The 72,089-nt window shown below is 36.4% G+C and overlaps 2 protein-coding genes across 3 annotated transcripts; one reads left to right on the top strand and one right to left on the bottom strand.

Annotated features, from left to right (window-relative positions):
• Window positions 1-1,159: 1,159 nt before the first annotated feature.
• LOC105032074 (alpha-L-arabinofuranosidase 1) lies at window positions 1,160-21,621 on the top strand. Its single transcript, XM_010906417.3, has 18 exons — window positions 1,160-1,377; window positions 2,250-2,464; window positions 3,375-3,429; window positions 4,643-4,854; window positions 5,262-5,383; window positions 5,469-5,622; window positions 7,769-7,838; window positions 9,872-10,017; window positions 10,122-10,167; window positions 10,255-10,307; window positions 14,971-15,115; window positions 18,075-18,193; window positions 18,313-18,384; window positions 18,506-18,609; window positions 19,352-19,408; window positions 19,718-19,916; window positions 20,678-20,821; window positions 21,317-21,621. The coding sequence occupies exons 2-18, from the start codon at window positions 2,288-2,290 to the stop codon at window positions 21,437-21,439; spliced, it is 1,998 nt and encodes a 665-aa protein (XP_010904719.1). The 5' UTR covers window positions 1,160-1,377; window positions 2,250-2,287; the 3' UTR covers window positions 21,440-21,621.
• Window positions 21,622-41,658: 20,037 nt separating this feature from the next.
• LOC105032072 (glutamine--fructose-6-phosphate aminotransferase [isomerizing] 1) lies at window positions 41,659-60,958 on the bottom strand. 2 transcript variants are annotated; one of them, XM_010906416.4, is made up of 12 exons: window positions 59,578-60,958; window positions 57,083-57,255; window positions 50,884-50,995; window positions 49,741-49,886; window positions 48,672-48,833; window positions 45,672-45,993; window positions 45,325-45,575; window positions 45,125-45,239; window positions 44,729-44,984; window positions 44,479-44,647; window positions 42,159-42,500; window positions 41,659-42,066 (listed from the first exon to the last, which is right to left on the bottom strand). In XM_010906416.4, exons 1-11 carry the CDS (start codon window positions 60,164-60,166, stop codon window positions 42,417-42,419), a joined length of 2,379 nt encoding a protein of 792 aa, XP_010904718.2. In that variant the 5' UTR covers window positions 60,167-60,958; the 3' UTR covers window positions 41,659-42,066; window positions 42,159-42,416. The 2 variants fall into 2 exon arrangements, with proteins under 2 accessions (XP_010904718.2, XP_073101013.1); XM_073244912.1 differs by lacking the exons at window positions 57,083-57,255; window positions 59,578-60,958 and adding an exon at window positions 56,202-57,043.
• Between the last annotated feature and the right edge of the window lie 11,131 nt (window positions 60,959-72,089).

The following is a 72,089-nucleotide window of genomic DNA, read 5'->3' as shown; positions in this document are numbered from 1 at the left end:
GGAAAAGTTTATGTGCCATATAATTCCATACAGAAGACTGCAACCCCAACCCTTTTTCCAAATAACTTCGGCGGGGAGAAAAACCAGTGAAATGCCAAACGAGCCCGCCTCAACATCGCCGAGCCGTGCAAGCAACAAAAATGGGGAGCGTGGAAGCTTGCACACAGATCGTCGCTCCTGCACATCCGTTCCGATCAAACGGTCCCGATCTCACTAATCAGGATGAGAGCGCCTCCACGACACCCGTTGTCTTCTGACCCCTATGACCTTGGCATAATTTCTGCAGACATCCCATTCAAGCAGTCACTCTCTCTTCCGATCCCCTGCTTAAACCCCACACAACCCCGTGACCAAATCTTATTGAGAATTTTTTTTAATACAAACATATATATATATATATATATATATATATATATATATATTAGTTTTTAATTTCATAAATACCTTCGGTGCTAACTTATTTTTCATTTTACTGTCATGAAATCTTATAGTGGATTTCTCGCACTGTACCCACCCAGCGGTAGATCGAAAAATAAAATTTGAATTGAAGTATTTTGAAAAATAAAAAATAAAAAATATTATTTAATTTTTTTTTATTGAGATTAAAAATTTTCAATAATTACCCAAGTGAAAATGCGTTATATATATATATATATATATATATGTTTGTGCACAGAAAATATATTTCATTTTCGTAATCATCCTTTTAATCTATCAAAATTAAATTCAAAAAGTATTATTCTCATGTAATATATTATTAATGATTCAAAGAACTACTATGTAAGTCTCAAATTTGTTTACCTGCCAATCTTGACCTTTGAGTCAGACAAATTAGCTATAAAAATTTATATTTCATTTACTGTATTAATGAGGAAAATCACACTCATAACCATTAAAAAAAACCAAAGCCCTTACGAGGAACAACAAAGAGACAAACAGGAACAATTTTTGTATGGTTCCGTACAGAATACTCGAACAGCAACTTTTTTTTTTTCAAATAAGTCCGGCGGGAAGAAGAGTTACGTGGAAAAGCCAAAAGGGCCTCGCTCGGTATCGCCAAGCCTTGCAAGCTACGAAACAGGGAGCGTGAAAGCTTGCGTGCTGATCATCGCTTCCGCCCGTCCGATCCGATCGAACTGTTCCGATCTCGCCGATCGGGATGAGAGCGCCTCCACGGCACCCGTCGTCTTCTGGTCCCCATGACCGTGGCATGATTTCCGCTGACATTCCTTCAAGCAATCACTCTCCTCCCCCAGTCCCCTACTTAAACCCTACAACCCCACTTTCGATCCTCCATGCTCTCGATCTCATCCTCACCCCTTCGACTCTGATATCTTGGCTCGTAGATTGTTTGTCCGCTCTGCTGCTCGGGAATCGGTAAAAGATTCGGTCTTTGTTTCCAATCAGTTCGAAATTCGGCATTCTATTCGATGATATGTTTGAATGAGCGCTTAAAGATGTCTCTTTTATACTCTCTAACCTTTTAGTCTTTTGAAAGTTAAAATTAGTTGAATTTTAGCGTTCTTGAAGCGGTTTATGCTGCTTTGATTGCAGGTTTAGTGGCTTTACTGCATGATAGCACTTAAAAAAAGCAAGCTTTATAAGTACTTTGATGCTCTGACTGCGCTTTTTCTCGTCTCAACTTGAATTCTTATGGAAAAGTCGAATCTTGAAATCTGTTTTTCAGTACTTTTAGGTTCATTCATTGTTATGAATTAGTAGCTCCTCCCACCATCAATAAAAAGAGAAACTAATATCTTTTTGTTATTGTTAATTTTTGTTGTTTCTATCTTCCGTTTTTAACTTGCAATTGCGCTTGGAGTTATAATGCTATCCAAGGTCCACCATCTCAGTACTGGACCTAGTACCGATAAAATCCTACTATAGTGTCGGTATACAATATAGTATGATATGGCAGAGATAGTATGGAGCGGTATAGTGTACCAGTATGGTATGGTACGCCCTTGTGTCGCTCGGTATGGGTTGGCATGGCGAACCATGATGCTGTCAATTTACTAAATCACGCGTTATAATTTAGCAAGGGTTGAAATATTGCTCCTCCATCCTTTTTAATATAGTATATAATATCTTTGTCATTGATTCAAGAAATACCATTTGAGGTGTTCAGTCATAATGGTCATGCATTTCCTTGCAACCATTTCCATATCTGGCGCCTCTTAGGCTTTTTGGTATTTCCGCCCTTACCCGACTATCTTGTTGATTGGTCTTGTATTTGATACTTTTTGTAGCTGCATCGGTCTCTGGGATTGGAGGGGGTCAGAACACAATGGGTCATCAAGCAGCTTCTTCGACTGCTGCGACTTACTCTCTGCTTCTGCTATGTGTTATTCATAACTGTTTTGCTAATGAATTGAAGGCAAACCAGACTGCACTGCTGTCAGTTGATGCTTCACTGGAATCGGCCCGTGAGATTCCAGCCACTTTGTTCGGTATTTTTTTTGAGGTGAGCGGTACACTTGCATGCATGTTCAGTCCAGTAAGACTGCTAACTGGGCTTCACTCCACTGAAATATCCATATGGTATATCTAGCTGCATGCTCTTTAGGGAGTGAGGAATGGCTTTTAGCTGGCCACCAGAATCTGAAAAATTGCATTCTAGCATTTTAAGGTTATAATTTAACGGTAAATAATGTTGAAAAAATGAATTTATTCAATTCACTTGAATCTCATTGTATCCCATCGCTGCCATTTTTTAGTTCTTTTCTTAGGATAGGGCCATCTTTGCTGGCGGTCAGTGATCTTGGATTGGAATTGTTACTTCTGACTTGACTTATACCAATTAAAAGGATCTTGATGTCACTTTTACCGGACTTCTACTTTTCATATATGTCATTTCTTGTTTATATGTCATTTCTTGTTTTGAAAGTGAATTAAAAAGCATTTGCTTACATGTATTTTCCCTGTATTTTTCTTCCTATTTGATCCTGAGGTGTGCTGCAAATTTGCAATCTATAATGACTATGCTGTAATAGCATTTTTTACTTTGCTAATTGTCTTTTTGGCGAAAAGTTTTTCTAATTATGCCAGCAAACATGCAATATTCTCTATGTAAGTAGATTTGTAACTGCTTATTCTAATTATAGCTTCCCTGGCTTGAGATTTTGGTCACTTCACCAATTCCTATTACTTGTACGCTTCTCTTCCATCTTGATATTGCGACTAGCACCTGAGTTAAAGTCATGGGAAGCAATATTTGGTTCATTCAACTTGAAGCTAATTTCCAGCATATAAGCCAATACAAAAAATTTTGGGCACTAAAATTGGGTATCTTGCTCTAGAATATAAAAAAGCTAGGGTCATATGTTCAGTTTGTTGATTCACTGTGTAATGATCACCGTGTGTACTAATTGTAGGAGATCAACCATGCAGGAGCTGGTGGATTGTGGGCAGAACTTGTAAGCAATAGAGGTAAATTGGATACCTAATATTTTACAATGCTATATCAAAGTTGTAGTTGAGATGCCAATATTTATCATGCGTTCATGGACATAAAATGGCTAGATATTGTTGGTAATAGTATTAATGTCATGTGTAACATTATGAGTCTATGACTACCACGGCCACCACTAAAATCCTCATTATTTCATGGTGAGTTTTTTCATGGTTTTGCAGTGAATGTAGTGAAGGGGTGGTTTCAATATGGGTCCATGGCATTATTAGAAATATTATAGTCATAGTTTTGTTGCATACTAGTAATGTGGTTAAGCAATTCTTGTCACATAGAGGTTCTAGATTCTATGTACTGCAACCCACCTTTAGTACTCATCTTGGATCTCCTTGGCTGATGAGTTCGTGGACTTGCTCAGGAGCCAATGCAGAATAGATCAAATTTGGCCACAGTCCTTATTCAATAATTTGCACCGGCCTAATCCAATCTCATTATTGAAGTGGGTGGACTAAACCAAACCCAGGTTAAGTCATCCTGGACCTAATTGACCTACTATGGATGTTTGAAGGTTGACTGGTGTTTGATACATGTATGTCAATTGGTGACAACCCACATGCAATCAAGTGAGCACCTATATTATCTTATGTTATTTTGTTTATCATATCACATGCAATCACATTTCAACATGAGGCCCAAAATGAAGTCTTTACCACTGTGTTACTTATATCATAACAATGAATCATTTTTATTTTTTAATATTATTTTGTTTCCATCTTTTCTTTTTTCAATTCCTACTAATGCCCAATAGTAATGTTGCATGCAAGGAGGTCTATGAACATCCTCAAAAGGAATGGACGATGAAGGTTAATTTAGACAGTTGGTCATTCCAAGAAAAGCAATGTTCATTTTTTGCAAGGATGTTATGATATTTAGGTCAAAGGGCCATCAAATTAGGACTAGATGACCTGAAATTACTGGGTAGAAAATGAGGATATAGTCATGGGTAGGAATAAAGCAAATTCATAAAGTAACCAGGAATATTTGTGATCAGGATTGTTTTGTTATGGTTACATTTCAAGTTAAAGATTTTTTTTACATGATCAATTTCTTCAAGAATTGCTATCTGAATAGGACTTTTAGCTAATAAGAAAGAAACCACATTGATACATGTTTAATTGGTTCTTGATGCATTACTAGCTCACTTCTGCGTTGCTTGCGAAATCTCTTTTCCAGGTTTTGAAGCTGGAGGCACCAACACTCCTTCAAACATCAATCCATGGTCCATAATTGGGAATGAATCTTTCATATATGTGTCAACTGACAAGACATCTTGCTTTGAACGTAATAAGGTTGCACTTAGGATGGAGGTACTATGTGACAGCAGTGGATCCATTATCTGTCCACCTGATGGTGTTGGCATATATAACCCTGGGTATTGGGGCATGGTATGTGCTTATGGCAGCTGCAATGCTGTAATAACAATGCTATTGATTTCTTTTGTGCAACTAACACTAAAAAAAAAAAGTGTATTTTGAGCTTTATAAATATTGAGTAGTCTTTTTGGACATAGAAGTGATCAGCAGTTCATGTGACAGATGCCTTTAATATTTAACTGAGCATTTTATGTTTATATCATTGCTTCCATTTTAATCACTACAGCATGTCTTTGTCACTATGGCTTTCTTGATTTGTGCTTATCGTTATTATCATGTGTGGATTTCTCAGTTGGTCATTTTTTATTTGATCTTCAGTAACTAGTTTTTGGTTTGCACCCTAATTTTCTTAATTTTCCGCCTGTGTGTAGATTCTTTTTTCATTCAATTATTATCTCTTCGTTGTCATGATGTTCCAGAATATAGAACAAGGGAAGACCTATAAAGTGATACTGCACGTTAGATCATCTGATTCAGTTAATATTTCTGTCTCACTGACAAGCTCAGATGGATCGCAAAAACTGGCTTCTACCAATATGCTGTAAGCATCTTTTGCATACTTGAACTATAATATTTCTGTTAGTTGATGCCTTAATGTTAAGAATCGATTTTCTTTCTTCCTGCAGAGCTAATGCTTCAGATGTTTCCAACTGGACTAAAATGGAGTTTCTATTGCAATCTGAAGGAACTAACAGGAGCTCAAGATTTCAGTTAACAACTACCAACAAATGTGTTATCTGGTTTGATCAAGTGTCAGTGATGCCCTTGGACACTTACATGGTACATTTGGCATATTCGACTATGACTTTGTTAGTTTTGAATTTTGGCCACTACAAGCACAAGAAGAAAAATTGGAACAAGTCCTAATGGAGAGGGAGAAATTAGAAATAAAGAAATAAGAAGACTCCGTTCACTTTATCATATCTCTAATGGATCAAAATCTTAAAACCTTTATATTGGGAGCATAAATCTACTAAACTAGTGTAATAAAACTATTTTGATTTACGTGCCCATAAGATTTAGTAGAACCACCATTTGATATTGTATTCCTGAAAGTCTGGAATATTGAAATTTGACATATGCTTTAGATATTGAACATGTAGGTCTTAAAAAAATTGCAAACTAGTTCACCAAGATTTGTTATTTCTGTCTAAAAATATGTTAATAAGGTTTGCAATACCGAAACTGGCACCCATGCTGGTAGGCCAGATGTATAGTATGGTGCAGTACCATGCCATGCCGTTCTGGCATGTTCCGATAAAGAAAAACCAGCGAGGGAGGGGGAGAGGGAGAAAGAGAGAGAGAGGAAGAGAGAGAGAGTGAGAGAGGGAGGGAGAGAGGGAGAGGGAGATGGGGAGAGAGGGCAAGGGCGGTGGAGAGAGAGAGAGAGAGGGAGGAGGAAAGATCTCTTTCCAAGCTCTCTCTCCTCCATAGTGCCAGAACAGTGGTGGAGCCCTTGTTTCAAAATGAAATAGGGGCTTCGCACCCCTTTTTTGGTTTTTTTTTGTTTTTTAAGTGAAGTTGGCATCACTTTTCTCTCTCTCTCTCTATCTCTCTTCCTCTCTTTCCTTCTCCCTCTCCCTCTCTTTCATGGATTTCTCAAATTGAGGGGCAGAACCATGCCGTCTGCCCTCAATACGGCTCGATATGCCTCCGTGCTGGTCCCTCTCTTATAAAAGTATAGAGATTTATTTTGTGTTGCATTTTTTTTTAATTTTCTAAACAAAGAGAGGGACATCCATTGGCACTATAATTACCTAGGTCTAGATGCTTGGTAATGTACCACTTAGGACTCAATCTTAGAACCTCTAGTCACTAAGTAGAGAGGCGTTGCCACTGGGGCAAGCCCTAGTTCACCACAATGTTGCATTTGATTATCGGCTATTTATCCTTAGAATTTCCAGCACTGGAAGAACTTGCCTTTGCACTTATATTCATCTAGATTGTGGCCTAACAGTTTGTTTAGGAAGAGATGAATATACATAAGAATCTTCAATTAAACTTAGGGACTCAGTAGGATTCTTATCATCTTTGTGACTCTATCCGATAGGTTCACATGATACTTCCTTTTACTGAAATAAGACTTGGTTCAACTGTGTCATTCGTTCCCTCTAAAAACAAACATTCTCTCCAACATGAAGAGATGTTATGGACAGCATCAGAAAAGTCAAAAGACCTAATTTTTATTTCTTACATGGAAATAGTAGGTCATTGATTTTGCAACATAATTTGCTGGCAGTAACTTGTCCTTCTCTTTAATGTTGCGAGGATTTTTGGCTCTTCCTGCAGGTTGTCTTCCCACGTCTCAGTTGAAACACTCTTGCTGTTTCTATTTTAATGAGGATGATATGCAATCTGTTACCCACCATGTTATGTAACCTTTTATTATACACAATATGGATTCAGTCGTTCACTCTATTCAATAAAACTAGTATTTAATACTTTTCTTCCTACTATGTTATAAATATGGTTGTCACCGTCTAAACAATAGCAACAATGCATAGAAGCTCATATTTTCTTATAGAGCTTCTGCCCATATAACAGCAACCATAAAAAGTAACAATATGATTTTTGCATACAAACACGTGAACACTCTTATGTACTTTTGGACAGACTTGGTACATCGTCTGCTGTTGTGTTAGAATGATAATACCAGCTTGGTGCATGTATGCACGTTTGAGATTCGCATGGAATTAATTTTTAGACTCCTAAACATTAGGGCTATGGCCTGCATTAAGTGTCATATTCATGAGCTTTTATGATTCTCATAATAACCTTTTGTCATAGGTATTTTTAAGTATAGACTTGGTTGAGTTAAAGTTGACAGGATGTTCATATTTAGTACATAGATAGGTGTGATAATTTCAAGTTTTTGTATTATATATTGATTTACCATATGTTATCTGGTGATTTTCCAATAATACAGGGACATGGTTTCCGTAAGGAACTTGCTTCCATGCTTGAAGACCTGAGTCCTCGGTTTATGAGATTTCCTGGTATGATTTGTTTTTTTTTATTTCTCATTACTAGTAATAAATTATGAACAGAACCAGCCATGAATATTTTCAATTTACCAAAAGAATGTTTTTCTCTTAAGTTTGTTTTGAATGTTTTTCTTTAGGTTTGTGATGACAACTAACATAATGAAGATATAAGAACACCTGGCTTCATATGATTGTCCATCACTGTTGAAAGAAATGATGTTGCTGCAGTTCATATATATATGTTCTAACTAGTGAAAGGAACTTAGATTGGGGAGCTTAATTTTATTTATCAATATGACCTGTTCAACTTTGATTGTGAAAATCTGCTAGAATATGCAGAATGAACTCCATGAAGCATTTGTTGATTATCATCTGGAAATAAAATATACCTTGACAAATGAACAAGCTGTCACTATCGATACTATGATGAGGAGTTATTACAGCATTTATGGTCACTTGACTTGCTTCTGTGTCAGAGAGTTAATTGCCAACAAATGTCAGTTCATGCCACGTAGCATTGCTTTTCTGGGCCAATGCTAGCACTAGGCACAGGGTCAGTATCAAGTACCGGTTAGACCACTTGGCATTAGCCTGTATCAAAAGTCAAACTCGCATGGTTTAATACGAATTGGTACCACTTGATGTGGAGTCTAGGGCCACTAATCTTCTTTCTTGTTCTACACCATTTGAAGAGTTGGAGGTAGTTTTGGTTGGGATAAAACTATGGAACAGACCATATTTACATGAATGTCATTTAAATAAATGTCCTCTTGTTTTCTTTCTAAATTTTTATTTACTAAAGATATTACATTTAAATAATGCCCTAATCCCATCCCCCTCCAACCCCCTCCGCCAAAACCCCAAAAAAAGGGAGTTTGAGAAGAATAGTTTAAATTAAGGCTCCATTAAAACAAGAAGGCAAACTTTCCAATTCAAGAACAATCTCCAGATTTTCAAGTTTGGATCAGAAAAGTTCCTTTTATTATGTCTAAACATAGTTATGACCCAAAGGTCTAGTAAGAAAGGTCTTATATCTCAGTCTCTATTTTTGTTTTTGGTGATGTTAATTAGCAGGCAATGCTTCAATAAGCATACATGCCTAATTCTTTGCAATCTTAGTTTCCAAAAGTTTCTTTGCATCCAAATTTTATGAATGATTATAGTTTATTTTATCTATGATCGTCATTAGGTTAACACTAATGCATATCAGGAGTTTATATTAGCTTAAGAAACACACTGCATAGTATGAAAAAGTGGACATGCATCTAAGTCACCGGATTACAAATGCAAACCAGTTCATAAAATTGAAATAACGAAGAAAGTGTAGAATGTCTTTGAGACTCTTCAACAATGTTAATACATTCTTTTTTCTCTCATGCACAAGTTAGGATTCTAGATGGCCTGCATAGAAATTCTCACACTGGTGAGTGGTGACTAACATGCCACCATCTTCATTGCTCCTGAATTTTTCCTTTTCTAGGCATCATGTCAAATCTGCTATCATTGTGGGAGACATTTGATGCAATGCACTTGCAGATGGTAGTACTTTGGGAGCAAGCAAATGGAAGATCAAATGCCTGGCTAATCCAACTTGAGTTTCATCCATGGATTTACGCTTGTTCTCTTGTAATATCAATGGTTAAGATGATCTAGTTGAAGCATCCTAGTGCACTAAACTTGACTACAAGCGCATGAAAGATTGGTTCTTGGTAGCGATGGTTATCTTGTTGTGTTTGTATGTTTGACTTACGTATATCATACTTGCCTCTGACTTTTAAGTTGCTTCTATAATTGCCGAATTCTGACTGCTTAATCAGGACTTGAGCCTACTATTTTCTAGGTTATCTTTGTTATTTTTTTCTTCAATTTACTTTCATTATATACGTAAAGCTGCTGATTGATTATTTAATTGCTACTTTATGATATATGACTTCCTAGGTAACTGTCAGAGATCTGTACTTTTCTAAATATTTGTTATTTCTTATTTATAACATGAACAACTTTATGGAAGATCTTACATGGTTAGAATTTCTTTATTGTTCTAGGGGGTACTTTTGTTGAAGGCATTTGGTTAAGAAATGCATTCCGATGGAAAGCCACAATTGGACCATGGGAAGAGAGGCCTGGGCACTTTGGTGATGTTTGGCAGTACTGGACTGATGATGGGCTTGGATACTTTGAGCTTCTTCAGGTAGATTTTTGATGGTTACTTAAGAATTCTGGTTAGGGCTAGGAAGAATTTTGATATGTCTCTCTTTAGGAAGGCTACTTAGATCTTTTGATGATCCCCTGCAGCTTGCGGAAGATCTAGGTGTCTCACCAGTTTGGGTGATTAACTGTGGTATGAGCATCTTCTTAATGAAACTAAGTGCTTGATGGCAATGACTTCCACTCTTATTTGCTTTCTTTGATTTCTTTAATATACCAGGAATTAGTCGCAATGACGAAGTTGAAACCGCTGACATCTTACCTTTTGTTCAGGCATGTATTGAAATTTCTACTTTGTTGTTTTGATAACCATTCATGATATCAATTAGTCATTACTAATTGTTACATTCAGTTATCCAAATTAAGTTTCGAATCATTATAGTATGTGTTTCACTGATAATATCTATATATATTTAGCTGCAATTATTTTGTAACTAGCTGTGAAGTTGTGATGCTGTGAAACTTGCATGATCTGGAGAGAGATAGACATATGAAACTATACCTATCTATCTATCTATCTATATCTATATCTATTTATCTATCTATCTATATGTATGTATGTATGTATGTATGTGTGTGTGCCTTTGTGTGTGTGTGCACGTGCATGTGTGATGTGCTTATATTATCTGCCTCCGGTCTTAGATAAGCATCACATGCTTCTAATACTTTTTATATTATATAATCTCAATGTTTTTGTTGTTTTGATCTCTTTAATTGCTTCTTTTTTTCGCAACCAAGTTTAATTAATTAAACTGTCATTCTCATATAGCATTTCTCCAGTAGAAATAGTTATACTTTTATAACTTAGATTGTGAAGAATTGTGATAATGTCGCATGCGGGGGTAAGGTTCTGTATAATTACTTGATCTGACCCTCCCTAGAGGCTTCTGCAATGGCAGGAGCCTCGTCCAGTGGGCCACCCTTTTTTTTTTTGAGAAGAAATGTGATAATGCCTTACATCTAAAATAGATTCTCCTTTCATGAGGTGGATCTGCTTTACATCTATCAAGAGGTAATCTACATCCATGTTTAGTAATTTTATTTTTTTTCTAAATTTACAATCTTACAGTCTCCATTCAAATTTCTTAGTTTTACTTGGCCTTTATCCTTTATAACGAAAATTGGAAGTGAAGTAGGATGGAGAGCTATTCATGCTTGATATATATGAATTCAAAGAGATTTGAGTACTTTAGATAAAATTGTAGATTTTTTTTTTACAAAAAGGATACAAAAACCTGGGAAAGAGAGATGCGAAAGGCCCTGAATGGTCAAAAAAGTCACATGGATAAAAAATTGCACCACTAGGAGAAAGGGCATAACCAAGGTTTGTGATACCATACCAAACTAGGTGGTATAGGGCATACCTACTGTACCGATTCGGTACAAGTATGTGACACAGGAGGTGTATTGACACTCAGTATGCCGAACTAGCCCTATACCAATACAGGATCTGGTACCGAGATAGCAAATCTTGGCCACAACAACAAGTTACTTACACAAGAGATTAGAAGGTATCAAGCAAGAACTCTTATTCTCATGTTTTGTCCAAGGTGAATGAACCTTGCAAATATGGGTGAGAGCTTAGTGCATACCTAGCAAATAGAAGGACAAAACATGTATAGCTCCAGATGTTAACAAAGATACTAAGATGCTTATAACCAAAAGAAACAAGAAGCATAAGCATTTTGAAGTATGTAGAAATTTATTATTTTGTTCTCTTGCAAGGGACTCATGCTTATAAATTTAAGGAAGTAATTGATTGATAAAGAATCTTGAGAGAACATAATATCATGAATTTATGATGTCATTTGTCCAAAATTTCTTCTTAGATCTATCATGTTAACATAATTTTCCAATTTACTAAAGTGACAGCTTAAAATAAGATTGATGATACATAAGATAAGTTCAAGTGAACTAAAAAAAAGTTCATCACCTTGACCTAATAACATACCCCTCATATAGAAGGAAACCAAATTGATCTTTACAATGCACACAATCAAAAAGAGTAGATGATTTGTTTCATTAGAGGATTTGCATAATCGGTAGCACTCCTTTGCAAGTTAGGTATATTAGGCTATATGGAGAAGACTGAAGCGGGGCGCACAGTTGGGGGCTTCAAGCTGAAAATAGTCAAAAAGGTCCTTCGAGCATGCACATATATCATCAGTTGTGGAAAACAATCCTCAAGGCCACTTAAGTTTACTTACAGTGTCACCAAGAGAAAATTTAGACTGCATGGCAGCGGTAATATGAACAAAAAGTAGTAAAAAGGCTCTAGCATGAAGGATAATTGTAGCATGGTCTTGATAACCTTGAAGTCCTCCCAAATCTCAATGGTCAATAGTCAACTCACACTAGTGAGGAGCAAAGTTGTTAGGATTGGGATTGAATTGTGAATCATAGAAGGACAGATTTGATCAGATCATGGATTGTAGTATAGATTGTAAGGTTTTTTTTTGATTATTTGAGACATGCATGAGAAATATAAATGGTGAAAGTGAATTAATAATACAGTTGATGAAAAAAAGGGGGTCCAATGCATAAAACTCACACCATTGTAGTGTCTAAGGAGGTTCAGATGTCCGCATTCTTACCCCAACATGCAGAGAAGCTATTCTATATTTCGAACCCATAACCTCTAGGTCACGAGGGAGCAACCTTACCTTTGCTCCCTGGCTCACCCTTAAAGAGCATGCTAGCACATACATATAGGAAGTCTAGATTCCAATATCATCAATTTATACATGGTTATTTTAATAAAACCGACATCTTGTCCAGTTATTCAAGATAAGCATATGCTCATTCAATAATTAATTTTGATATAATTTTTAGTAAAATAAAAAATAGATTTTTGCAAAAGGTTGTAGAAAGTGAAAATTGGCCTCTTAATTTTAATTCCATGAATTTTAAAAGTTTTTCTTTATTTTTTTGAAGTTAAAATACCTAGTGTACTTGTTGTTCTACATGCTTCAGGCTTGTTAGTAGTAAATAAATGATTCTAGAGGCCATTCAGTCCAATAAATTTTGGAAAATGGACTTCTATATGATTTAATATGGAACAACATGAGATGAAACTGAACCAAGTATGAGATCTTGATCATTTAGGGCCATTTTGACCTTGGTCACAAGATCCAGATTGTTGACAGAATGTCAACCTCATGTGATTGATACTTGGGAATGCAACCTTACTAAATGAAAATGTTGAAATTTTCTCTAGATCCTAGCTGTAGGAAACTTACTAATCTCTACCACACCCATGTTGGAAACATGAGTCTTGCTTTGAAAGCAGAAACATTTGGAGATTACTTTTCCAACAGTAATGGAGCATGTTTTTAAATGTAGCACTACATGTTCCTACTTGTAGATTCTGATTGTTTTCTATTTTAAAACTTCATATTTCTTCACTTCCCCTTATTTTGATGATTGTATAGAACACACATGCTCAAATGTCATAGTTGACTATCAGAAAATCCTACATAAAACAAGGCAATAAATTTTTACCTGCTTTGGCCTATTAAGAGCACTTAAACTAAATTGTCAGCTAAATAAGGTAATTCATATCTTACTAAGGATCCATCTAATATCAATTTATCCACAAGCATAACCTCTAGTTAAATTCCAAATGTGTTTTATATTGAATACTTACATGATATCCACTAATGAGCGATCATGTTTGATCTAGAAATATTGCTATGTGTATCTGTGCATGTGTTTATGAGAGGGAAGAATTAAGCTACAATGCTACCAAAAAAACCTTCCTATAATTAGAACAAGGGTATTATTAACAAAAAACAAATCTACACTCATTATCATGATGTACCTTGTATATGGTCAAAGTACTTCACTCAGTAAATTAAATAAAATTATCATGACATCGATAATTTTCAAGTTTGTAGGCACTCGTCTTGTAGTGAGAAAGGTTCCCTTTTTTATTTCTAGAAATTTTAATGTCGTAGGTCATGATCATTAACATGGATCCTCGATTTTATAAGACTATGGCTACCTTGTATATTGAACCATTGAATTGTGTGTTCAAATCCTATCACTAGGATAGTAGAGTCCTCCATTCCCCCTGCCTCCATTCCATCTAGATTTTTGTCTATGTCATGCGTATGCACATAGTGCTTGTTTGCATTTGCATGCATGTGTGCTAGGGGTGAAAGTGGTATGGATGATATATATCCTGATATGTTTTCTACTGAATCAATCCGGATATGGATAGAAATTTGAGGATCTGACTAATATCCATGTCCGTATCCGTATTCATATTCATCAAAGAAAAATAGATACGGATATAGATAGACAACTATCTAATCCGTAGCCGAATATCCGAATCTGTTTGTAACCTTATATAATTTTATATAGCATTTATTTATTTTTTAAAAACAATACAACCATATAGACATGCTATTAACTTGATTTATCATCTATTTAGTATTATTTTTGATTCTATAATCATAAAGTTTAATTGTCCAACTTATATCTGTAATTATATCCATACTTCCAATATCTGAATTATATCCATATCTGTTTAAAACAAATATGGATATGAATTTTTACATCCGAATAATATCCGTATGCGTATTTGTATTCATCAGACAAAATAAATATGGATACGGATATGCTGGTATCTGAGCCAATTTCGGCTCTAATGTGTGCACATGCATGCATTTCACAATGTTTATTGGCTGGGCTTTAGGATATGACATATTTTATTTTAATCACAGTTTGGCGAATAGGTAATCGCTATAGAAAATTTTGGATTTATTCTTTGACTTCTGTTTTTAGTATACAAAATATAAATAGTAATCTTGATTTCTTGTGCCATTTACATTTCTCATGCATGGAATGGTTCATGATTTTGTCCCATATGAAGTGGTATGAGTCGTCAAACTTCTGTGATGCAATTCCTTCTTATAATTTTCCTTTTATACAGGAAATTCTTGATAGTATTGAGTTTGCTAGGGGAAGTTCTAACTCAACATGGGGCTCTGCTCGAGCAGCAATGGGACACCCAGAACCTTTTCAATTGAATTATGTTGCAATCGGGAATGAAGATTGTGGATTGAAATATTATCGAGGTTTGTTTTTCAGTTGTATAGCTTACAGCAGGTTCTATGAAATGTGGTTCTTTTTAACTATTTCATCAGATATAGACTTATGTCTTCATTGAAGCTTGTATTAGTGACATACTGCTAACATATTTTTTTCCTGCGGTAAATGATTTCTGCAGATTTACTGGATCCGGAATATGTGGATATAAGTGGTTGAAACTGATTAATTATGCAATTTTATTCTGCTATCAATATGTAAAATTAAACCTAAAAGTACAAGTGCATGTACCGTTGCATGACTCAAGATTATTATTTTGCATTGCAGATAGCTGTTACTGAAGTTTTAGAATGCATGTTGATGTAACTATGTCTAACTGTTTCACTATTTTGCTCAGACTGTAGCTATGAATATGTAGCAATGCCAATCTGCACATAGCATTCACATCAACAGTCAAGTTTCCTACCCTACTTATATTTGCCTTGGTTTATAGTAGTGACTATTTCCATTTCTTTATTGTTTAGCTTGTGTAACATTAAATGGAAAAAGCATGATCTGTAAAATATGTCATCAATACTTGAAGTTGTTATTTTCACTTAATATTATTGATATGTGACAGTAAAACAGAGTAGAAGGGTTTCGATCTGAAAACTTCAGCTTCCTATTTATGCATTCTACAGCTCATTGAACTTACTAAGGGAAAGAAGATGGTCCAATTGATAATATTTTTATTTAGCAATATACTCCTGATAATATTTTTATCTGCAATCTATCACTCTTCACTAGAAAAATAAGGTATAACAGAACCATCCTATTCTTTTTGGCACGCCGCCCGAAGGTCGTGAATCAGTAGCTATCCATCCCCATCTGGTGGCTGCAGTGGTTGAACTCGGTCTGATCTGAATGTCAAGTAAACAATCTAGTAGTGCATATAAATCATAATCCTAAGATCACGTGCACCACATATGCAACTACCCCATCCATTGACCTCTCTCCTTCAAAATCAAACATGATAGGACTTGTGAATTATGTCCAACTTTTATGGCTTATAATGGGCATGCCATGTTTTCCAAATACAAGGGGATGGGTTCTGTTAGGTTTGTGTAAATACTGGAAGAAGCACAAGTCGAGTGGTGCAACAACTAGCAAGTTGGGTACATATAAACACCCTGATTCAATCCAAAGAGAAGAATAGAAAACTTCTTATATCCTCTCCTCAACAATCAATATTTGAAAGTATGCAGATTGGCTAATTTTCACTTTAAAGGATGAGAGTGGATGGGTATCGCTTTAGGCCAACTGATTATAACATGGTTCATTGGCTAATTACTGGTTCATCAGTTATGTTACTTTAATATGAGCGGCATCTGAAAGAAAATCAAATAATGTTCCTCGTACAAAATGTTATCAAATTGATCCAAAGAGAAGAAAGGATAAGCTGCAGTATTAAATGCCAAGACAATCAAACATGCACATCCAAACAAGTCCAGGTGACTGGAATAAATTCAAGTGCCTAATGGACCAGGTAAACTAGAGTGGCATGCGGTGGGAAGACATTGTCATCCTCATAGTATTTTGTTATTAATACCAACTGTTAGTCATCTTTAATCATCTTGTTCTCAGGATGATCATGTTTGAAAATATTTCATGCCTGATGATACTTTTATACCCTCCTGCGAGCATTTTTATTTGAAAATCTGCTGACTAACTTGTTCTCTCTGTAAGTCAGCATTGCAAGACTTAGTTTTCCAATTTGCAAAAAAAATATGACTACTGGGATGTTAGTCAAAGTGCAGGAGAACATTGTACCCAAAGAAAATGTGCAGAAGAACATAGTGGAGAATTTTAGTTGTGTGTGAATTCCTATCATAGTTCCAAGATAAAGCCGAGGACTTCTTAGACCCAAAAACTTGAATAACTAATAATATGACCTGCAGATTAGACAGAAAAACAAGATGTCTGTTAAATGATATTCACAAAGAGATAAAAACAGAGGTATTTTATTAATACACATCTTGTAATAGTAGAAACATAACCAATAGTTTTCAGTAGTGTGTCATGAGGTCTTTATGTCTTCTGATCGTTCTTCTAGGTGTTTTGCAATTTAAAATGGACGACAATACATTATTATTCTAATGATATTCTGTCAGCTGACTTTTGGTTTCTGACAACTTCAGGTTGCAGTGTTCTTGTTAATGGAACAAATCATATATGTTTATGATTCTTCTCTCTGCACTCTACTTTTATTGCAAATTCTTGTACTAGATATCTGTATTGTTCACTTGGAACACTCAGATATGCTGCTTCATTATGTCGATGTTATTCATCACAACCTGCTTCATGATATCTGTACAGCTTCATGCTTTTTCTAACCAGCAAAGATGAATAAAATGTTCTAGTTTGTGAAGCTACCTAAAGATCAAAGTTCTTGTCTTACCATTCCAAATCTAACTGCATCAATGCATAACCAAAGATACATGCATCCACATCTATGTCCTGATTTTGGAGTAATGCTGACTTATATTCTTAAACTTTTCATGTGTTTACAACTTTACCAATATCTAGATTTTATCTTCTTTTATGGGTCTTTGGATATACTGCATTTGTTTATCTTTTTGTCTGCTCTTCTATCAACCTACATGAAGATCAGGAAAATGGATGGTTGGATTAGGCATGTTTACATTTAAAGTTCTCCCCAATAAGAAAACTGTTAAAGATAATTACTTTGTATGAATTATTAAAGATAAACAAATCAGTGACACCTCAAAATTTCTTAGAGATGGATGTGGATTTGATTTCATGACCAGTACAATGCTTTCATTTTTGTTCACTTAAAAGTTAGATTTTGATATAATTCACTGCAGATATTATTTTGGAGTTGTAGTTGGGATGAAAGTCTCTGTTACATTTTGTACTATTATATTAAATGGTTGAGGTGCAATAAGAATAAATAGATAGCTGACAATTATCCTTTTCATTATTGGATAGGAAACTACCTCAAGTTTTACTATGCAATAAAAGCTGCCTATCCAGACATTAAGATTATTTCGAATTGTGATGGGTCATCTACAAAATTGGATCATCCTGCTGACTTATATGACTTTCATGTAAGAATATGTGAATGTTTTTTCCCAGCAAATCATCCAGTTTCATTTTGTTTGTAGCATGATCACTGTAATTGCTGCTAAGTCATGTAATTTCACTAATGATGTTGTTTCTTGGATAGATTTATACCTCTGCTAGCAATATGTTTTCAACAAATAGAAAATTTGACGACACATCACGTACTGGCCCCAAGGTATCTGATATTGAATTTTGAGACAGATTTGATCTGAGTTACATTCAATATCTTTTGAGTCACACATATTTCTGTAGATGAAGATAGGTGTCTATGTTAATCATTCTATGATGCAATCCAGGCTTTCGTTAGTGAATATGCTGTGACTGGATCAGATGCTGGCAGAGGAAGCCTTTTAGCTGCTGTAGCGGAAGCTGGATTCCTCATTGGATTGGAAAGAAATAGGTCTGTTTATCCATCCCCCCATGTGCCTAAAGTTTGTTTGGAAGAATGCATCACAAGGTGTCAACTTCCTCCTTGTGATGTTTTTTCTGGTCCATTTAACTTTCTATCAAGACATAATACCTGATATTCTGAAAATATTTTGATCAGTTGATGTTCCATTCAAAAGTTTAATCCACTTGTAAATGTATCTAACACATCAGGAACATCTGAAACTTGCGGTTCATGTAATAAAATTTAACCTTATTTACTTGAGAAGACATTCTCAATTTCTTCAGAAACCCAGATCTTTATAAAGATGGTAAGGTATTCTTTATTAATTTGATACATCAGATGTGAAATTTTATCTGCTAGTAGAAATGAATGTTTTCCTATATTTCTTTCACATGTTCATGTCATTTGCTTTTGGTGCATATCATTCATCTGAGCAAGCTTATGTTTATGACACTGAATGGCGATGGTTTCCCAAGCCTGATACCAAAATAGATGGGAGTTTGTTGGTTATGTGATATGTGGTGATTATGGAATATCCATGCAGGCTATGTTAGAATGTGCTCCATTTTAACTTGTGAGCCATGAATACTAATGAAACATGCTTTTCACTAAAACTGAAGATCTGGTTGGTAATGCTAATATTATTACATATTACTGAATTTAAGCTTGTGAATTGTGGACAATCAACAAAAGCTGCTCTTCCAAGTCATTGTGTTTGATAAGATGGCCTTCATTCTTCCTTCTCATGCAGTGATGTCGTTGAAATGGCAAGTTATGCACCACTTTTTGTGAATGCCAATGATCGCAGGTCAGTGTTTCTATTTATGGAAAGCCATTTTTCTCCTATGGTTACATTGTGTTTATTTTTATATATAATCATTAATTAAATTTTCTTGGTTGAGTGAATACATGGTAAGTATTCATTTTGCCACATGGCATATAGATGGAAAAAGTGCATGCAATTGGAACTGGAACAAAATCCCAGTCCCTTTTCAGATTCAACTATGGTATTTTATTCAGTCAATAATTCTACTTGCATGCCCATGCTCAGCCTTCAGTCTGCACTCCTTTCTTTCTCTCTGTAATTGCGGTTATGGTTTGTAATTACACTGCATAGGTGGAACCCAGACGCTATTGTTTTCAACTCATGGCAGCAGTATGGAACTCCTAGCTATTGGATGCAACACTTTTTCAAGGAATCAAGTGGTGCAACCTATCATCCTACCACAATTAAGGCCAATGCCTCCAATTCATTGGTTGCTTCTGCAATTACTTGGCAGAGTTTGGAAGACGAAAACAGTTACTTAAAAATAAAGGTCGATTTGATCTTTGTGTACTCTCTGTAAAATTCTTGTTAACATCGCTTGGTTCTTTATTTCTTTCTTTTAATATATATATTTTGATAGATACCTCTAATGAATCAATTGGGACTGTGTGATAGTTTACCTTCATTCTCTTGTAATATGTCCAACTTATTTCTGTTGATTATCTACTGTTTAGGAAGGCAAGCAACACAAATTTTTTTCCCTGCTTATACTCAGGGCTACTTTGTCAGGCAGATTGCTGAAAACCGTTTACTGCTTACTTCATATAAAATGGAGTAGGCTGTTGAAGCTTTTAGGGCCTCCTACAGTACTTTGTAGATCCTATGCTAGTCAGATAATGCTTAAATCAATAAAATTTACTTCCATTTATTTGTCGAAGTGAAAATGGAGCAAGGAAAAATATCCAACTTCTGCCGGACCTCTCAAATAATTTTTTTCACTATTTCACTTGAAATCAGTCATGAACCAACACACGCCCCAATTGTTATTGAATCATCTCTCTCTCTCTCTCTCTCTCTCTCTCTCTCTCTCTATATATATATATATATATATATATATATATATATATCTATCTATCTATCTATCTATCTATCTATCTATATAACTCTCTTTGTGTGTGCGCATGCGTGCGTGCATATGCGTGTGTCTATACGTGTATCGTCCCCCACACAAAGTCCAAAATCTTCACTCATTAGATTGCAAAGTATGCTTATTACTTTTTAATCTGATTCCTGATCAAACTTTTTGTGCAGATTGTCAACTTTGGGAATGCTACCGTGAATCTGAATATCTGTGTGACTGGATTACAAAATGCTGTCAACTCAGTTGGATCAACAAAAACCATACTTACATCCACTAATTTGATGGATGAAAATTCCTTCACAGAACCAAAGAAGGTACAGTGGAGAATTTCTTTTCTCCCGTATTCATCATGAATGCATCTTGCCAGGGAAAAAAAGGAAAAAGATGTGAGCATAGATGCAACAAAATGCACATATTGACAAATTTTTATGTAAATAAGTCATCAATATATCAGTTTCACTAGACTTGGTAGAATTTTTTTCCTGGCACCTGTGCATATGTAAAGTTTGGTCCTACACATCAGAGTGGACATGCAAGAATTTAAATATGCATTCCTTGTATATTTTGTGGATCACCAAAAAGGGGACAAATTAAGGGAAAAAGAAGCGCTAAAAGTGAAAAAAGAGATCAAATGCAGTCGAGGCTTCATGCAACAAATATTCAGTTTATCACTTCTCATGCATTTTTAGTCAGTTTTTACTGTTATATATGCTTAACTAATGTAGCTTATGCTTTGTCTGATTTTAAGTTTGGTGGGCTCCCCTAACACAGTATGTTGTGTTTGTTGATCTGTCTGTTGAATAATGTAGGTGGTGCCAGTACAGACTTCGTTATCTAATGCAGGAACACAGATGGTTGTTGCAATTTCTCCACATTCTATCACCTCATTTGATTTATCACTTTCTCAGGCATGCTCCAAATCTGTAATATGAAATGACAGTAAAGGGAAAAAAAAAGGAGATGAAGAGAATGAAAGGATTGAAAGAAAAATAAGGGTTGGCTTTGTACTTGTGGACTACTTGCAGTGTATAAGTCAGAGAGCCAAACAATTAATTTGGATCTGTAATTTCACCTATAATGATTAATAGCATTATGCAAGTCTGCAGTATATCTATCTACTTTGTGCTTTTTTCTTGCCTACTTTATTATGTTTTCTCTTTCCAAAAGTTGACCTATTGATTTGATTTATTGTCGATCGACTGTGTCAAAATAACTCTGCAGCTAAGTTCTAACCTTAAACCGCTTGTTGAAACTTTATATGTGAACAGAGATGCTAAAGAATTAGATGCATCTCATTCTTTCATGAGCACATTTAGCTAGCTTACTCTTCAAAAGATTGTTAACATACTCCCTTTTCATGATGTGGTCCCTTTTATCTTCTGCAAATTATTCCTCTAGACCTTTAAATAGAGACACAGAGAGCATTACCTTTTAACCATGGAACTACTGTAGGCCGTCATGTCCCCTTCTTTTTCCTAGACCCTTCAGTCCCAGACACAGCCTACTTTGTTGGTGCATGTGTATATCCTTCATAATTGGTTTTCATCAGGCCTTTCATGTGCTGTATTTGTATGGAGCTACATATGTTATTTGATGTATATGAGATAATGAGATAAATATAAAAATAAAAGAAACCAAGTAGATGAATAAATTACTGGTCTCCTCTGTCCCTTTCAAAGGATGATATATACTCTACTTACACAGCAAAAGAAGAATTAAATACTAGTGCAGGTGTCCACCAAATTAGTTGAAGTGTCTAGAGTTCCCAATATTAATTCATGCAGCTTATAAGGAGATGGGTACCTCGACTGGCTCATGCTCTTGGGGTCAGCCTTCGCTAATACAAAGCTAGCAGAAGCCAAGGCCAATGAGATACAATTAAGATCTGATTGAAATTAAGCTGGCCCAATGTAACAAAATAGGACAATAGGAGAGCATTCTTATCCCTCTTTTCATTCATGGTTTTTGGAATACATTTTAAAGTAACAAAAAAAAAAAATAAAAAATCAATGTTTACATCTTTTTAGATTCATTTGCACCACATATTTGATATGATATCTGATATGCATTTATATTATACAAGAACAACTGGCCCAATCTCAGACCAGTGTTATCGGGCTAAAAATTAGGATAATACCAGATCAGCCCAATGTGTATCTCTAGGAAACTTAGGTCTGTTTATGGCTGTCATTGGGTTAGTCCTGTGTTAAGTATTTAAAAATGTGTTGGATGTAATGCGTTAGTCCAAAGAATAGTAAGATCAAGCTCACAGACAGAATTTATCGCTAATCTAGGAGGATCTTTTTGTATCTTCGCAAATGCCTCACCTGGCAGAAAAGCTTGTTGTTTGATCAACAGTGGAGGACAATACAGGCGTCCAATCTATCTGCCTGGTTGACCTTGTGAAACCACCTTATCTACTTGTATATGGCATCATGACAAGGAAAATAACATGCATATGATTGTAGAAGATTGTCTAATCCATGTACATGTGATGAATATCTTCTTTCAGTTGGTGCCAAACTCTTTTGCTTGCTTTAGCAAACTTCTCTTGTGAACTCATTATCTATGACTGTTGCACAATAGGAAGCATATATCATGCATTTAAAATCTTGCAAAAGTATTCAAAAAGAAATGTTATACTTGTTCTTACCACAAAGCATCCAAATAAACCATCTAAAAGTAGAATTTTGTTCTCGAAGTGTAACAACTCAGGATCTCTCTCAAAAAAGACTAGCTCGAAGGTATTATCTAGACCCCTAAGAATGGACCAGGACAAATAGATTGATAAAGATGTACTGAATCGTATAGATGAAAGATGATGTTGGTTCATTGCTCCTATTTCTATATCTTATTCTGCTTCACTGATCCTGTGATTTGATCTCTCTTTTTAACAGAGGAAGCTAGCAAGGACTTCGATGACATGGAATTTAAGTTCCAAATAGATTGTCTTTTGCCATTTCCGAGAGATATCTAGTTACAGAATCATAGAAGTTATGAATGATATGCCCAAAAATGGATATAGAAAAGAAAAAAGAATTAACTGCTGATATCAATTCTGTTGCCCATTGAATTAATTAAGACATATCGTCATACTTTGTTTATGTGGAGTCTTAAACCAACTACATTTGCGAGGTCCTTAATTTTGTGCCAAATGCTTTGCATCTTGTTGGTCATCAAGGTCGTATGTCGAAATTCAGAATTGACTACAGATTATTACTAGGGAGTCACTTTGAACTTCCATAATGTTGTCCGCAAGACAAAGCTTCTATTTTTCCAAACTGCTCGGAAGGTTTTGCCTTATTGTCATTGGAAAGCATGAAGGTCTTCTGGTGCCTGGAATCTTAAAGAATTTTGAGTTTTTCCAGTCCAATGAGCTCAGTTAGGCCTTGAGGATTCATGAGAATAATATGATGATGATAAATATCGTATCAAACAAAAAAAAGGCTTCCATCTAGTTCAAGTTATTTGAACACATGTCTGTTTCCAACCTTTTCAACATGTTGGTTCTCACAAATCGTTCACATTATTGATATTATAAGCCAATTTGGATATGGAGAAATACTAATTTTTATCTTTGATTGCAACTATCCACAACAAATCTCTCTAGATTGAGCTATAAAAACTATGCATGTTGTTAATCTATATGAATTTTATGAACCACATAAAAGCGATGCAATATGTTTCCCTCTGTAAATTGTAACATTGCAGTCCTTGGAATCAGTCGGCACCAATCGGAGAATTCCAAATTTACTTCTTTCAATAATTGTTTTTGAATTGTTTGTTGTGGGCAAAGTAACAACTTTTCTTCAAATCCTGTTCCTTTTCAAACTCTGGAGCTTGAGGTTATAGTCTTTCAAAATGCTCGCTCTGCTTCTTAAGCCGTACTAAAAATACGTATCGGAAGCGCTGACTAAAGAAAATGAATGCAGAACTTAGACACCCCTCAAAAGAAGAAGAAGAAGAAGAAGAAGAAGGAAGGAAAGAAAGAAAAAAGAATGCAGGAGTTAGATATGGGAAGGGATGATTTTGACATCGATGACGTCAAGGATGAGGAAAATTTGAGTTTGCTAACCAGCCTCTCATCTTTCAATATAACTGTGAAACAATCTTGTAGAGCTGTGCTTCGTAGGTTTATTACTTTCTTGTTTCCTTATTATTTTTTTTTGGGACCATGAAACATGTGTCATAACATATCCTCGTAGGATTGTGAATGAATCTCGTTAATGAAGAAATTGCTTCCATTATTTATTCAGTTTCTGAAATGCTTTAAGAAAAAGAGAGAGAGATCAATGAATGTAAATGGCTGAAACTTAAGAACTTCTTCTCAAACTCCATTGCACAACTATTTATCTTCGTTGTGTGATTCTGTAAAATTTTGTTCATTCATATGAAATGTGTACAAGGTGTTTGATATATACATACATGGGATACAAATCATTGATCTTAAAATCAAGTAATTGAATAAAGAAGCTAATCTAATTTTTCTAAACAAATTGTTGACCTAATCAATCCTAATAAGTTACGGCCATATGATCATAAATAAATAAGATTTAAAATTTGAAATATCACAATACGCTCCTTAAGTTGGAGCGTGAAAGTCATCAATGCCCAACGTGGAAAGTAAGTGCTGAAATTGGCATCGACCAAAGGCTTTGATGAACAAATCAGCTGGTTGCATTGAAGTAGAAATGTGAGCTAGAGAGAGAAGGCTCTGTTCAATCAAATTTCAGATAAAATGGCATTCCACCTTAATATACTTAGTTCTTCCATGAAAAATAATATTGGTAGCAATGTAAAGCATAACTTGATTATCACAGTATAGTGAGATAGGCAATGAAAAAAAAATACTAAGGTAACTTATCAAATATTTGAGCCAAACAAGTTCATTAGCTGTGCCTGCCATGGCACAATACTCGGCTTCAGCCAAAGAGTGAGAGATAGTACTATGTTTCTTAGTTTTTCAAGATATAGGAGAAGAGCCCAACATGGTAAAGTAACGAGTAATTGATCGCCTAGTCATGGGATAGGCCGTCCAATCAAAGTCACAATAAGTACGTAAAGTGAGATTACTATATGTAGAAAATAGAATATCCTGACTTGAAAATTCCTTCAAATAACGGAGCAAATGCATAGCAGCATCAAGATGATCCTAGCGAGAGTCCTATAAAAACTGACTTAATATATACATTGAATAGGTGATGTCTGGTCGAGTGATAGTTAAATAAATTAGGTGTCCAATAATGTGACGATATTGCACAGGATCAGGAATAGGATCACCCGAGTCACTGGAAAGATGATGCTGTTGAACCATAGAAAATCAAAAGGCTTAGCTCCTAGCATCCCATATTCTATTAAAATATCAAGAGTATATTTTCTTTGAGAGAAAAAAATGTTAGAAGATGACCGAGCTACCTCAATATCCAAGAAATATTTGAGTGAGCCTAGATCTTTGATACTAAAACAACGATCAAGATAAGCTTTGAAAGTAGCACAATTTGTGGAGTCATTGCCCGCCAAAATGAGATCATCCACATATGTCAAGAGAACAAGAAAAATATGACCACATGTATAAGTAAAGGGAGAAGGATAATTAGGTGATGAGATGAAACCATACCATTGAATAGCACCTGAGAATTTCTCAAACCATGACGAGATGCCTGACATAAGCCAGATAAAGATTTATGAAGCCAACAAATCAACCTTGGCTATGCAGACTTATATTCAGGAGAAAGAGTCATATAAACTTCTTCTTTTAGATCTTCATATAAAAAAGATATTGTTAACATCAAGTTGATGAAGTTTCCAACCTTTCACTATTGCAACAGCCAACAAACACCGAACAGTGACCGACTTGGCCACAGGAGCAAAGGCCTGATAAAAATGCTAACCCTCCACTTGAGTAAAGCCTTGAGCTATAAGATGAGCTTTGTACCATTCAATCGAACTATCCAGATTAAACTTGATTTTATACACCCACTTGCAAGTGATAGGCCGTTTCCCAGGGGGTAGAGAAGTAACAACCCAAGTGCGATTAGTCTCAAGAGCAGCAAGCTCTTTGGCTATTGCATCATGCCAATGTGCATGTTGAACTATCTGAAAATAGGTTTTAGATTCCTTATGAAAACAAAGAACTACTAAGGAAGCACGATGAGTGGTAGAAAAATGATGATATAAAATAAAATGAGAAAGAAGATGATTAGTACCTAAAGAAGCAGCATTGGTGGAGAGCTGATATGAAGTGTCATCTAAAGATTGGCAAATGTAATTTTGTAGATATAATGGGGGACAAGTAACACGCTTAGGCCTTATGGAGAGAGCAATTAGAGGCTGATTATGTGTGGAGGATGTGGAGTCAACAACTGGAAAAGAGGAATTGGAGCTATCAGATTCATGACCGATAATAGAATCATGGTCATGAGCCAAGGCATCAGATGTGGGACTAAAAATCAAAGAGGGTGATATGAGTATGCAGAAAACATCATCATCTTCAATCATGTTAGGTATAACTGGGAAAGATAAACTATTCACAATAACACCCATGGAGCCATCCGAAAAGAAAAAAATGGACTCATAAAAAATAACATCTCGTGAAATATAAATATGATGAGTAGCTAAGTTATAAATCTGCCAGCCTTTCTTACCATGAGGGTAACCCACAAAAATGTATTTAACAGCTCGAGCATCAAATTTGGTACGAGGCTGATCATGAATTCAAGCATAGAAAAGGCAACCAAAGACTCGAAAATAGCCATAAGGAATGATAGAAAATAAGAGCTCATAAGGTATCTTTTCAGATAAAACACTAAGAGGTGTGTAGTTAATTAAGTGGGTGGCGGTAATCACACATTCGTCCTAAAAATGAATAGGAAAGCCACCATGAAAATGAAGTACTCGAGTAACTTCTAAAAGGTGATGATGCTTATGTTCCACACAACCATTCTGTTGAGGTATGTCAACACATGAAGTTTGATGAATAATACTGTGTTGTGAAAAAAAAATTTGAATTAGAAAAGATGTAAACTTGGTACCGTTATTTGTGTGCACATTTTGAATAGAAATATTAAATTGAGTGTGAACTATAGCATGAAAATGAGTAAAATAATGCTAAACATCATAATTGTATTTTAATAGAAAAACTCAAGTAGCATGACTAAAGTCATCAATAATAGTTAAAAAATAATAAGCACCTGATAAAGAAGTAGTTGGGTATCATCCCACACATCACGGTGTACTAAAAGAAAAGGAGTACTTACATTATTTCAATTTAATGGAAACTGAACACGCACTTGTTTTGATCGGTGACAAATATCACATGCAATAACATTATTAGGAATTGAAGATGAACGAAAAAGCTGAGATAAACTATGAAAAAAAGCATGATCAAGATATTGATGCCACAAAATCACACTGGTGGTGTGACAAACTGATAAAACAAGAGAAGCAGCCACCAAATGAAGGTAATGAACTCCATGTCATGTGTCATCCAGTTCAATCGGCCTCCTCGATACTTGATCCTGAATGACATAAAAAGTTGGCAAAAAAGTTACAAAATAATTGGCATCATGGGTAAGCTTTTGAATAGAAATCAAATTACATTAAAAATTAGGAATGTGAAGAATATCATGCAGTATAATGTCAGTACTAAGAGAGACATTCTCAACATATAAAATCGGTAATTGTGTCTCATTTGGCAACTAAACAAAAGAAAAATTAGATGAGGATGGCAAAGATGAATGACTCGAAGTCATATGATTAGAGGATCCAATATTTAAAACCCAATCAATAAGTGTCGGAACAAAAGAAATGTTACCAGCCACACTTTCATTCATCAGTATGTTATCATTGTTTAGAAGAGAAAGAAGTTGCTGGTATTGATCTACAGATAAGCCAGAAAGTGGAGAAGAACCCCCTGCGGCTTGGGCATGATGAGCAGTAGAAACTTCGAAACCATGATTCGATGAAGGCATGCCACTCTTTTTCTGCTGGGACTTCTTAACTTTCCAATAAGATAGGAAGCTTAAGTTTATAACAACGAGATATATCATGTCCTGATTTTTGACAATGCACATAGATGATTCATTTCTTGTCCTTATTCTGTATAGAAGGAACCATATTAGAAGAAGCCAAAGAATTGTTGCCTCGCACATGCAGAGCAGCGGCTTCAATATTTGTTTGATGAGTAGCATGAAGGGCCTGCTATTTCTCATCCTAACAAATCAAGGCATAAATTCAACTCAGATTAGGCAAAGGCTCTTGATTGAGGATCTGTGATGTAATGAAATTGAAGGAGTCACCATGTCCTATAAAAAACTAGTGTATTTTTTCTTTTTTACATTCCTGTACAAACTCTTTTGTTGCACCACATGAACCTTTGGGATAGAGACATATGTAATCAATTCATCCCATAAAGATTTTAACTTTATTAAATAAGAGGAAACAGAGAGACCTTCCTGAGATAATAACCTAAGTTTTCGATGGAGATGATGAATCTGGGGAGCATTCTCTTGAAAAAATCGATCAGCATATAATTTCTTGGCCAAAGAATTAAACAACCAGGACATAACCATGGAGTCGTACTTTGCCTCTGGCTTTGGCAAGCTCCCATCAACAACACATAGTTTATTCTTTGCATGAAGTGCATTAGTCATGGCATGAGCCCAAGTGGAATAATTTTTTCCAGTGAGTGAATAAGAAACCAAACAGTACCTAGATTATCGAAATTGGTGGAGGTAATAGGGAGAGGCTGAATCCATGTTTGGGCGAGATGGTGAACTAGATTCAAATTTCATAATGATTCTGATACTATGTAAAATCTTGTTCGTTCATATGAAATATGTACAAGATGTTTGATATATATATATATATATATATATATATATATATATATATATATATATATATATATATATATATATATATATGGGATACAAACCATTAACTCTAAAATCAATCCTAAAATCAAATAATTTAATAAAAAAATTAATTTAATTTTTCTAAATAAATTATTAACTTAATCACTTCTAATAAGTTATAGCCATATATACACAAGATCATAAATAGATAAGATTTGAAATTTGAAATATCACAGTAGATTCTGAATTCACAGAAGAGAAGCAATAGAAAAAAAAGAAAATCAAGGAGGAAAAAGAACCAACTACTGCAGATACAGAGGAAATTGAAACTTGATTGCATTTGCAAAACATAAAGTTGATGCCTTTTTTTTGTTGGCTAAGGGTCATGAAATTATTAGTTGCAGAGATGCAGCCATGTAACTCCATGCTCGTAGGCAGCTCAGGGAACTCAATGATTATGGAAGAAAGTTTCAGTAATTAACGTAGCTTGAATGTCTTTTGAGTCATTGAAATATTTTTATTTTTGTTCTTTCTGATAGAAGAAATGTTTTTATTTTTGAAATGTAATTTGTATGTGTATGTTACATGAAAGGTACTTTGCATAATTGATCACTTGTACTTTCCTATTTATAAAAATGATTTTTTTTTGAACTATTGGTTGTTTTTTCGATTTTCCTAACCAAATTGCCTTCGAGCTCGTATTATGTCATTCATATAGTTGTGCATATTTATGTAGGACATACATTTATGCTAATCAATGCACATGTTAATGTCTAATATATTTGCTAATGTATTTAAAATTATTAGTTGCATTTGGTGCATGTAAATAAGTAGGTAGACCATCCATTGTGCACACACTTTGATAAATTGGTGCATTATAAATATGATGCACATATTTTATATAACTAGTGCATACATTCATCGATACATGCATATTTCAAAGATAGATATTCTAGACGGTAAAATTTGATCAATGTCTATCTTATATGAGAGTTCAGAGCTCTCTCATGGTGACATGCATCATCATCTTGGATGGGACATGTGTCGCATTTCTGGGCCCTAAACTCTCCTTTCCACAGTGTTGAAAAGAGAGACAATAAAAAATAGATAAAAAATTATTAATAGAGAGAGAAGATATTTCATTTTACACAATGTGAGAGAACTCAGAAGGAGAGAAAGATAAAAAAAGGATACAGAGTGGATGGCCAAATTAATGCTGTTGAGACAAATGAGAGAGGCTGTTAGAAAAAGATAAAAAAATAAAAAAATTATTAACAAAGAAAAAAAATATTTCATCTTATACCGTATGAGAGGAGTCAACGGGAGAAAAAAAAGGATATAGAATAGACAGCCGAATTAATGTCGTTGAGGCAAAAGAGAGAAATTTTTTTTTTTGCTATCTCATATTGTGAGTTTTTTTCTTAATTAATATTAAAAAAAATTATTTATATATATAATTTAATTTTTAATTTATTTATCAAATTGATGTAAAAATGATAAAATATCATTTTGAATGAAGTTTTATCATCGCCACATCACCCTCCATTTTCCACATAGACGACGTCAAAAAAAAAAAAAAAACCAAATAATATGACATTTTTAAAAACACCATCCCAAATGGCGTTTTTAAAAACGCCATACTATTTGACATTTTTTAATTTCTCCCCTCCAAAAAAATGATAAAAAATAGAAAAAAATAAAAAAATTTAAATTTATAAAAAATAAAAATTTTAATTTTGATAAAAATAAAAATTATCATTTCAAATTAGTATCCCCATTTCAAATTATTTTTTTAAAAAAATATCTGAAAAAAATTATTGCAAAAAAAAATTAAAAATACCATAAAAAAAGAATAAAAAAGAAATAGAAATTATAATTCTAATTTTAAAAAAATAAAAATTTTAATTTTAATTCAAATAAAAATCATCATTTCAAATTACAATATCCTTTTCAAATTAATTTTTTAAAAAATATCATAAAAGAAGAAAAAAATGAGAAAAAAATAAAAATTATAATTTTGAATAAATTTTAAAAAATAAAAATTTTAATTTTAATTCAAATAAAAAAGATAATTTTAAATTATTTTTTATTTAAAATTAATTTTTAAAAAAAATCTAAAAAAATCTTAAAAAATTTAAAAAATAAAGAATAACATAAAAAAAGAAAAAATGAGAAAGAAATAAGAAAAAAAATAAAATTTATAATTTTGAATTTTAAAAAATTAAAATTAAAATTTTAATTCAAATAAAAACCATCATTTCAAATTAGTTTCTCCATTTTAAATTAATTTAAAAAAAAAATGTCCAAAAAAATAAAAAATTAAAAAATTAAAAGTGCCATAAAAAAGTAAAAAATTTAAAAAAATAAAAAAATAAAAATTATAATTTTAAATTTAAAAAAATAAAATTTTTAATTTTAATTAAAATAAAAGTCATCATTTCAAATTACTTTCCTCATTTCAAATTAATTTATTTAAAAAATATTCTAAACAAAGAAGTAAAAAATGAAAAAAAAATGAGAAAGAAATAAAAATTTAAATATTAATTCAAATAAAAAATATAAATTTAAATTATTTTTTCATTAAAAATTATTTTTTTAAAAAAAGTATCCCAAAAAAATTATGGGGGTTAAAAAAATAAAAAATATCATAAAAAAAATGATAAAAAAATAAGAAAAAAATAAAAATTATAATTTTAAATTTAAAAAAATAAAAATTTTAATTTTAATTCAAATAAAAACTATCATTTCAAATTACTTTCTCCGTTTCAAATTAATTTTTTTAAAAAAATATGTCAAAAAAATAAAAAATAAAAAAATGCCATAAAATAGTAAAATATTTAAAAAATGAAAAAAATAAAAAATATAATTTTTAATTTAAATAAAATAAAATTTTTAATTTTAATTAAAATAAAAAATTCTATTTCAAAATTACTTTCCCCATTTCAAATTATTTTTTTAAAAAAAATTTCAAATAAAGAAGTAAAAAATGAGAAAAAAATAAAAAATTAAATATTAATTTAAACAAAAAATATAAATTCAAATTATTTTTTCTATTTAAAATTAATTTTTTTAAAAAATATATCCCAAAAAAATTATGGGGTTTAACAAAATAAAAAATATCATAAAAAGAATTGATAAAAAATAAAAAAAATAAAAATTATAATTTTGAATTTAAAAAATAAAAAATTTAATTTTAATTCAAATAAGAAACATCGTTTCAAATTACTTTCTCTATTTTAAATTAATTAAATTTTTTTTTTCATACCGCACCGTACGTAGCAGTTCGTGCCCATACTAGATCGAGATGTACCAATGCTATCCGATTCATCTCATAATTAAATTATCTGATATATTATTATTATTTATGTTATAATTTCTATAGCCCTTTTAGCATAACTTTTTCTCTCCTAATGTTCTGAGACATATTAGAGTATGTGTAACCATATCCACAAAGCATAATATCCGATCACTTGAAATTAAATAATATAAAATAAAATCAACAGTTAATAATATTAAATAGAATAAAAATATCAAGCGTACACAAAATAGTATAATAAAAGTTTCAAAAATACTAAGTATAAATCTAAAAAAGACTAAGTCCCACAAGGACGTCGCGGTGCCTGTGGTCGCTTGGACCTTCTCAGTAAGATCCTCAACGGTTGCTCCTGCTCTTGCTGTGATGGCTCCTCCCCTATATCAGTGGAGGAGGTTTGCTGGTCATGCTGCTCAAGAATAACGGATGCTGTTGGATTATCTACGGACTGAGCGACCCGCTCAACCCTCTCATCTGGATACACGGATGGGCTTGAAAAGAAAGTATCATACTCATGTGGCCAACTGGTACCTGATGATATCATCTGAGGGATGTAGGAAGAAGAAGGCGCTGCCATCTGTGGATCAAAAGGTGGTGGTATCTGTGCAACATCTAGTGATGACATCTACGGAATATGCAGTGATGGCATATGTGGAATATATGGTGACGGTGTATATCTTATATCTGACGCATCGGCTGCTCCATACCAAGGCGCACAGCTATATGGATCAACACCAATCACTACCAATATTCTGAAACTTGTTCTCTCTATCTCACGCAGTATTCGAATCCGTTCGTCCTCATCAGTCGTAGATAAAGTACGACGAACGTCCAACACAAGGCCCGACATAGAATCAGTATACAAAATAAAAATAAAACAGTCAATATACTATAAAATATAAAATAAAAATACAACACAAATAATATAAACTAATTTTCGTAGTCTTACCAAAAGAAACACAGTAGAATTCTAGCCCTCGTATCCAGAAACTGTATACCGAGGCTGTCCAATGACTCGCACTGTAATGCTAAAAAATCAAGCCATGTAGTCATCGGTATATGAACGGCCTCTCAAAATGAGATCACCATGAACAATGTGATCTCAACGTGCATCCCAAATATCGATGTACTCTGCATATCTGATACGTCAGTTAATACGAGCTTTCCCTCGTCGATCAATACGATGAAGTCCCTGACTGGTATCAAACTGCTTTGGGATACCCTGAATTTGACCAAACTGCTGCAGGACACGATCGGAAAGATGCCACTCTACCACATCAAAATAAATAAGTGGCACCTTAGCAGTCCATATGTCATGTCCAACTATATACATCTGCGGCAATATAGTCAATATCTCATCTGTATATGGCTCCCACAAAAACTGATAGAGTTAAAATAAAAAAAAATTAGTAAGCTAAAATTTTAATAGATTATGAATACTGTGAAATAATATTTATAAAAAATTTAAAATTTATCCGTCTATATGTATCAACTAATGTATCCAACTGGCACCTATAAACCCATGCCACTCTCGTCGATACGTGATGAACGTTGAATGCAACGTTCTATCTGTTTCACAATCTACTTATGTTAAATAAATTTTATCGAATTTAAAATAGTAAGTTTCAAATAAAAAAAAATAATATTTTTATACCTATATCTCAATGGTCTGTCTAGTCTGAATGGAACATCAGGATCATGCTGCTCTGATGGCATCTCGAGCAACTGTCGTCGTAATAGACTGATAGTCGGCATACGCTCCCATACCCAAATCTATAAATTTCAAAAAAATCATACATGATATACCCAATGTTTGAAATATAATTGAATATTAAAAATAAAAATTTTTAATTCACATAACTGTAATAATACAAGATAACCACCAATCTCGCTCTGATCAGCATAAGAACCCCGACACATAGCTCTGTACAGACAAGCTAGTACTGCACTGCCCCAACTAAGTCTACGAGCGAAGTCTAAATTCTTCAATAATGGGCAAAAACATCAACTTCATCTTATTCGATGAAGTATCGGATAACAGGATACCACCTAACAATCGCAGCACCTAACCTCTAACATACTGCTGTACCATCTCCTTTGGTGCATCATCCGCAATATGAAAATATCGATAACGATCATCCAAACACTCAATCCTAAGTCGTAAATGATCGAAAAAGTATGCGCCAGGCTCAAACCCTAGCAATCGCAAGTACAAAGCCTGCCACTCTGGAATGGTAAGCGTGGGATCAACTCCGGTAACTGGATCGTCATCAACTGGTAGTCTAGTAAGGAGGTTGACATCCTGTAAAGTGATGGTCGCTATTATTGCTACTATCCTCATCCATCCAATAGTCTTCATCTCCGCTTTCATCTGACTCAAAGCCTAGATTATCAGAATTTATTCCACCGACTACCCAGTCATCATTCTCTATATGAGTGTCGTCTCCCGTACTTACCACTACTTCTAGCAAAGGAGAAGTCACCATAGGATTCTGAATAATTGGACAACTAGGACCGACAGTAGTAGAATATTGTTCTGCATTACGACCTCAACACTATCGGTTTGCACCATAGGAGTTACGAAAGGTGAGGAAGGCCCAACATTATTGTCCGCTTGAGTTAAAAGCCGACTATAGTATCCAAAGCTTGGTATATCTTCCTTTTCAATATATAATTCTAAAAATCGACATTCTGAATATCTCAAAGGAAAGGTCAGCATTTCTTCAATATTTTCATCGTCATCAATTGAAACTAAGATATAATTGCTTTGCATTAACTGCCCCGACAGATTAGGAGATTTTAATTTCAATTTTATTTCATATTTTTCTTTGTCTACAGAAATACTGCTGTATAAATGGTCCAATAATTTTTGACGTGATAATGATGAAGATACTCTAATCATTCGATTTGCAAGGTGACTGTACTGCACACCGGTTTCATCATTCTATATCATGCTATCATAATACAATAGTACACGAACTCGAGTACTGACTATTTTCTCGGAGAAACCTATGACAAAATTAAAATTAAAATATTTAGTATTATTAATTATTTTATCGTTTCAAAAGATTTATATGATAAATGCATCATATCATCAACAAATAGGTACAGATAGATCCTATCTCATTCGAGAATTACATTAATTCTACAGGTTAATTACATTAATCAAATGATACGTAAAACAGACCGAAAGAAATTTCGACAATATTTTTTCTTAGTTCTTCCCACACGATTGAAAATGTGTGAGGAGAACTAAAAAAAAATACTGTTCGAAATTTCTCTCGAACCCTCCGCATATCATTCGAATAATGTTATTACCTATAGAATTAAATGTAATTCCCAAACTGTCCAAACTAGATAATCAATTGACCAATGTATATATTTTATGGTATCCGTACAAAAATATATAATCAAATATATATTTTATATGGATATCGTAGAATGTCCTACATTGGTCAACTGACAGGTCTACATTTTTATGAAATGCAATATATTTAAAAATTTTTAAATTAGGATCGAATCGAATTTTAAAATAAATCTGAATCTAATGAGATAAAAATAAAAAATAAAAAATAATGAGATAAAAATAAAAATTAAAAAGATTGAAATAGAAGAGTGCCGCAGGGCTGCACGGGCCCGCTATCGGAGAGCCGTCGCTGCGGATCGAAAGAGAAGGGCGTCGCAGGGCCGCACGAGCCCGCCACCGGAGGGCCGTCGGTGCCCGCCGCTGGGGCCCGCCATCGGGGCCCGCTGCTGTGGCCCGTCGTCGGGGCTCGTCGCGGCCCGTCACCGAGCTCGCCATCGGAGGGCCGCCGCCGCGGATCAAAAGAGAAGGGCGCCGTAGGGCCGCATGGGCCCACCACTGGAGGGTCATCGGGGCCCTCCCCATCGTTGGGGGGCCGTCGTCGGGGCCCGCCATGGGGAGCCACCCCAGGGCCACCGTCGGGCAGTGTGGGCCCGTCGCCGGCCCTCTGTCGCCGGTGGCCAAGGAAAAAGAGGGAGAGAGAGAGGAAGAGGGAGAGAAGAGGGGGCCGACCAAGGGAAGGGGAGGGCCGGGGGCTGCCGTCGGGGAGCACGGGCCCATCGTCGGCCGTTTGTTGCCGGCGGCCAAGGAAAAAGAGGGAGAGAGAGAGGAAGAGGGAGAGAGAGAGAGGAAGAGGGAGAGAAGAGGGGGCCGGCCAAGGGAAGGGGAGGGCCAGGGCCCGCCGTTGGGGCGTGCGGGCTCGCCGCCGGCCGTCTGTCACCGGCGGCCAAGGAAAAAGAAGGAGAGAGAGAGGAAGAGGGAGAGGAGGAGGCCCGCCAAGGAAAGGGGAGGGCCGAGGCCCGCCGCTGGGGCGTGCTGGCCCGTCGTCGGCCCTCTGTCACCGACGGCCAAGGAAAAAGAGGGAGAGAGAGAGAGGAAGAGGGAGAGAAGAGGGAGAGAGAGAAGAAGAGGAAAAAGAGAAGAGGGAGCTCACCACCGTCGGGAGCTCGCCGCCGTGCTGTCGGAGAGGAGAAAACGCTGGAGAAACACCGGAGAAGAGGGAGAAGAGGGAGAGAGGGGTTTTCTTTTTTTAGAATTTATGCTTCAAAAACACCAAAGGAAAACGCCATTCCTCTTTGGCATTTTCTTCCATTTTTTTCTTTTTTTCCTTTTTTTATGATTTTTTAATTTTTTTTAATTTTTTTCTTATTTTTATATGATTTTTTAATAAATTAAATTAATTTATAATGGGTATAGTAATTTGACATGATAATTTTTTATTTGAATTAAATTTATTTTTTTAATTAATAATTACAAATTTTATTTTTTATCATTTTTTATTTGAATTATAATTATAATTTTTAATTTTTTAAAATTAAAATTATAAATTTTATTTTTAAATTAGAATTATAATTTTTATTTTTTTCAATTCAATTCTTTTCCCTTTTTTCTTTTTTATGATATTTTTTATTTTTTACACCAATTTTTATTCTTTTTTTTAGATTTTTTTAAAAAAATAATTTGAAATGGAGAAAGTAATTTGAAATGATATTTTTTATTTTAATTAAAGTTAAAATTTTTATTTTTTTTAAATTTTAATTTATAATTTTTATTTTTTTCACTTTTTTATGGCATTTTTTCTTTTATTTTTTTGAATTAAAATTAAAATTTTAATTTTTTTATAATTTAAAATTATAATTTTATTTTTTTCCATTTTTACCATTTTTTTATGTTTTTATAAAATTTTTTAAGGTATTTTTTCATTTATTTGAAATATTTTTTAAATAAATTAATTTGAAATGGGGAAAATAATTTGAAATGATGTCTTTTATTTTAATTAAAATTAAAAATTTTATTTCTTTTAAATGTAAAATTATAATTTTTTATTTTTTTCTATTTTTTTAAATTTTTGACTTTTTTATGGCACTTTTATTTTTTTATTTTTTGAATATCTTTTTTTTAAAAAAATTAATTTGAAATGGAAAAATTAATTTGAAATGATGGTTTTTATTTGCATTAAAATTAAAATTTTAATTTTTTAAAATTCAAAATTATAATTTTTATTTTTTTCTCATTTTTTTATGGTATTCTTTATTTTTTAATTTTTTAAGATTTTTTTTAAATATTTTTTAAAAAAATTAATTTTAAATGGAAAAAATAATTTAAAATTATCTTTTTTATTTTAATTAAAATTAAAATTTTTATTTTTTAAAATTCATTCAAAATTATAATTTTTATTTTTTTCATTTTTTCTTCTTTTATGATATTTTTTTAAAAAAAATTAATTTGAAAAGGAGGTTGTAATTTGAAATGATGATTTTTATTTGAATTAAAATTTTTATTTTTTTAAAATTTAGAATTGTAATTTCTATTTCTTTTTTATTCTTTTTTTATCGTATTTTTAATTTTTTATTTACAACAATTTTTTCAGATATTTTTTTTAAAAGATAATTTAAAATGGAGATACTAATTTGAAATGATAATTTTTATTTTTATCAAAATTAAAATTTTTATTTTTTATAAATTTAATTTTTTTATTTTTTATTTTTTTTCTATTTTTTTTCATTTTCTTTTGGGAAAAAAATTAAAAAACGCTAAATAGTATGGTATTTTTAAAAACGTCATATTATTTGATATTTTTAAAAATTTTTTTGACGTCGTCTATGTGAAAAATAGGGGGTGACGTGGCAATGATAAAACGCCATTCAAAATGATGTTTTATCATTTTTGCATCAATCTGATAAATAAGTTAAAAATTAAATTATTTATATAAATATTTTTTATATTAATTAGAAAAAAAACTCTCATACTGCCGTATCTGCATCTTTTCTCCTGACATTGCTACGTCACGATTCAATTGCATCTCTTGTATTTGCTTGTGAGGATAGGAAGAGAACTCAGATAGAAAAAGAAGAAAAAAATCCGCATGGAGTTGGAAAGGACACAGTGCCTTATCTCTTAATTAGGAGGAAGAATGATGAAGAAAAGAAATTTTGAAGCCTTTTAATGAAGTAGGGTTTTGAAAGGGAAAACAAAAAAGAGAGAAGGATGAAATGGATTGTCAAATCTGTGTCATTTCTCCCTCTTTCTGTTGTATGGTGATATATATATATATATATATATTGAATATTACAGAGGATGCTTCAAAACAATGAAAAAAAAGCAGCATTGGGAGAACTCAAGGGGAAAAGGTAAGGATAGCATGATTTTTTTTTAAATTAATTTTTTTCTTTCTCCTGATTGCTGTTTTTTGGCTATTTGATCAATTTACATAGGAAGTGGTTAGAAGAATTGAAGTTAGAGAGCTGAGAACTGAAAGGAAAAGGTGAGAACTATGTAGGGAAAGGTGAGCTTTCCATTTTCCTCCCTTTTTTAATATTTGATCTTTTTCCCATCACCTCATTACTTTAGTTAGAGAGCTGAGAACTGAGAGGAAAAGGTGGGAACTATGTAGGGAAAGGTGAGCTTTCCATTTTCCTCCCTTTTTTAATATTTGATTTTTTCCCACCACCTCATTACTTTAGTTGAAAACCATCGAGTTTTGGATTTTTTAGGCCATCATATTAGAAACCATATTTGGTTTCTCATCATGGATGCAAGAGGGATGCTATCTCATTGTAAATAGCCTTCCACTCCTTAATTTAAGAATATCATTTGAGGGAGGGAGGGACAATAGGTTCCAACGGTGTTTTGGCCACCCTGCACAATGTGCACAAAAAAAAAAAAAAAAAAAAAAAAGAAAAGAATACCACATGGTTATTGCTAAGATTCAACAATTTTTTATTATTGAAATTAAAAGAAGAAAAAAAAGGATTACGGCACAATTATTACTGAGATTCAGCAGCCTTTCAGTATTGAAATCGAGAGGAAGAAGAGGAAAAAAAGAGAATAGGGATAGTTTCCAATGTTGAAACTGAAAGATCGGTGAATAAGCATTGTCGGATCGGGCAAATAGATTTAGGTTAACGGGTTGAAAGATTTAAATTATTGGATTTTGGGTTAATAGGTTTGCAGAGGTAAGTTATTTGATATCAAGCTAGCAGGTTTATAGGATCCAGATAACCAGGTTGGCGAGCAGTGTTATTAGGTTGTAGATAGTTGGGTTTATGGATCATGGATGTGGGTTGGTTCAGTTAGGGTTGGGTCCAATTTGAGTTTTGGTTATATTTAAATTAGGTTTGGGTTGGGTCAGATCCACGTTCAAGTTGGGGTTTGGGTTTGGGTTAAGTTTGAGTTAGGTTTGGGTTAGAAATAGAATTCAAATTTAGGTTAGGGTTTGGGTTTGGATTAGGTCAAATAGGCATTTAGGTTTGGATTTGGGCTGGGCTTGGGTTAGATTTAGAGTTTGCATTTTTCTCCTTAGGGAAATTTAAAAATTAATGAGTTTTATATATCTTTATCTACTTATTATTTTTTTTACTTTTATAAAATAATTGTAAATTTTTTGTTTTTCAAGAAAATGTCAATTGTTATATTGTACTGATTATTACTACAGGGTTTGTTAAGTCCAAGTATAAATTAACTTTTTTATTTGAAAATAGATTACTTAATTTGTTCTTCATCTATAAAGAAAAAAATTGTTATTATATTTATTATTGTTTTACAAGTTATGAAATGATATTCAAATATATATGTTCTTTTTCAGTTAGAATAATATTAATCATTAAAAAAAATTATTCTGACCTACTATTAAATTTTAATCATTAAAAAAATTATTCTAACCTACTATTAAATTACCGAACTTATAATTTATCAAAATTGCAGAGATGGATTTGATTATGTTTTTTTGGAAAATTTTGCAACAAGAGGTCATTGCTTAGTGCAATTCAATAACAATCTTTTATTCGATATATTTTATCAGTTATTTATAATTTAAAAAAAAATTATTTTAATTTGGGTACATAGAGAAACACCAGAATCACCACCTGGAAAAGGAGTTCGTATCAGGTAATTTGTAATTTACGATTTCTTTTGTTTATACTGCAATTATAACATTGCTTTATTTAAATATACTATCAATTGAACAATATATTGACCAAAAATATTTTCTATTTTTCAGTACAAGTGCAAAAGAAATCTTTGAAATAAGCTGAAACTTATGTAAGTATTCAAAAATAGAACTGCATGATATATGAATTTTGATCAAAAATAATATATTTCAAATTATTATAACTATTCCCTCTTAATTTTTAATCAAACCCGCTGCACGCAGGGCTCTGCTAGTATACATTATCTATGTAGACAAGGGCATGGATAATTTGGCCAGAAAAATTAAAAAATAACTGATTCTATAAAAATAAATGAAAATGATTGTGCTGTCAATTTGAAAAAGATTAGTGACCATTTTATCAACACCCCTATCTGAAACCATGTCATGGTTTGTTGCACAAGATTCGATGAGAGATGGCCCCCACAAGAAGTTAAAGAGCCAGCCGTAAACCCTGTATTTTGCAGTGTTGTGAACTAATTGGCTCCAATAGCATATACTGCAGAATGATAAACTTGAGTGCCAGGATGATCTGATATGCAATGCTGGAAACTCCAAGCATTAGCTCCAAACTGAACTGGATCATTAAGGGGCTTTTCCAGGGAAGAGATCATGGGGTACCTCCATGGCAGCAGTTATTCCTTGTTACCATGGAAAGATATGTTCCATTGATGCGAAGGATTTCAAAAAACAAAGATAAATAGCAATCCTCAAAAGCCAAGATTTGAGATTTATCACTAATAAATGGGGCCATACCACCATCCATTAGCACCTCCTTCACTAAAGCATATCCACGTGTGTTGAGGTGTAAACTTAAAGTCAATTCCCTATTATTCTGCATGCAGGAAATGAGTCATAAGTGTGAACCCTGGTAGCATCCCTTGCCCAGCAGCAATTAGACTGGTTCTGCACTGGATCACACATTCTGCCCGATAGAGTAACTGAAAGATAATGGAGTTCAGTGTGTAAATTAAGGGTTATGAGAGGACAAAGACAAACTGTAAATAAATAATTAATACTAAAAGATACTTACTAGCAAAACTGAATTCGGTCTTTGCTGAATCACCAACATCAATGCATCTTTTTCTTACAAATTTGCACTCCAGAAGTTAGTAACAGAAGTGACAACTTATACAGCCAGGGAACTGATTGTATGCATCCCAGTATGTTACTACATAGGAGTAACATATTGGGGAAACAGACTACACGGTGAACTACAAAGAATTGAAATCCTGACTATGATCAAGTCTCCTCAGAGTTAAAAGAATTTGCACAAAGAATCAGGCTTGTTTCATTGTGTCGTCACACTCTTTGCAAGATTCCTTGGTTGATCCACATCATAGCCTCGTAGAACTGTTAGATGATATGCTAGCAACTGCAGATGAAGAGCAGAAATAAATGAGTGTAACTCATACACTTCCTGTTGAAAAAACTATTAACCTCCAAGTAACTGGCACTGGTTGACCAAAAGTCACACACATACCAACAGTACCAAATAAAGTGTGATTATTGCGAGGAACATAAGGTTCAGATGAAGCAAAACCTGGACTATCAAAAATGATGGCAAATGTAGACAAAGTATGTGGCTGAGAAACATAAGGCATATGAAAAAGATATTGAACCTAGAATGTCCGGAAAATTTTTAAGTGGCCTATTTGTTCATGGGCACATCATCATGAATGCATTAACTCCCAGAAATGCTGTCTGGGAAAATCCACTAAATTCACTAAGGCATCTGGTTTGTATCTAGCTTAATTATGAATCCTTGCGTCAAACCCAAAAGTGATTATAGGGGACTATCCTAAATGTACAAAATACAAATTAAGAAGCTAGACTTTTCTAGTGATAAAACAACCATGTCAAATAAATAAGTCCAAGTAGTATGGATAGCTTCAGAGGCAAAAGAATGGCAGAAATTTATGAAGCATGGTTTACTGAACCCATCCGAATGGGGCAGTTCAGCTCGTACCAAACCGAACTGATGCAAGCCCAGGACAGTTCAGCTCATCAGGTCAATCTGGCCTATATAAGCTCCTAATCGCCCCTGCTCCTTGCTCCCTCTAGAGGAGGATCTTTTCCTCCTTGCCTAAACTCTCTCAAAGCCGAAACCAAGAAAGTAGGTCCTCTCTCTCTCTCTCTCCAGCATCCGAACATACTCTAGGATCTCTCCCCCCACATCTCCTTCTCTATATCCCCTTCTCCCTCTCCCCCGCTCATTCTCCCTCTCGTGTTTCGGTTTGCCCCAAAATGGTATGATATGGACTTCTACCATGCGGAACTGGTCACCGGGCCACACGCCCTCCGATACCAGTTCAGCAAACCTTGTTACCAAGTATTGGCATTGTTCTATCCATCAAACAACTATTTAAGATGATGTATCATGTGGTGGTGCAGTCTTTTAAGCAATATGCAATGATCTCTGATGTTCAAAACCCTTACAAGGGATTCAGAATAAAAAATATGGAAGATGAAAGTATCAGAATTTGAGGTATGATGGCCAAAGTCAAAGTTTAGGAATCCTTCTCATAAAGCTTGCGGGTTTCAAGTTCAGGGACCAAATGAATGCAGGATGAGACTTACCGAGGCACCAGCAGGCTAATCTGGACTGCAGAAAAGATGGGTTTAATCTATCGGGAATAGTATGAAGCTGGTCACGGGAAAGGGGTTGACTGGTCTCTTTAACTTCATGAATTTCAAGGCTGCAACACAACTGATTGGACAAAATAAAAAAGCAGCTGCAGAGAGCAGTTTAAGAGTTCATGGAGCAAGACTTGTATCAATGGGTGTATCATAAAGCCCTAAAAAGGAAGGAAGGGTCATGGATGTCACAATAGGTAATAAAGTTAAAATAGGGACCCAAAAAGTCATTTTCAGCCTCTAACCAACGGCTAAAATTTTTCATACAATGTGAATAGTACATTCACAAGGCATTGCTGATCCCCATAGTTTAAGCAGTGCTTATTGTTTATAGTTATATAGTGAATTAAACAACATGAACAATTAGTTCAACCAGTTTGGACTATATCAAACGTTCATTTGCTTTAATATTCAGGCCTACTTACGAAAAGTACTTAATGGAATCAACTATCAAGTGCCAATTTTTACAAACTGGCTTTCTCGAAAGGCCACTTTATGTTTTGACAGGAACAATAATGGAGGGATTGACGTAAGCTGAAGAAAGAGCATTTTCATCTAAATTCAACAAATTGATGATGGGAGCAAGGCAAATAGCCTTTGTAACATGAATATCTTTTATATCTGGAAATGAGCTGACAGGCTAGATTTAGTGATTAGATGAAATTTGTTAAGAACGAAAAAAGAAATCAAAGAAGAATCGTTCATCGCTTCCTTACCTGCAAAGGAACTATATTAATTACTGGTTGAAGGCAATCTGCAACCTGAGGGACCTCAATAACTCTGCAAGATTCACTAGGGCATACAGAGGATGCATCTCCATTTGAGCACATAACAATCAAGCGACCTTTACGTGCATGAAGCTGCTGAATTACTGACTGCTGTTTACTGTTGAAAAATAAAACAGATCCATATTCAGTAAAATAGATGCTTTCCAGCTAAGGCTTCCATACATTGAAAGACACTGACCTGAAACAAGCATCACGTGTGGCAATAACAATGATGGGGAGAGTCTCATCCACTAGTGCCAATGGGCCATGTTTCATTTCACCTGCAAGCATACCTTCGCTATGGGTGAGTGCTACTTCCTTCACTTTCAAAGCACCCTCTAAAGCAGTGGCATAGTTGTAACCTCTACCGAACACAAGAAGTGATTGCACCTCTATTAATGACTCAGCCAGATCTTTCATTTCATTATCCAGTTTCAGGACCTCACTTACTTTATCTACAAAAAGGAAAAGGAGGTTAAAAAGAAAAGCTCCATATCTACTTCCTCAATCATTTTTCTCAGAACAAAATGCTCTTAAAAGCTATGCTGCACATTTACAAATTACCCAATGTGAAGCATTCCAAATAAACACATACTTGGTAGGTCAGGAAGAGAATTAATAATAGCCTCCCTTTTAGACTGAGTGGATATTTTGTCAGCTCCAATAGCCAGTGCCATCATGACCATAACTACTATCTGACTGGTGTATGCCTGACGAATTATCAAGAGAACACGAATAAAGCCAGAGCATAACATAATTAAAGCAGGAAGAAAAAAAGTAGATAACAGTTCTCACCTTCGTGCTAGCAACACCTATCTCACACCCGGCATTTATGTGAACACCGCAGTGTGTTTTTCTGGCTAATGTACTACCTACAGTATTTGTTATGCCAACACACAATGCCCCATGTTCTAAGGCATATTCAAGGGCAAGTAGGGTATCTGCAGTTTCCCCAGACTGACTAACAAAAACTGCCGTATCTTCTCTATACATTACACCTTGTCTGTCCAGCAAGTCACTTGCAAGCTCCAAAGTAACAGGGATACCTTTTTTTTGTTAAGATAAAACATCAATCAGCATAAAAAATTATGTAATTATTTTATCTGACCATCAAGAAAAGTCTCATATCAATCCATTCTTACCAGATAGCTCTTCCATAAATGGTCTTGCAGCTAAAGCTGCATTATAACTTGTACCACAACCAATGAAGATGATCCTTCTGCTGTGCCTGATTGTCTTCAGGTGATCCTTGAGACCACCCAAGACCACATCATTGGCTCTGAGCCTTCCCCTCATGGTTGTAGTTAAAGAATGTGGTTGTTCATGAATTTCTTTCTGCATGAAGTGATCATAGTTTCCCTTCTTTATTTGCTCAACCTCCATCTCAAGAACAGATAATGCACGTTGCACTGATGCTGGCTTTTCTTTGCCATAGTCGAACTTGAGGATTGATACACAACCATCCTGCTCCAATCACAAAATTGATGACTAACCATTAGTTTATTATAAAAACAAAATGTGAAAAATCAGTATGTAAAAATTTAAGAGGATAAAGCAGATCAACTCTGAGCTTCATCCCACCAATATCTAAGCACTAGCATCATTAACAGGAGAATCACAGCATGCCACTTAAATTCCTATTCTTAAAGAGTACTACTACAAAGAAAAAGGAAAAAAAAAATATGAGAAGCGAATGAAAGAAAAAAAGACATTAACACATCTCGAGAAGTGTTAGCATTGTCACTGCAAAAAGAGATATATGGGGAGATGGTGTAGAGATGTGCGAATACATGACAGAAAATTCAAAAGGGTGGGAATAGTAATATAATGGCAACTAGCTTTACGAAACCCCATTCACTAAGTACTCCTAGTTAGGGCAACCTTTGATGTTATTTCAAGCTTTTCCAAATCCTCTTTAACAACTTCTATCCATATTGCCTTATATCTACTTTTGCTCCTCTCAAGAGGAGAAGATATATACTCCTCTCTATTTTGGAATCAATGATGGGACATCTAAATCAAACATCCAAACTGTCGAGCATAATATACACCACTAAACATGCCTAAAAATCAAAAATCACATATTTTGAGGTCCATAACCCATGCATCATGTAGACAAAAATTTCTATTATGCTTGCATACTAAAATGCATGATAAAGTATTTAAATTGAGAATATACCTTATAAATGAGATGGACTTTGCTCACCTTTAGAGGAGAGGGTATCTAATCATTTCAATTCCAAAATCAGTAATACAACTCAACTTAATTCGACTAAGCCTGATCCCAAACTAGTTAGGGTCAGCTATATTATGAGCCCTTTTCCTCCGTTCCGCTCAATTTAGAGCCATATTTTTTGAAAGACATTGAGATATCAAGTCCTTCCTCACCACTTTGTCCCATGTGATCTTCAATCTACCTCTACCCCTCTTCGTTCCTTCTACATGTACCAGATCATTCCTTCATCCTACATCCAATATGATTCCAAAATCAAAAATTGAAAACTTATCAAAGATCTACACTGTTGATCATGACCTATACTACTAAAAATACCTAAAAATCAAAAATCAAGTATTGATGATCTCTAACCTATGCATCATGGGCATACAAATAGGAATGGCTCCTATTGTGCCAATGTACTAAAATACATGATATAGTATTAACAAGGAAAAGTCACCTTATTGATCATGATTTGCACATGTTAAAACATATACAAATTAAAATTACCAGATTTTAATGCTTAGATCATAGCAAAACATGGTCTCCTATCATTTCAACCTTTCATATTTACATCCACATGATACATAAGTTGGAGACCGCTAAACATGTGTTTTTTGGTTTTAAGGTGCTTTCAGTGGATCATAATCAATGATGTAGATCTTTAATTTGGATACCTTATCATTGATTTTAGAGCTGAGAGGAGTAGATACCATCTCTTTTTGAGAGGAGTGAAGTCGTATCTCCATAATTCCAATTAAGCATTTAGTCTTTTCCTTTTCTCATCCAACTATAATATATCCCTAACCAAAAAAAAAAACTAACCAATGTAAATCCTCCAAAATATGAGAAGCTCATCTATATTTAGTGTATAAAGCATGGGCTTAATGCAGGTCCTTAATGTAAACCCACGGTCCAAACATGCCCCTACGATGTAACATCTTGTAACAATTGCAATGCTTTAGCATTAATGTCCTCAATAATTTCATTACACTGCAAAATCTAGGAGATTAACTTTCCTAGACTTTATGATAGCCATTCTTCAGACCAATTCTTCTTCATGCTATTCTATGAATCACCTAGGAAAGAACATAGCTTCCATTTGTGACCTTCTTAGTAAATAACAAATGGTTCTCCATGATATTCATCATTTTTCTTGATCTTTGTTTTATCACTATCTCCAATAATTTAATAGTGTAGTAATATAATGCAAGATAATTAGAATAGTTTGCACATCACTTTAATTCTTATAAATAAGTACCTCAGCACTTCTCCAGCATTTAACATTTTCCTAGTTTTGAAAAATCTAATATGTATTTGTAACTCAGCACAATATCTCAATGATTTTCGAAACCTCAGTTGACATTTCATTTGGTCCTAATGCCTTGCATCCTTTTCAAAGCAACATCCATTTCGGTTTTTCGAATTGAACAAGAAATTTGATTCATATTAGACACAACAAGAATAAACCACCACTAAGATTCACAAAAAATATTCCAGTAGAATTTGTAACTTAAACTCTATCCATAAATCCAAGAAACAGATGAGGAATTGATTCTCTTTTTTGTACTGGAAAAAGCACATTAAAAACTACATGATTCATTATCTTGAAATGGATTAATTATTAGCACCAAGAAAATTCAGCATTGAGACTTGAAGTGACCAAAACTCTCCTATGGGATCTGTAGAGAAACTTCACAAAATAAAGATAGATGTACTAAATGGTTCATGACTCTGTGACAAGTACAAAGTTCTTGAGTAATGAAGCACCAACAAAATAAATAACACAGGGAAGAACACATTATTTTCTTAGGAGCAAGTTCCAATTTAATCATCTGTTTAATAACTAGGATGAACAAAAACAAACAGGAAAGTCAAAACTATTGAAAATGTTATTAAAAGGAATACATATAAAGCGAAATATCACCTTGATGTGGACAACTTCATCATCTTCAATAGCCAAATAGTTTTTAGTATGTTCCACAATAGCACATAAATCACTTGAAAAGAAAAATTCTTTTGGCTTCCCAATTGTTGTGAAGGTTTTATCATCATGAGAAAATGTTCCACTATTTGCATCAGTTAGTTCCTGACAACAAAGAGAACTTGCAGTGTTAAAACCACATATTGATGCACAGCTTGTTACAAATAGCAATGTAATATCAGGAAATGACAACATAATCACCAGAAATTTCAGCACTTAAACAATCTATCGGGACTTTAGTAAAGCTATTTCTTGAGGCTTATGATAAATGAAGAAATTGATGAGTTTTGTCCAAATAGAATGACCACACAGGGCTTGCTACTATGAATTTTAAGAATTTATCAGGACTTTAGTAAAGCTATTTCTTGACGCTTATGATAAATGAAGAAATTGATGAGTTTTGTCCAAATAGAATGACCACACAGGGCTTGCTACTATGAATTTTAAGAATTTATATGGAAAGCAGAACCATTTTAAAACAAGTAAAAGAGAGATTTATGTTGCATCATAATATGCAAGGCATCAAAAACACCAGCAGCCTCTAGGACTGCAATCACATGTAGGGTCTCTTTGGGGAATTCCAGCAGGATAGGCCAAGGGAGGGAGGTAGCAGGAGAGATCAGGGCATAGTGTGGCCCAATCACCATGGGATTAAAAAAAAAAAAAAAAGGAAAAAAAGACCTCTCAAGGTGATTGGGACCCACAACCCCCTGCCTCTCCCTCTCCTGGTTACCCCCAACCCCGCCCCCCACCTACACCCATCCGCCCGAAATATGCACACTCTGTTCAGCCTATCCTGCCAGATTTTCGCAAAGCCCATAATCTTTATTGGATTGATGTGCTTCCATGCATCTTTTGATTCCAGTGAGAAAAGCACGTCTATGGTTGCACTACATGCAGCAATATGCGTCATTCCTTTTCAAGAGATCATGAAGCCACATAAGCTCATCATGTAACAAAAAAACAACTTGAAATCATTATGTTTAACACCCAGGATATCATTGAGACTTACTTTGACACCCAGGATCAATGTGCTACCACGCTTGCAGGCAATTAGCTCATTTGGATAGCGTGGACTTTTAAATATAAGAGAATATGCTCCTTCAAGCTGCCTCATAACCTCTGTAACAACTTGAGCAAAAGTGACAGTTTGTTCACCTGCAGGATAGAGAGGGAGAAGAAGATGTGAGTTGAACTTATAATTGCATATCCTCTCTCTCTCTCTCTCTCTCTTAACTAATAGAACTAATCACGGCAATTTATCCTCTCTCTCTCTCTCTCTCTCTCTCTCTCTCAACTAATAGAACTAATCACGTGGACAACCAAACACACACATGCATAAGAATATAACAAAACATGCAACCAATACAACCACCAGTACATTTTATCCACACCACTGCAATGAAAATAATAGAGCAAGGTTGACGATGAAACCATAATGGGAAGAAATACGGAAAAATTAAATGAAAATAAATGGAAGGCACATATCAAAGAGTCTAGAGAAACACTGGCCACTACCAAGAATAAATTGTGGCAATGCTGAATGAGTGGGCAAATTCAAAATGTCATAATTTTTCATTTACTAAATTTCTTTTAATTGGAAACCTAATCAATTATCAACATTCTGTAGAGGAGATAAGTAGCCAATCAGATTTCATGGAAATGGCAATATTTTGCACTATTATCTACTAATTTCTTAAAAATTTGACTATCTACTAGTACTTCAATATATTTATTTAATCATGTTGAACAATTCATCAAATTTTTCTCTGAAATATCAAGCTCACAAAATGATCTATAGGAAAAAGTACCCAGTGGTTTTTTTTATATATAAGCTAGCTAACATAATAAAAGTTTTCACATGGTGCAAATGCAAGTTGCAAAGGATATGCATGCACAGACAGAATCAAGTACATCAAGAATTACCTGATCAAGTTACAAGATATCAAACATATGAGAGAAGATTAGATATTGTGTTATTCTATGTAGGTAGACAGAAAGCAATGTATTCATTCACTAATTAATGATGGTGAACCCATTCATATCAAGATAAACAGATGACATGTGACTGAACTGGCGTTCCTACCTACAAGCTTTCACAAGATCATAACAGATTTATAGCAGCGACTAATACTAAATCAGGAAAAAAAAATACCTTCTTCATCATGAGCCTTATCAAATACAAACTTTGCAAACTTTGGGATAACTTCTGTATCAGTTTCTGATTCAAACGTGAACCCATGTCTAATTAATGTCTCCTTTAGAACCTGAAGAGACATATATGGAAATGAAATTATATTTGACAAAGACTTGGATTTTTGCTAATTTTTCTAAACTAGCAAAACATAATGTTTGTACAAGTTCTTATGGGAAGCATAACAAACACACATTTTATAACTTAATCAAAGCTGAGAAAGTTTAATACAATATAAAGAGAAGGAAAAACTAAGGAGATTCATAGCATATGTAAGAAACTAACTAAAGGGATTTAAACTTTAGCTTACTACAAGAATGCCTTCAATAGGAGAAACATGGAAACCATCTTAGTGCAAACACGAAATGCAAAGAATGAATAATTAAGAATAATAAACTTTTCATGATTGTATTTTTCCTATAATACCATAATGGAAGAACCAAAAATGTAACTAAATAAGATGATACAGGGCAACCGTGACATGACAAAATTTTTTTATGAGATAATGAAATTATTGAAGTTGAAATATATCATAAGATAAGGGGTGAATGCCGGATTTCAAGTTAGACTCCATCATGTGAAATCAAAAGATGGAGGTCCAATGCCAATGATTCAAGCCACTGAATGTGCTCTAAGACCTCTAAAGTCTAAACTACTAATAGATAAAATATCAAATGATTTGGAGACCCCTAGCATATACATCCAGAGGTAGCAGATAGCATTCAACAACTAGGATCATCACCAGACCCCCATCTTCCAATTTCACCTAACTAGATCTGACCTTGAAATCTGGTCGACCGGATCCTAGTCTAACTCCACAAGGTAATTGTTAAGTCCTAGATCAATAAATGCAATGGTGACACCCAATTTCCGTAATATTAATGAAGTACAAGGTGGTGCAATGGAATTAGAAACCTCTCAAGGGTGTAACATAAATTTTTAGTTTTTATCAGATGTATTTACTGCTTTGATCTTCAAAGGAAGCAACATAGGTCCATAGTAAAGATCATGGAAGTAATAATTTTATGTATTTGGTATTTTCTAATTTAATTTTGGATGCCGAAACTTGTAAGCTTTCTTCATCCAACATAGAAGAATATTAAGGATGTGAGGGTATATTTCTAATACTCAAGAGCTTTGGGAAAGGTTCTAAACGTCTTAGTCCTTAATTTTGAGTTTTCTCATTATAAGTATTGCAAAACAGCTTCCCATGGTCCCATTTCATTGATGGCTAGGGAGTCCAACAGTACATGACGTATAGATTCATTGGACCAAGAATGAATCAACATACGCTAAAACTGCATCCAATCAAATTTGGGTCTACAGTGCATCACAAGACCTATCACGGGTTGGGAGGCCTGCCTAGCTTGCTCAAGTTGGAAGCATTTTGGGCGGGGTCTGGACCAAGATTTTAGGCCTAGCAGGCTAAGCTAAGCCTGAAATATAAGCCCATCTGTTAAATAGGCTAGACTCAAGCTTAGACATTAAAGTCCATCCTGAGCTTAACCTAGCCTGAGCCTGACATATAAGCCCATCTGTTAAATAGGCCGAACTCAAGTTTAGATATTAAAGTCCTCCTGAGTCCAGCCTACCCTAATAGATAGATAGATATAGCTCGCTCAAGCGCGAAGCATTTTGGATGGCCTGGACAAAGATTTTAGGCCTGGCAGGCCAAGCCGAGCCTGAAATATTAGCCCGTTTGTTAAATAGGTCGGACTTGAGTTTAGACGTTAAAGCCCATCATGAGCCTAGCCTAGCCCGAAAGATAGATAGATAGACGGCCTAGCCTTGCTTAGCTTGGCCTGATTTATTTTATACACACACACACACACACACACAAACCCTAGGTTAGCCTAGGTTAACCTAAGGGCAATTTGCTGGTTGGTCCACCTATCGCTGCTTATTAGAGATTGGAAAGAAGGAAGTTGGTTTTCATCTCCTCTTCCCCCTCAAGAAGAACCTGTCCTCTTCTTCTTCTCCAATTGTAGCGGACAGTTGCCCCTCTCCTCTTCTTCTTCTCCCATCACAAATTTGGCGACCACCCTTCTCCTACTCTTCTTCTCCCATTCGACCCCTTTCCCTTATCTAACCCTAGCTCCAACGAATCCATTGCCATAGTGATACCATCAATTGCATCGCCATCATGCCATCCTACACTCCTCTGCCCTGTCAACTGCATTGCCGCCACTCCTCTATGTAGCCATGATCTCGTTCCAGACATTGTTCCATGGCAGTTCATGTAGCTATTCCCATCATCAAAAATAGATGTAGAAGTGGAGTTCTTGTCGTAATCTCTACCATTAGGTCCCTAAGGGTAAGTCTTATCCTCAGGGCCTGTTTAGATGGTTGGACTTAAAATTCCATGGGATTCATAGGGTGAGCCAATACAACCATAAAAAATATTGGATTATAAGCTAGGCTAGGCCTATGTTTACAAGTATTAAGAACTACCTTTTGAGTACGCTAGCCCGAATCCCATAGAAAGAATAAAATGACCTATTAGATACTTGTAAACGTAGATCTAGCCCAGCCTATAATTCAATGCTTTTGGTGGTTGGGTCACGAATCCCATGAAATTTTGGGCCCAACCAAAGTTTGCCGTCTTAGTATTGGACCTCATACAGGTGAAATCCCACTATAGTGTCAGTACGAAATATGGTATGTTTGTATCGATACAAACTAGTTTGGCATATCAGTATGGTACAGTATGCCCCATACCATCCGGTATGGGATGGTATGGCGAACATTAGGCCTAACCATCCAAATAGGTGCTCAGTGATTGGGATTTTTCCTTGCTTTCTTCATCATCTTCTTGTTCATCTTCTTCTTCTCCATACCTAGGTTTGGCAGTAAATTGCCTTATTATTGGATTTGCATCCTAATCTAAGTGTGCTCCTCAAGAAACAATAGGTTGTTTCCTTCAATTGGGCTTTGGATTAAAGGAATTAGGAGCTCTTGCATTATTTGTTGTTATTTGCAAAGGTTACGGTAGGTAATAGCTTGATTGCTTGTTTTTTATGTGGCCTAGCATAGAACTCATGCATTTGTATGTTTGATGAACTTTTGAATAGAATATAAGATAGAAAATTGTTCCTTTTTCTCTACTGGAGAATGATTTTGTGTCCAATTACATTTTCAATTTGATATGAAAATGTGCCATTATGTGTTGTTGTCATGATTTAACTTCTATAAGTGGTAATATTTCGTGTTGAAGATCAAACAATGTTAAATCTCTTCAATAATTGGTCAATCCTTTGCCCTAGCAAGCATCTCTCAACATTCACCAAAATTTAGACCAAAATCAAGAAGGTAAATGAAACCTTGACTAATGCTTAATTTCGGGCTATCTGCACACTAAAAAAGGTGACCAATGGATTGCTTAGAAATTTATCTACTTTCTAAAAAGACTAATTGTTGCTGCCTTGGAAAATCCTTAAAAGTGCTGTACCAACATTTACTGTGCTACCCTGTCTATCCAATATGAGGGGTACCATACCGTACTGACACTTCCATACCATACCAAACCATGTATCAATACTATAATAGGATTTTACAGATATAGAGTCTGGTACCAAGATGGCGAATTTTGTTCTGTACAGTCTCAAATCTAGGTTGTTTGAATCAAGATTTACTGTTTTGAGTTTTGACATCAGATCCTATACCAATACCATCATATTAGTATATCGGTATGCTCAGTATGAAGGCCGGTTCAACATGCCGACACTCGGGGTATGTCTCCCATATTCCATATCGGTTCGGTACTGATATGATATGGTACGATCGATACCCACCAATACCAATTGGTATAGCAAATCATGGTTTGAATACTCAATTTATTATTAGCATCATGGGTGTCAGTATTTCTGATTTTCTGTTTGAATAATCTATCTGATCGCTATGTTTCATTACTTCTCTTTACTCTGGCTTATATTTCCATTTCTTCTCTGTACATAAGCAGCTCTCATGGAGAACAGTTTGACTGTGTTTTCTTCCCTTGTACATAGTTCTCTTGTATCTAGTTTTGTTCATTAATAAATGCTGGGTGTCTCTGTGTCTCCCTATCATCTTAGTCTTTTAGGACATGCTCTAACTAGGCCCAATGCTAGTGGTTTGCATCAGATCAATAAGTTGAATATTTTTCTAATATATAATAGGATTTATTAGCTGGAAAAGGGCCTTATTAGTTTGAGGTCAACCACCACCCCTATCTCCTCTCAAGCTGGGAGTAGCAACGCCATTGCACTCACTGCCTAGACCAAAGCATGTCATCAAAGGGTAAGCTCAGGAGGAAGATCAGGAGTGGCTCGTCAAGCATTTTTCCAAAGCATTTGTAAGTTTTTTTTTTTTCATTTTTTAAATTGAAAAAAGAAAGGAGAAAGAAGCCCAAGGCTCAGCCCAAACCTCAAAGCCCGAGTATGTGCCAATCTTGGACCTGGGAAGTAAGCCCAAGGGCCAGGCCAGGTTGAGCCTGAGCCTAAGCCTGGGTAAATTCAATTATACCTTGGACTAAGCCTACCCCAAACCCAACCTAGCCCAACCCATGAACAGGTATATGCATCACATAAAATCAGAGTCTACATGCAGGTTTAATACGAATAGGCTGATCACTGAAGGATGTGGTCTCATGTGCAACTAACAACATATTAACTACACCCGAACTCATCTTGACTGACCAGCATATCTGCAAAACCATGTTCCTTAAAATTTAAAAGACCAAATATTGCATTGCCTACCATGTGCATAGCAAGATGAAAAGTATTCATACATAATATCAAGTATCCACCTCAGTGAATTTTGTCTGCTTATCTTCAGGAGTGACAACATCAATATACAATCAATGTGCTCTGGACAATGGACAACCTACTAGAATATGTAATTATGTCATTTTTTACAAGTGAACTTACCTATGGCAAACAAAAGCTACAAAAGCATATTGATTTTTTTGTTTGAAATCCAATTAATACCTTTTGGTTAAATTATCAATTATATAGTCATCAATACATAAATTTTTCACACATCTCAGACTGAACTAAACAATAATCCAATTAATTAAAAGATTATGATTTTTCTTCACTAAAACTTTATAGATTAAAGAAAAAACTCACTATATTATACTTATCAGAAGGTAAACAACATAATTGTCAAAAAATCTGTTCAGATACCCAAACATATAGTCTATAAGTTCATAACATGTGTATTTTTTTTTCTTTTCATTACAAAGTCATCCAAAAGATCTAGATGAGCCAAAGATATATTTTGAAGGGCATTTTAGAGAGTACCATTAAACAAGGCTGCTTGTTTTTGTGATAATGTCCATTACCACTCATCATTGTCAGGTGCAGCCATCTAGAACTAACCAAGATAAGCATGAGGAGTGATACTCTCAAACATGATTAATATCATATGAAGGATCATGTCAAGTTATGGAAGAAAAAGAAATGGAGGCTATCTACATTAATGATAATATGATTTTCCACAAATAGTTGCTCATTGAAAACATTCCTGATTCAAAGAGATTCTAGACTACAGAATAATAGTTAAAAAGATTCTGGTGCATGTAAAGGGTAAAAAATGCAAAAAATACGATTAGTTGTTTTGTCAAGAATTTCAAATAATAAAAGGAGAGTATGGAGACCTGTAACGATGCATGATAGTCTAAATAAACCATAAATATGCGCCAAAACCTAAAAAAAATGAAGGAAAACACCCAGCAATAGAAAATCTACAACAAAAGCATCAAAAGCTCTCTAAGAAAAGAAAACAGTAAAGAGACTGAAAAAAATATATGAACAGGAACCATATTCTTAAAAAAAAACCAGCAGATAATTAAGTCAAGATAAAAAAATAAAAGCAATGAACATAAACAGGCCTTTCACCATAAGGACAGGTTTGATTAATTACACAAGCTGATATAAATGGTCGGTACATAATTTGATCTCGCTAATGCATTACTTCAATGAATTAACTAGGGAGGACTTGCACAAAGATGTCACCAAATACACATGACATTATGAGGAAAAAAGAATATGACCTAGAAGTGAAATTGTTACTCATTTGACACTAGTCAATCTGTTTCAAATTATTTCAAGAAATTAGCTCATATCAGCAACGTTCACTCATATTCAATAAAAAAAGAGGAGAGTGAGCACTTAAAACAAACCTCATAATTAGTTATAATACCATTATGAACAACAACAAACTCATTCCATGGACCTGATGATTGTGGATGACTATTTCTCGGAGAAGGCACACCATGAGTAGCCCATCGTGTGTGTGCGATTCCAGCATGAACAGAAAATGGCTTCTCCAAATTTAAGTCCATTGCATCCACCTCTACGAACACAAAGAGCCTCACACTGTCAGAGAAAGTAATAGGAAAAACAGGAAAATAAAGGATCTGCACAGCCTTTTATAGCACTATGAAATAAGAAAGAAACACTACTTCAGTTTGCATAGCCTCCTCAGATAACAACAGGAAACCAAATTTCATGTAACTAGAAGATAGGAAAGGTGTATAAATTACACTGCCCATGATAGCCTAATCCAAAGGAACAGAAGGTATGATGTTATCTGGGATTAAGCATTAAGTTTGCAAAAATTAACTACATAAGTATATATGGTCCTGAGTTGGCATCCCTATCCACTTAGGAGACGTCCAAAGTTCAAATCCTGATGGTGGCATCCCCAACGTATTTCTCAAAAAAACATACATGGCACTAACATCATTTTCTTCATTGTATAAAACTTTCCTATGTCATTCATGTCTTTTTTGCATTAAAACAATTCCCAATTTCCACCTTTAAAAGTAAATATAAAGATGTGCACTTGACATCGCCAACCCACAAACTCATTAAAAATACTTTATAAGCAAATGCAGGAGCTCTTGCTGGCCAACAAAAACTTGATTCAGATTCTCTAAGAGGGGTTATTTTCTTCATGAGTACATATGGGATGAGGACATGTGCTATGCACGTGACACATTCCTCAAAAGTATGTTCCCTTATGCGCATGAGAAGAAAAGGGAGGTCAGACCTAAAGAAAATCTTTCGCATGTCATCTGGCACAACAACAAACCGAAAATTGTTTAGCAGCTTATTTGGTTAAATTCAGATGACAACCAGATCTTAATATGTGATAGATGGAGATATGATCATTGATATTGATAGCCATAGATAATTAGTACTTCTGCAAGGGGCCTATCTTGATTGTGTTTGGGCTAAAGGACACTGTATGGTACATGACCTCATGTCAACCTATTGTGGTTACATCCCTAAGAATTCTAAAGACTTTTTTTTTGCATATGCATGGTTAACTTTATTTATAAAGTTCACATGCTTACAACCAAGTGAAACATCAACTACCTTTGTGTCGAACTCAAAATACGAATCACTAATTATCATTCTTGCAGTGAATATAAGATCAAAGAATAAGCTACAAGTTCCAATAACTTGAGCCGAACGGATCCTCCTCAATAGTGTATCTTCTTTTTTTTCTTTTGAGATAATAATTAAAGAACTTTCTATAAAGCTAAAATTAACTAAAACTTGTCTCCCACCTAGCCATTGTCAGACAAGTACGTAAGCGAGGAAGAACATACTAGAATTTTATATCACAAACTCTATAAACGAGTTGCATCTAACAGCCAGAGATAAGCATGAATGACAAATGTTCTAACCATGGTTAATGCAGTATTACTTGTTTTCCCTGGGGGTGAAAAAAAATATAAGATTTTTCTCTCTTTGGCAAGAACTAAGATAATAAGAACAATGTTGCCCACATGGCTCTAGTTTTTGTCTGTATTGAAACACTGCTTGTGCAATACTAAGAATCTTAAATGCTCCTAAAAGCATGAAGATGTTAGATCATGCATTCCAAAACAACAGTGAGAGCTTACTGCATGTAATATAATGAGTACACGTGCATGAGAAGCAGCATATAGTGATGGTTCTTGGTAGAGGCCTTAAAGCCAAAAACTTGCCCAAATGGGATAGGAGATTCAACGATGTTGCATGCAAAGCCATTCCATGGCTGGCTAAAAAAAAAATGAAGAAGGGTTATGGTAAAGTATATCAAGTAAGGCATCTTTACCCTGAAAAAATACAATATAGGAAAGGCCCCAGTTTCTACTTCTTTCCAGCACCTAATGGCTTTCCCAATCCCCTGAAACACTATCTCACTACGAGGTTCTCATGATTATTGATTTATAAAACTAGCCACCAACTCTTCTGGTCAATAATTCTCTTCTCCATTAAATCCATCCGAAGCTTCATAATAACGATAAAACAGTTTTTTTTTTGGTTCCATTAGCACAATCCAAAATTGCTTGCCATCCAAGAAACACCTAATTCCACCAAAACATAGTAGATCATGATAATAATCTAATTACGCAAACCTTAAGATCACAACAGTCCCTCAAATTCTTGACTAAAATTTCGTTATAATTGACTCCATTCTCGTTATGAATAACAAATCTTCCATAGCAAAGAAAAATAATTCAAGAAAACATCAAATACAGAAATAAGCCGGAAATGCATCAGATTCCAAAAAAGAAACAAAAGAAAAGCAAAGTAACCGAGAAATAACGAAAAGGCAAAATGGCATAACTGGGGAACAAGAACACGGCGACCCAGCCAAACAGAACAAGACCTCACTCACCGGAAAATACGGATCCGACAAGGGATTCGATCTTCCCTTCCTGCCGGAAAATAAGGGGGAAGGGCGAATCGTAGGCCGGCCTCCCGGTCTCCTTCCCTCCATTCTCTCCCCCCGCCACCGGGGCCGGAGGCCAGCCACGATCGGAGTCGATCGCGATACCGGCGGAGTCGTAGCCCCTGTACTCGAGCCGCCTTAGGCCTTTGAAGAGCACCTCCAAGATGTACCTCCTCTCCCTCGTAACATTATAGTTTAAATACGCGAAGATGCCGCACATCTTCCCTCGATCGATCGATCTCTTCTCCGATTTATTCTTCGATTCTTGCTTCGTCTCCAATAGCAATGGAGATATAGAGCGACAGTGGGAGGGGAAGAGAGAGAAAGAGAGGGAGGGGAAGGAGCGGCTCGGGTTCGGATTGAGAACGAGGACATGGAGGCTTTCCGTTTCTCCGGCCCGCTTCTCCGAGCCTCGAGTCGAGGCTTTCGTCGTCAACGCTTCCCTTCGTACGTGCCCATACGAAACCCTATGCGATAACCAATCGTCCGTCCATTTTTCCCACATGGAATCATTTTCCGTTCTCTTTTGTCGCATAATAATTTATAATTTGTATGCAGGGTGCTTAGTTGGAGGCGGGACTTCCTCCGTGGGCGTCATTTGCCGTCGGATCCCGAGAGATCTGTTAGTTTTCGAACATGTTTGTCGGTTTGCGTGATGGCAATTAACGTGTTGACGAGAAGCGGTGGACCCGTCCGCTTGTAACTGCAGATGTTTGAAGTTGTTTGTATCATTCTGAGCGCAATGATACTTTTTCCTCCAAGTTTAGCCTTTGATCTCATTGATGTATCTTCGTTGGTTACCCTCGGAAACAGTAAGGAAATTGAACCTATGACTTGAAAACACATAAAATTTTTATGCATTATGTTACGATGGTTATTATAAGTGCTTCAGATCTATGATTATCGTGAGTGCTTGGATCGGCATGGTATCGCAGGCTATTTCAAATTGTCAAGTCACTGTCATAGTCACCAACCGTTATACAGAGTTGAGACACCCGCAGGTCCGTTTAGTATATGAGCCGCTTCTATTGTCTCAGTTGACTTATTTCTTCGATGTGCGCAACAGCTGTCTATTCCGAATAAATCAGCTCAGACGTAACTGACTCCTCCAATCTCACGAAAGTGATTGAAGACTGAATTATCTCGCCCACAATGGCATGTCCAATGGTCCTGTAATTTCGAGATCACACGATTTCACAGCTGTACAACCACCTGTTCGATAGCCTTCTATATAAATCATCGGAGCACCGAGGACTAGGTAAGCCAATTAATCTCTCTCAGAGAGCTCATTGCTGTTTCATTGTTCGCTGAATCTAACTTGAGCATTGGAGGATCCTCGCCGGAGCCACAACCTCCTATTTGGACTTGTTTTGCAGATTACTCCAGTGCCAGTAATCCTGCATGAGGCTCAGTCGTCTTTTCTTTGATCTCGATAGATTTCAAGCAGTAATAGATAGAGGAAGGGCCAACATTCACATTATGACTCCTAGATGAACATCTTTCCGACTCTCCAATACCACCACCTCCTGCCAGGCGGTAGGCTGGCCAATAACCAAGTGCAGCCAACTGCGTCGGAGGTTCCACCACCAGCCCAGCCGAAACAGCCAACATTGGTCATGGCTGATCAGTTCGACCAGCTTTTTCAGTAAGTCCAGAATCTGATGACCGCAGTCCAGGTGGTCCAAATTTTCCTTGCTTCCCTTCAGACGGCACCACAGCCTGCTCCTGCACCTTCCCTAATAGTGCAGCCTGCAGTTCCCATGGTGGCACCCCCATAGAATCCTGTTCTAAACTCGACCCTACAGCCGCTGCTTCAATCGAAGCCGCAAGCACCTCCTCGAAGTCCAAAGAGGAAGCCGACTCATCAGAGCCACCCTAGGGCCCAACCGGCCAGGCGACGATCTTCAAGTCCGTGATTAGGGCATGATTCAACCTTTGGTCGCCACTCTCCTCTGCTCTCCAAGACTTGCACCATCCAAGATCTCGACATCGAAAGGTGGCTCTAGGTGCTCGGCCAACAATTGGACAAGAAAATAGAAAATGCTCCCAACAACAATAATTCTTCGGTGTTGGCTTATGAGGGGTTCAACAGCAAGCCACCTTTCGTCCCGAGGATCGTGCAGGAGCCGCTCCTTCTACACTTTAAATTATCTCAGCTGGAGGTCTACGACGGGACTGTCAATCCCATCGATCATTCGGAGACCTTTAAAGCAATGATTCTCCTCCAAGGAGCATCAGACGTAATCCTCTGTCGAATGTTCCCTCCGACCCTTAAGGGGGCCGCTCGGTAGTGATATTCAAGTTTAAAGTCAGTCTCTATCCATTCTTTTGAAGATTTGTACCAATCCTTCATCGGCCATTTTGTTAGCAGTCGGTGACAGCAGAGGCGGTCTAACTATCTCCACACCATCGTGCAAAAGGAGGGTGAGTTGATCTGCGCTTTCGTGAATAGATTCAACACGGCAACCCTGGAGGTCAGCGATCTGGTCCAGTTGACCACGATGGTTGTAATAATGGGAGGCCTACTGAAGAATGACTTGAAAAAGTCATTAACCAAAATTTATCTCCAGAATTTTTCGGATATGCTCGCCCGTGCGGAGAAGTATGCTCGCACGGAGGAAGCCTTTGCTGATGATCCCCTTGCCAGTTCTGTTGTGACAGAGTCGAATAAGGAGTACTCCCCAAAATGGGAAGAGAAAACCTGTTGGTGTTCTCAGTCTCCATTCTAGAGATAGAAAAATGGGGGTCAAAACCGTCGGTTTCGAAGTCCTCCTAGGAGAGATAGACAGCCCTCACCTCTTAGGCATCACAATAACTACACACCTCTGATCGTTCTTCGGAGTGAGGTGTTGATGTAGATATGGTCTGAGCTGCCTGAGCCTCAGCAGATGCGGACGAAGCCGAAGCACCATCACGATCCCAATAAGTATTATTTTTACCATCGTGACTATGGCCATGATACTGAAGATTACCATCAGCTCCATGATGAGATTGAGAGGCTCGTCAGATAGGAGAGGCAGAATTACTTTGTTCGGAGGGTGGCTCCTCAACATCGACCCTCGAGAGTTCAACAGCCATCTCTTTTACCTCAACAACCATTCCCTCTACCTCAGCCACAGCCAGCATCGGTGCTACAGGAGGGATGTTAGGCGAGGGGCAGGCGGTAGAAGAAGAGCAACCTATCCATAGGGAGATCCACATAATCACTGAGGGGTCGTCTGGGTCGATGGAGCCCCAAGAGGTGAAGAGACCGAGGCTTGAGGATGAGCAGGAGGAGACTATCATCTTCACCGAGCATGACACAGAGGGTGTCCTGAACCCACACAATGATGCGGTGGTTGTAACAGCGAATATTACTGATTCTAATATACATCATATTTTTATTGATAATAAAAGCTCGATAGATATCTTGTACTTTTCTGTTTTCATCCAAATGGGGTTCACTCCTGACCAATTGAGTAAATTTGACACCTTGATCCAGGATTTCTCTGGGAGCTTGGTGGTCCTGGAGGTAATGATCAAGTTGTCTCTCACTGTGGGCACTCAACTCTGGTGAACGACAATTCAAGTTAACTTCTTAGTGGTTAAGCTTCCTTCAGCCTACAACACAATCCTCGACCGTCTGAGCTTGTAGACTTTAAAAGTTGTTGTATCAAGATACCAACTGATGGTAAAATTTTTGATCAGGCATGGAGTGGGGCAGATCTGAGGCAATCAAGCCATGATCCTAGAATGCTTTTTCGCTAAGCTCCGAGCAGAGGGCCGACTGGCCCAGATGAAGGTCCAACCTAAGCTCCCCATAGGGCTGGACGTCCATGATGATCTGATTGAAGGGTGTCCCCAATCAACTGAGGACCTCCTAGATGTCCCGTTGGAGAAGGAGAAACCAAGTTGGACTGTGAAGATTGGCTCATGCTTGGATAAGGTAACCAAAAGCTAGCTAACAGCTTTTTTACAGAAGAATATGGATCTCTTTGCTTGGTCGGTTGCAGACATGCTTGACATTGATTCGGAGGTGATATCCCATCATTTGAGGGTAGATCCAACCCATCGTCCGATGAAGTAAAAGAAGCAGAGTTTTATCTCGAAACGCCAAAAGGTCGTAGCTGAGGAGGTGGACAAGCTGCTCATGCCGGTTTTATTAGGAAAATCATGTATCCAGACTTGCTAGCCAATATTGTGCTGGTCAAGAAGGCAAACGGAAAGTGGTGTATGTGCATCGACTTCATCGACTTCAATAAAACTTATCCCAAGGATAGCTATCCCTTACCTCGAATTGATTAATTGATGGATGCTACCTTCGGATATGAGCTTCTTAGCTTCATGGATGCTTTCATCGATTATAATCAAATCTGGATGATGCCTAAAGATGAAGAGAAAATAATTTTTATCACTGACCATGGACTTTATTGTTACAGGATGATGCCTTTCGGTTTGAAGAATGTAGGGGCCACCTATCAGTGGTTGGTGAATAAAATCTTTAAAGATCAGTTCGATCGTAATATGGAGGCATATATCGATGATATACTAGTCAAGAGTCGAGCTATCTCGGATCATGTTGCTAACCTTCAGAAGATTTTTGATACTCTCCAACGATTTCGGATGATGTTGAATCTGACGAAATATGCTTTCGGAGTCACTACCGGCAAATTTTTTGGGTTAATGATCTCTTAAAGAAGAATCAAGGTGAATTTTGAGGAGATCAAGGCAGTCCTTGAGATGGCACCGTCGAAGACTATTGGGAAAGTACAATTCCTCCCTGGTAAGATTGCTTCGCTCAATCTCTTTGTCTCTAAGTCGGCCGAGAGGTGTCTCCCCTTCTTTAAACCCTCAAATAGTCAAGAGATTTCCAGTGGACCATCGAGTATCAGAAGGCATTTGAGGAATTGAAGCAGTAGCTCAGCTCCCCATCATTACTCTCGAAGCCTCAATCCGACGAAGAGTTGTTTCTCTATATCACCATCTCCCCTGTTGCAGTTGGCTTAGTCTTGTTTCGAGAAGAAGGATGAGTTCAAAAGCCTGTGTACTACACCAGCAAGGTCTTCTATGATGTAGAGATCAAATATTCTAAACTTAAGAAGTTAATTTTTGCACTGATTGTCACGGTGAGAAAATTGCGACCTTATTTTCAGGCTCATACGATGGTGCTGCTTACTGATCAGCCAATTAAAGCTGTTCTCCACTGTCTAGATATCTCGGGGCAATTGCAAAATGGTCATTGGAACTCGCTGAGTTGGACGTGCAGTACCATCTGTGGCCTTCTATCAAGGCCTAAGTGCTAGTAGATTTCATCCTCGAGTACACCATTCCAAATGGGGAGGACTTTAGGGCTACAAGGAGCTCGAAAAAAGGGGAGAACTCAAGGTCCGATAAAAGTTCGAGAGGCAAGGAGGTGGACATAGGGTCTAACCTAGAGGAGCTCTGGACACTGCACGTGGATGGCTCGTTAAGTGCGATGAGAGCAGGGGCTGGACTCATTCTAACCAATTCGGAAAGAGAAGTGGCAGGATACGTCTTACGCTTTGACTTCTCTGCCACTAATAATGAGACAGAGTATGAAGTTCTACTTTCTGATCTCAGGGTAGCGAGAGAAGCAGGAGCCCAGCATCTGAAGGTTTTTAGCGACTTCCAGTTAGTGATTGGCCATATCAAGGATGGCTATGAAGTCCGAGAGGAGAATATGAAAAGATATCTCCAAAAGGTAAAGGACTTAATCTCGACCTTTTTGAGCTTTTACATTCAGTAGGTCCTCAGAGTGGACATTTCCAAAGAAGTGCGTTATCAAAACTAGCAGCTTTACTACCCATCGCCTGGGAGGAGGGGACTTACTTCGAGGTACTAAAAATCTCAAGTCTCGAGGAGCCTCTTGCTATTCAATAAATTGATGAAAAGCCCTGCTAGATCGACCCTCTACTCAAATATTTGAGATTAGACGAGCTATTGTCTGATCGTAGAGAAGCTCGAAAAGTAAGAAAATAAGTGGTCCATTATGTCCTCTACGATGACAAACTATATAGGTAGTCCTCTCTGCCATTATTGAAATGTTTGCATTCGTTCAAGGTGGATTATGCACTGCGAGAGGTCCATGAAAGCATCTGTGGAAGCTGTTTGAGGGGTAAATCCCTCTCCTACAAGATTCTCCATCAGGGATACTACTAGCCCACCATACAATAAGATGCAGACAAATTTATCAAAAAGTGTGATTATGGTCAAAGAATTTTCAATATTCAGCATTAGCCAGTAGTATCTTTGACTCCTACCAGCGCCCCTTGGCCGTTCGCCCAATAAAAAATGGATATTCTTGGCCCCTTTCCTCTTGCATTGGATCTGTGCAAATTTCTCCTGGTGGCCACTGACTATATTATAAAGTGGATCGAAGTCGAGCCTCTAGCCTGAATAACAGAAGCCAAAGTGAAGGATTTCATCTGAAAATCTATAATCTATCACTACGGTCTCTCCAGGATATTGATCACAGACAGTTCAGCGGTACTCGACTTAGTGAGTTTTGTAGAGAATATCAAATTGAACATCGTTTTATTTTGGTAGGCTATCCACAGGCGAATGGAGAAGTAGAGGTGACCGATCGAATCATCCTGTAAGGGTTAAAGGTCAGGATCAATCGGACTGGAGGGTCATGGGTCGACGAGCTTTAATACGTATTATGGGCCTATCGGACCATCTAGAGGCTCCCAACTGGTGAGATTCTTTTTAACTTGGCATTCGGGATTGAGGCGATCATCCCTGTAGAGTTCGGACTTCCTTTTCTTAGAGTCTAGGAATATAATGAAGATACTAACTCAGTATGGCTAGGGACTAACCTCGATTTAATTGAGGAGAGCAGAGAGCATACCAGCGTAAGAATGGCCGTCTACTGTTAGAGAGTGGTTAGGTATTACAACACTCAAGTTAAACTTAAAGAATTCTGAGCTGGCGATCTAGTGCTGGGGCGGGTCGAGGTTTCATAGCCCACTGTGCAGAGAAGCTATCACCCAGCTGGAAAGGCGCTTATCAGATGGATGAAGTAGTACATCCTGAAATTTACAGGCTTAAACAACTTGACGGGATGCTAATATCCAGGCCATGGAATTTGGCTAACCTTCGAATGTACTATCAATGATGTTGTAATATTTTTTTATATGAATGAATCTTCAGGTTCAATGCTGGCATGAACGAATCTCTTTCTAGTTAACTTTGTAGGTTTCCTTAGCTATGACTATGATCAACTCATGGAGGACAATCTGGGAGATCTCTGTGACTTAGAGGTGGGGCTAACTTACAAAACTCTTGCAAAGCCTAAATTGCGCGAGAAGCGTAGGGAGACCCTAAGGGACCTCCAGAGGGCTAACTAATCAGACCCTTAGAAGACCGTCGAAAAGGACACAAGATGCCGTAGGCACAAGATATCGCAGGCACATACTGTCTCTCACGAAAAGATGAGAAGAGCACAAGATGTTGTAAGCACATGATGCCTCTCATCAGGGCTAACTAATCCATCCTCAGAAGGCCGTCGAGGAGGGCACAAGATACCGTAAGCACACACTGCTTCTCGCATGAAGACCAAAAGAGCACAAGATACCATAGGCATAGGATACCGCAGGCACACGATGCCTCTCGTGGGGGCTAACTAACCAGACCCTCAAAAGACCATCGAGAAGGGCACAAGATGCCGTAGGCACAAGATACTGCAGGTACACGCTTCCTCTCGCACAAAGATGAAAAGAGCACAAGATGCCACAGGCATACGATGCCTCTCGTGAAGGCCAACTAACCAGACCCTCAGAAGGCCGTCGAGGAGGCCATAAGATGTCATAGGCATAAGATGCCACAGGCATACATTGCCTCTCGGGTGAAGACGAAAAGAGCACAAGATGCTGTAGACACAAGATGCTGCAGGCATATAATGCCTCTCATGAGAGCTAACTAACCAGATCCTCAAAAGGCCATCGAGGAGGGTACAAGATACCATAGGTACAAGATGCCGCACGCACATGCTGCCTCTCGTGCGAAGACAAGAAGAGCACCAGATGCTGTAGACACAAGACGCCGCAAGCACACGATGCCTCTCGTGAGAGCTAACTAACCAGACCCTCAGAAGACCATCGAGGAGGGCACAAAATGCCATAGACATAAGATACTGCAGACACATGCTGCCTCTCCTACGAAGATGAGAAGAGCATAAAATACCATAGACATAAGATGCCGCAGGCACACGATGCCTCTCGTAAGGGCTAACTAACCAGATCCTTAGAACACCATCAAAGAGGATACAAGATACCGTAGGCACAAGATGCTGCAGGCACATGCTGCCTCTCGAATCAAGATGAGCTGAGCCTGCCACTCATAAGACGAGCCGAGCACTGACTGCTTCTCATGATTTGAGCCAAAGATGAGTAGCTGCTCATACAATGAGATGAGCACTAGTCGCCTTTCAAGCAGAGTGATCTCTGCTTTCTCCAACTATTCTCGATCAGCCCCAGCACATAACGGCTTGCAGGTTGGTTTGAGATTCTACCTAGTCAAGACTCCTAGATTGGAGCAAGCCTAAGTTCTTAAGATCAAAACTACATGCGACTAAAGTAATCCTGGGCTCCTCATGTCAGAGCTAGTCTCCGTACGCTAAGTCAGAAACGTAAATATAGATACAAGACACAAGCGTGATAGAAGCAAGGTAATTTTTCATTAATTCAAATATTTACAAAAGATGGGTGCCTCGAGCACCACTTTACAAAAAAAATGAAGAAATTTTTTTTTTTTACATGGCGTTCTCAGTGCCACATTACACATAAAGAGAAGATCATGTCAGTCCAGAAGATCATGCCGGTCCAAAAGCAGATCTCCGCCAACCGGCAAACCTAGTTCGTAGCTCTTATCATCATAAGCGACAGCAATGGTCGAGTGGTGGACACTCTCCTCTATCTCTAGCTCAAGGATGAGGAGGCTCTGTCCTTATTTGATGAGGAAGCCTTCTCATCGCTGTTCCCTGACTGGAAGGATTGGAGCTCCAAATACAGCATTATATGCAGCAAGCGGGCCTTACAATTCTTGAAACCATCGATGAATCTGTTGGCGGCAATGTCAATGATCTCCCTCCTAAACTCCATAGAGTTTCGGTACTCTGGAATGTAGCAGACCCGGACCTCTGGAGGAATTTGCTCGAACTGGGGGGTGTGATGACCTGGGGCCTTGACAGGAATAGTGAGGTGGAAGGTGCCGACGAGAGGAAGATAGATCTACGCTCTTGGCTCTCACCCTTTTCTAGGCCTCTCTTATAAAGCCCACCTCTCCTTTACCCTGGCCTTCACCCACAACAAAGGGGGATGCAAAGGGGAGTGTAGGGGCGATGCCATCATGGCAGGAGAGAAGAGTTTCTGCAAAGAAAGAAGATGGGAGATTGAGTTTTTCCGTTCGTTAGTCTCTATTTATAGATGCCAACATCTGCATCAATCACCAATTAACGATCGAAAAGGATGTGGCTATCCATCAAACAATTAATGATGTACCTTTCCATTATCAGAAATAAATCTTGATGATGCTTCACAAACAGAGGTGTGGCAATGTGGCATATCTTTTCACATCCTGTGCTCTCTCCTAGGCATAATCTTATCAAAAAAGTTAGCAGCCGTCATTCTCCATGATCACCCACATTAGAAAAGCGGAATGAAGTTATCGCTTGACGACTTGCCTTGGAGTGGTATTATTAATTAATTGCTTCGAAGCGGCATTAACAAATAATCGCCTCGGATCGGCATGCACAAGTGAAAAAGATAAGGTATGATTAAGATAAATTTTATTTATTTCTCTTAAATTTTTACAATGATCATGAAGGGTCCTACTACAAAAGAAAAGAAAAACAAGAAGGCTACAAAGTAGTGCCTGGATCTGAGGCACCTATCACGAAGACATCCATTGCAGTGGGATCCCAGATTTCATCTAAAATATTTAGGTCCAATTTTGGATGCTTGGCGATGACCCTATTCTAGATTGACTGCTTCCTAGCATCATAAGCATTAGCAGAATATTTGGCTTGCTTGTCCTCATACTCCTTTGAGGCCCGAAAGTTTTTAACAGCCTTGGAAGCAGCCTCCGCTGCCTTCTTCTCTACCGCCTTCAGTTGGGCCTTGAGCTCCTTTATGCTTCCCAACAACCGAGAGTTCTCCTCGATAGCTCCACTTAATGCAGCCTCAACATCCTCGGCTCTCCTATAGGCAATGTTGGCTCTCATGGAGGCCTGTCCAACTTCCCTTTCAGCCTTCTCCTTTGTGCCTTTGAGCATCTCGACCTCGAGCTCAAACTTCTTCTTTTCTTTTGCGAGCTCATGGGAACTCTCTATGTACCCATTCAAATAATGGGTGAGATTTTAAAAAAACAAAATGACCCTTGTGAGTAAACACTAAGCATATATACAAAGTAAATGAAATTATAGGAAGAAGCATATCCGGATGAGACAGTTCATAGCTGCTTTCCTCATCTCCTTTCGAGGGATGTTTGGTAGCTCGTTTGCATCAGCAGGAAGAAGCATCTCAGAGAGCAACTCACTTGCCAACCTAGGGTCCCTTAAGGCTGAAGCCTAGAGCCTCAAAGCAGTCAGTGTGGCTCCAGACGCACTGGCCGCCTTAGCTATCACCTCGCCTGAGGAGAGACCAACGATGGGAGATACTGGTTGAGCCGACGAACTTAGAGGAGCGAATAAGCTCAGAATTACCTCCTCCAAATCTTGCTCTACCTGATCCTTTCGATTGCCTGTGGTAGCCGAAGCGATAGGCGAGCCACCATGCACCTGCACGATTTCAAAGCCGCCGACACGAGGAGGTCTAGATTCTTCTGACTCCAGAGTTGGCTGTGCAGGACTCCCAACTCTGACATGAGATACTCCGCCCACCCATGGGTTCGGCTATCCTTTTTTGTAGGACCTTTTTTGGTGGACTCGGACTCTTCCCAGCAACCATCTCTGCAACCAAGATGATCAGATTATCATGGTAGGAGTAACAAAAATAAAAAGAATTCAAGGTTTAAGCAGCCGACCTACATATACCTTGGAGAGTGACTTGGCTAATGTCGATATTGAATAGTATCTAGGCCGATAGCAGCTCCTTCAGATCTAGGATCTTGAAGTCACGCAAAATTGCTAAATCCTGCTCCGAGCGACTGTTCGTCGGGGTTTCCTTTAGCGCACCCTCTTATGGTTCGTCTCAGGTGATGAAGCCCCAATCTTTGCCTGACATCTAAGAAAAGAAGATGAACCATGGTTTCCAACCATGGACGACAGAAGGCACACCTGAAAACTATAAACGAAAGCTATCCTTCTTCTTCTGAGGCATCACGTACTACCACCCACACGAGTCTGGGTGCCGTCTGAGGTTGAAAAAAAGGTAGAAGAATGTAACGCTGGGATCGATCCCAGCCAAGATACATACTATGACAAAGCCACAAATATGCCATCATGAGTTTGACATAATCATGCATGGCAATATCTCAAAGAATCGAAAAAGTACCACAAAGAAGAGGTGGAAAGGAAGCTACAACCCTGCTCGAAAACACTCCTTGTAAAGGCTCATCCATCCTAGAGGTGGTTGGCAGACTCGGTCGTCTGGATCTGAAACTTCTAGCTAAAACTCTGAAGGGATCTGGTACTATCCATGAAGCACTACTATGTCCCTCTCAGATAGCTCAGATTGAAATCCTAATGGTGTGAAGGCAGAATCTCGGGAGGCCATTTCTGTCACGTAGAAGGAAAAACATAGAGGATGGTGAAAGAAAGAAGCGCCTATGCTAAAAGAGAAGGAGAAGAACAATCTGAAACTTTGTAGAGCCTATATCTGGTATTGTTTGGGACTTTAAATAGTTTCTGGATCAGTGAAACCTCCAAAGGCCATCTCCCATCAGTGTATTAATTGCAAGAGACGAGAATTGACGAAAAGCGAACACGTGCACAACATGTGGTGACCATTAGTGGATATAATTTCTGCCATCTATTTGGTAGTTAAAGTCAGTGGCAGGCAAATTATGATTTACACCACTTTCGAAGGGACGTGCAGAGATGTGCACCAACACCTTCCCATGCAGAAATGATTCGAATTCCAATCTTCTCGAAATTTGTACGATAGGTATGAGATATCTAATTCAAATCAAAATTTAAATTATAATTCATATTGTATTTTATGGTTCTAACCTTAGCTAAATTTAATTTAGCTCGGATTTCAATTCAGATTATGGCTCGACCCATGCCTTACTCGAAGTATGGTCTGAATTATGTACTTGCTTAAATTATAACGCTAATCAAATTTTATGATTTCAAGTTGTAGCCAGGTGCCTAACATATATTGACACTCGATCATTATGCTTCAAAGCATGATTCGTATCCATCCATACATGAAATCAAAATCAAATGTATTTATATATTCCTATAAAAATTCTGTTACAAGATTGGAAGGTTCAGATTATGAAAAAAAAAAAGAAGA

The sequence above is a fragment of the Elaeis guineensis genome, chromosome 10 (genome assembly GCF_000442705.2).
Source record: "Elaeis guineensis isolate ETL-2024a chromosome 10, EG11, whole genome shotgun sequence".
Taxonomy (NCBI): domain Eukaryota; kingdom Viridiplantae; phylum Streptophyta; class Magnoliopsida; order Arecales; family Arecaceae; genus Elaeis; species Elaeis guineensis.
The sequence above is the reverse complement of the archived record's forward strand: the minus strand, read 5'-3'. Positions and strand labels throughout refer to the sequence as shown.

What these genes read in the sequence shown, in the direction of transcription:
- LOC105032074 (XM_010906417.3), top strand. Translation starts at nt 2,288, where the DNA reads ATGGGTCATCAAGCAGCTTCTTCGACTGCTGCGACTTACTCTCTGCTT. An exon ending in ACCCTGGGTATTGGGGCATG is followed by an intron (nt 4,855 to 5,261) that starts GTATGTGCTTAT and finishes ATGATGTTCCAG; the next exon opens with AATATAGAACAAGGGAAGAC. An exon ending in CTGACTTATATGACTTTCAT is followed by an intron (nt 18,194 to 18,312) that starts GTAAGAATATGT and finishes TTTCTTGGATAG; the next exon opens with ATTTATACCTCTGCTAGCAA.
- LOC105032072 (XM_010906416.4), bottom strand. Translation starts at nt 60,166, where the DNA reads ATGCGACAAAAGAGAACGGAAAATGATTCCATGTGGGAAAAATGGACG. An exon ending in ATGAAGTTGTCCACATCAAG is followed by an intron (nt 45,994 to 48,671) that starts GTGATATTTCGC and finishes TGATTGGAGCAG; the next exon opens with GATGGTTGTGTATCAATCCT. An exon ending in TTAATATAGTTCCTTTGCAG is followed by an intron (nt 42,501 to 44,478) that starts GTAAGGAAGCGA and finishes CTTCATCTGCAG; the next exon opens with TTGCTAGCATATCATCTAAC.